Raw genomic sequence first — 72089 nt, 5'->3', positions numbered from 1 at the left:
GTACACGATGGGGTAACTTACTGTTAATGTGAGGTACAGGACGAGGTTACTTACTGTTAATGTGAGGTACACGAGGTTACTTACTGTTAATGTGAGGTACACGAGGTTACTTACTGTTAATGTGAGGTACACGAGGTTACTTACTGTTAATGTGAGGTACACGAGGTTACTTACTGTTAATGTGAGGTACACAATGGGGTTACTTACTGTTAATGTGAGGTACACGATGAGGTTACTTACTGTTAATGTGAGGTACACGATGGGGTAACTTACTGTTAATGTGAGGTACACGATGGGGTTACTTACTGTTAATGTGAGGTACACGATGGGGTTACTTACTGTTAATGTGAGGTACACGATGAGGTTACATACTGTTAATGTGAGGTACACGATGGGGTTACTTACTGTTAATGTGAGGTACACAATGGGGTTACTTACTGTTAATGTGAGGTACACGATGGGGTTACTTACTGTTAATGTGAGGTACATGATGGAGTTACCTACTGTTAATGTGAGGTACACGATGAGGTTACTTACTGTTAATGTGAGGTACACGATGAGGTTACTTACTGTTAATGTGAGGTACACGATGAGGTTACTTACTGTTAATGTGAGGTACACAAGGTTACTTACTGTTAATGTGAGGTACACGATGGGGTTACTTACTGTTAATGTGAGGTACACGATGGGGTTACTTACTGTTATTGTGAGGTACACGATGAGGTTACTTACTGTTAATGTGAGGTACACGATGGGGTTACTTACTGTTAATGTGAGGTACACGAGGTTACTTACTGTTAATGTGAGGTACACGATGAGGTTACTTACTGTTAATGTGAGGTACACGAGGTTACTTACTGTTAATGTGAGGTACACGATGAGGTTACTTACTGTTAATGTGAGGTACACGATGAGGTTACTTACTGTTAATGTGAGGTACACAATGGGGTTACTTATTGTTAATGTGAGGTACACGATGGGGTTACTTATTGTTAATGTAAGGTACACGATGGGGTTACTTACTGTTGATGTGAGGTACACGATGAGGTTACTTACTGTTATTGTGAGGTACACGATGGAGTTACTTACTGTTAATGTGAGGTACACGATGGGGTTACTTACTGTTAATGTGAGGTACACGAGGTTACTTACTGTTAATGTGAGGTACACGATGGAGTTACTTACTGTTAATGTGAGGTACATGATGGGGTTACTTACTGTTATTGTGAGGTACACGATGGAGTTACCTACTGTTAATGTGAGGTACACGATGGGGTTACTTACTGTTAATGTGAGGTACACGAGGTTACTTACTGTTAATGTGAGGTACACGATGAGGTTACTTACTGTTAATGTGAGGTACACGAGGTTACTTACTGTTAATGTGAGGTACACGATGAGGTTACTTACTGTTAATGTGAGGTACACGATGGAGTTACTTACTGTTAATGTGAGGTACATGATGGGGTTACTTACTGTTAATGTGAGGTACAGGACGAGGTTACTTACTGTTAATGTGAGGTACACGATGGAGTTACTTACTGTTAATGTGAGGTACACGATGGGGTTACTTACTGTTAATGTGAGGTACACGATGGGGTTACTTACTGTTAATGTGAGGTACAGGACGAGGTTACTTACTGTTAATGTGAGGTACACGATGGAGTTACTTACTGTTAATGTGAGGTACACGAGGTTACTTACTGTTAATGTGGGGTACACAATGAGGTTACTTACTGTTAATGTGAGGTACACGATGAGGTTACTTACTGTTAATGTGAGGTACACGATGAGGTTACTTACTGTTAATGTGAGGTACAGGACGAGGTTACTTACTGTTAATGTGAGGTACACGATGGAGTTACTTACTGTTAATGTGAGGTACACGATGGAGTTACCTACTGTTAATGTGAGGTACACGATGGGGTTACTTACTGTTAATGTGAGTGTAGCACAGACCAGGTGTGGCGAAACCAACCTCGCCACTGGGTTTTGGAGAGGACTGTTTATCAGCCTCTTGCCCCTGGATTATGGCCCATATACTAACTTTTAAACCCCTGAACCTATTCAAGTGAATTTTGGATAGGTTTGTCCCCAAGTTATACTGTTTAAATTGATGTAAGTTATATGTATGGCCAATGTAAACTCACTAAGTTGTAACAATTTATAATAAGTGTAACTTGTCAGCTTGGGAGGAATATGCTGGGTGTGTTTCTATTGTGCCATTGTCCCATTGTGTGTTTAAATAGTGATGTCTGTCCTGTTATATCCACATGTGTATTGGTGATTTCTCTTTGTCTTGAGAGATAATTGGATTACGCCTCGGGTGTCTCCAGGGCAGAGAGGAGGAAACCATGATGCATTGTGGGGATGTATTGTCTCTGTGTATCCTACAGTGCTGCATATCTGTCCTATGTCACAGTCTTCATTCTGGTCCCCTAGGGGCGTGTACACCAGATGGGCTTGGCTGTTTTATACCTCCCTGTGGGCGGACCTGTATTTGCAAACAACTGTAATAAAAACCAGGATGGGTGTGCCAGCACCTCAGACCACTGCTTGACCCTCAACACGGAGCCTTGTCTCGTTATTGGGGGGATCCGCTGTATGCTGTTAGAGACTGATTGCCAGGAGTGTAAGCTGATTCCTGTTCGTCTGCTAGCAGCTATTCGTGAGGTTCCAGTTTGGAGTGCTATTTTGTATCCAGTTCGGGAGGTTGGTGTCCTGCAGTAGCTGAGCCTGTCTCTCAGAAAGGGGCACATCGCCTAAACGGATTTTAACCCCTTGTCTGCTGAAACGGTCCGTTACATGAGGTACACAATGAGGTTACTTACTGTTAATGTGAGGTACACGATGAGGTTAATTACTGTTAATGTGAGGTACACGATGGGGTTACTTACTGTTAATGTGAGGTATACGATGAGGTTACTTACTGTTAATGTGAGGTACACGATGGGGTTACTTACTGTTAATGTGAGGTATACGATGAGGTTACTTACTGTTAATGTGAGGTACACGATGAGGTTACTTACTGTTAATGTGAGGTACACGATGGGGTTACTTACTGTTAATGTGAGGTACACGATGGAGTTACTTACTGTTAATGTGAGGTACACGATGGGGTTACTTACTGTTAATGTGAGGTACACGATGGAGTTACTTACTGTTAATGTGAGGTACACGATGGGGTTACTCACTGTTAATGTGAGGTACACAATGGGGTTACTTACTGTTAATGTGAGGTACATGATGGGGTTACTTACTGTTAATGTGAGGTACACGATGAGGTTACTTACTGTTAATGTGAGGTACACGATGGAGTTACTTACTGTTAATGTGAGGTACACGATGGGGTTACTCACTGTTAATGTGAGGTACACGATGAGGTTACTTACTGTTAATGTGAGGTACACGATGGAGTTACTTACTGTTAATGTGAGGTACACGATGAGGTTACTTACTGTTAATGTGAGGTACACGATGGGGTTACTTACTGTTAATGTGAGGTACACGATGGGGTTACTTACTGTTAATGTGAGGTACACGATGAGGTTACTTACTGTTAATGTGAGGTATACGATGAGGTTACTTACTGTTAATGTGAGGTACATGATGAGGTTACTTACTGTTAATGTTAGGTACACGATGGGGTTACTTACTGTTAATGTGAGGTATACGATAAGGTTATAAGGTTACTTACTGTTAATGTGAGGTACACGATGGGGTTGCTTACTGTTAATGTGAGGTACACGATGGGGTTACTTACTGTTAATGTGAGGTACACGATGGGGTTACTTACTGTTAATGTGAGGTACACAATGGAGTTACTTACTGTTAATGTGAGGTACACGATGGGGTTACTTACTGTTAATGTGAGGTACACAATGGGGTTACTTACTGTTAATGTGAGGTACACGATGAGGTTACTTACTGTTAATGTGAGGTACACGATGGGGTTACTTACTGTTAATGTGAGGTACACGATGAGGTTACATACTGTTAATGTGAGGTACACGATGAGGTTACTTACTGTTAATGTGAGGTACACGATGAGGTTACTTACTGTTAATGTGAAGTACACGATGGAGTTACTTACTGTTAATGTGAGGTACACGATGAGGTTACTTATTGTTAATGTGAGGTACACGATGAGGTTACTTACTGTTAATGTGAGGTACACGATGAGGTCACTTACTGTTAATGTGAGGTACACAATGGGGTTACTTACTGTTAATGTGAGGTACACGATGGGGTTACTTACTGTTAATGTGAGGTACACGATGGGGTTACTTACTGTTAATGTGAGGTACACGATGGGGTTACTTACTGTTAATGTGAGGTACACAATGGAGTTACTTACTGTTAATGTGAGGTACACGATGGGGTTACTTACTGTTAATGTGAGGTACACGATGGGGTTACTTACTGTTAATGTGAGGTACACAATGGAGTTACTTACTGTTAATGTGAGGTACACGATGGGGTTACTTACTGTTAATGTGAGGTACACGATGAGGTTACTTACTGTTAATGTGAGGTACACGATGGGGTTACTTACTGTTAATGTGAGGTACACGATGAGGTTACTTACTGTTAATGTGAGGTACACGATGAGGTTACTTACTGTTAATGTGAAGTACACGATGGAGTTACTTACTGTTAATGTGAGGTACACGATGAGGTTACTTATTGTTAATGTGAGGTACACGATGAGGTTACTTACTGTTAATGTGAGGTACACGATGAGGTCACTTACTGTTAATGTGAGGTACACAATGGGGTTACTTACTGTTAATGTGAGGTACAAGATGGAGTTACTTACTGTTAATGTGAGTGTAGCAAACTCACCTTTTTGCCAGAGTTTGCCATTAGCTTTTGGAGGGGGCTGCGTGCCCGCCTCTTGCCCTGGGATTATGGTCCCTTAAATTATTGGGTCTTAAGGCACTTGGGACTGAGCCCTCTGTCCCTGGATTGCATCATTTGCCTTACTTGCTTGGATTTTACTATTCCCATGGTGAGAACAATGGATGAAGCACATGGTGAGAACAATGGATGGCGGCCATTCTACCTCGCAGACACTGTTCTGACTTTTCTACACGGTGCCATCTTGCCTGTATTTGGTGCACAGAGACATCATTCAGTAGTTTGAAACTACCAAACAGGGGACACATTTATTAGTGACTATTTTCTGTATAACTTGTGTATTTTTGGTGTAACTGGCATAAAACTGTATCTAGAAAACTACTGGACGGATCTGGGTGAATTTTGGATATGTGGTTTACCCAGATCCCCCGGTTCCGAGGATATACTGGTTATGGGGTTATTGCATGTTTTGGAGTTCCTGTTTTAACCCTCAAGGTGAAGTGTCGTCTCATTCTTGGGGGAGGATTTATTGCATGCTGTCCCAGTTTGACTGCTAGGAGTGTAAACCTATTCGTATGGTTTCCTATTCAACTGCCTACAGCATTCATATGCATCAAGAGGATTTATCTGCTTCTTCGGTTTGGTGATTGTGGTGTCTGCCAGAGTGCTTGGAAGCCTCAGGAAACGCTAGGCGCATCCGTAAACGGAGGTACTCAGTCGGGGTGCCAGGTGATCCGTTACATTGGTGGCAAGCAGTGGGATGGCGTCCTGGTGTGAGAGGAACAACACCCTGGAGACACAGGAATTGTTATGGAGCGGCATAGAACCAGCGAGTCCCTGGACAACGCTCAAGGTAGAAAAGGAATTTAACCGGAGGTTACAGATCCTCTAGGCACCACTGGTCAAGCCAATAGGAGAGGCAACCATGTTGGACTGCAGAGAGAGCGCCCGACAAGAGATGTGGGAAGAAACCCTAGAAGGTGTCCAGTGTTGGCGAGGTGAGCGTCTTCCCAGCAAGGAGCAGCGGTTACAAGCCAGAGTGGCCCTACGGATACCTATGCTGGGAGAACAGGCCCAGGAGGAATTGGTGATGCAACTTGATTCACTGGCATGGAGGGAACTGGGTCTCGATGATTCATACCAATCGCTACGTTGGTACGCGGTTCAGCGGCTTCCCGAAATGGCCAAATTTGACAAACCCGAGGGCAAGGATTATAATGGCCCTGGCTTATTATGGGGGGCCTTTGCAGAACCGGAATTTGGGAGTGCGGCAGAGTCACGGCTTTGGGACATATTTGACTACAGAGAGGCCGTGCTGGATCTCCCTATGGCCGAAGACCTAAGGCCAGACCTGATTGAACTGGCTGTCCAGGAATGGGAACTGGAGCAGGATTAGCAGCACCTGGTCAGCTCCAGTCAGTCCCCCTATACCCTGCAAGTACCACCAGAGCAGTGGGAGATTGAACAGAATGCGGACTTATATGATCAAGTGACACCGCCTGTCTCTAACCTGATGGGGCTTATGGACTGTACACCATTGGGAGCGTGGAGTTTCATTCCCCCTCCCCAACAACTAAGCCCGTCATCAGGAGACCTGCATTCGGTACCTCCTACTCCCCAACCAGCCCCAGAAATGAGGGACCTTATCGACTGGTCCTGGGAAGACCCACAGATGGCAGGTGGAGATGGGACTGAGATCTCTCTACCGGCCCTACATGGATGCTGGGCAGCAGGCCCAGATCTCCAACTCCAGATGGGGGTAATACAGGATGAGAAGTTTGTCGTCCTTCCTTCCCAGCGGCAGAGTGCTTTACAGGGAGGGGAGACAGTCGGTCTCTCTCCCCAACAGCAGCAGTACCAGGAGGAGGAGGAGGTAAGCAACCCCTCCCCTCCACAGCCAACTCCAAACCAGGTACTGGGGTCAGTAGAGAAGTCTTTAGCCCCCTCTGGCCCCCTTCCAGCAGAAGAGCTGGCAGCTGGGCAGAGCGCCGCTGGCCTCTGCCCATTCAGCATGGATGGTGCAGATGGGACCGAGGTCTCTGTACCAACTCTACAGAGATGCTGGACAGTCATCCCAGATCCCCTACTACAGCTGGATGTACCCGGAGTAGAGACAGCCAGTACTACTTCTCAGCGGCTGAAAGTATCTAAGGGAGAGGAGCTTGTTACCCCCTCTCCCCAGTGGCAGAGACAAAAAGCTCCACAACGGTACAGATGGGACTGCAGTCTCTGCACATAGAATACGGGTAGTAGGGACAGTCGGTCCTGTTCCCCAGCAGCAGGGATGTTTATTCCAAGGGGAGACAGTCGGTCTTCCCCTCCAGCAACAGCTTTGTCCAACTGGGGGAGAGGGCGCCCTGGGTACCTTTCCACCAGACTATGGGTTTATAACGGAGCACATGTGGCAGGAGGACACTGGGACAGCTACACTGGGTGAGAAAGGCCGGCCGACTATCAGAACCCCAGACCGATTGAAGGTCTGGAGTCTGGATAGTCTTTTTGGTAAAGGGGAGAAATGTAGCAAACTCACCTTTTTGCCAGAGTTTGCCCTGAGCTTTTGGAGGGGGCTGCGTGCCCGCCTTTTGCCCTGGGATTATGGTCCCTTAAATTATTGGGTCTTAAGGCACTTGGGACTGAGCCCTCTGTCCCTGGATTGCATCATTTGCCTTACTTGCTTGGGTTTTACTATTCCCATGTTGAGAATAATGGATGAAGCACATGGTGAGAACAATGGATGGCGGCCATTTTAACTCACAGACACTGTTCTGACTTTTCTACACGGTGCTATCTTGCCTGTATTTGGTGCACAGAGACATCATTCAGTACTTTGAAACTACCAAACAGGGGACACATTTATTAGTGACTATTTTCTGTATAACTTGTGTATTTTCGGTGTAACTGGCATAAAACTGTATCTAGAAAACTACTGGACGGATCTGGGTGAATTTTGGATATGTGGTTCACCCAGATCCCCCGGTTCCGAGGATATACTGGTTATGGGGTTATTGCATGTTTTGGAGTTCTTTTTTTAACCCTCAAGGTGAAGTGTCGTCTCATTCTTGGGGGAGGAATTATTGCATGCTGTCCCAGTTTGACTGCTAGGAGTGTAAACCTATTCGTATGGTTTCCTATTCAACTGCCTACAGCATTCATATGCTTGAGAGGATTTATCTGCTTCTTCGGTTTGGTGATTGTGGTGTCTGCCAGAGTGCTTGGAAGCCTCAGGAAACGCTAGGCGCATCCGTAAACAGAGGTACTCAGTCGGGGTGCCAGGTGATCCGTTACAGTGAGGTACACAGTGAGGTTACTTACTGTTAATGTGAGGTACACAGTGAGGTTACTTACTGTTAATGTGAGGTATACGATGAGGTTACTTACTGTTAATGTGAGGTACACGATGAGGTTACTTACTGTTAATGTGAGGTACACGATGGGGTTACTTACTGTTAATGTGAGGTACACGATGAGGTTACTTCCTGTTAATGTGCGGTACACGATGGGGTTACTGTCATGCCCCACTCTGACGAGGTGCGGAGGTCGGCCAGGATAGCAGTACGAGTTTAGTGGTTGTTTTGGAGCCGTGCTGGATCCGCCTCTCATCAGGTGCACTGGGTGGGGTCATTAGTTTAAATATCACTCTAGTCCAGTGTCCTGAGCAGATTATACTAATCATTGTGGTCTTGGAAGCTAGGAAGGAAGGTTGGCTGTCTGCTCCAGCTCAGGAAGATAAGTGCTATTTCAATTTTGTGGTTACCTTTCGGCCAGGGGTAAAGAACGTCAAGGCAGATGCCTTGTCTCGCAGCTTTCCTGGGGGAGGTGATTCAGAAGATCCGGCGCCGATTTTGGCGGATGGGGTGGTGGTCTCCGCTCTGTACCCTGAATTTTAGATGGAGGTGTTGGGAGCCCAGGAGGGGGCTCCTGGTTCTTGTCCCCAGGGAGGTTGTTTGTTCCTGAGGGCCTACGATACAAGGTGTTCAAGGAACATCACGATACTGTTCTCGCTGGACATCCTGGTGGTAAGTCCACCTGTGATCTAGTATCCCGGAGGTTCTGGTGGCCAAGGTTACATAAGAGCATTGAGAATTACGTGACAGCTTGTGAAACCTGCGCTCGGTCAAAGGTTGCTCATACTCGACCGCCTGGTTCACTTCTTCCATTGTCTATTCCATCTCGTCCTTGGACGCATTTGTCTATGGACTTTATTACGGATCTGCCGAGTTCCTCCGGGAGAACAGTGATTTTGGTGGTAGTTGACCGTTTCAGTAAAATGGCTCACTTTATACCACTAACGAGTCTGCCTAACGCTAAGACTTTTGCGCAGATTTTTGTGGATAATATTGTGAAATTGCATGGTATTCTTTCAGATGTGGTCTCTGATAGGGGCACGCAGTTTGTCTCCAGGTTTTGGAGGGCGTTCTGCTCTCGGCTTGGCATTCAACTTTCATTCTCTTCGGCTTTTCAGCCGCAGTCGAATGGTCAAACGGAGCGTACTAATCAAAACCTGGAGACCTACTTGAGGTGCTTTGTGGCTGAGAATCAGGAGGACTGGTCCTCATTCTTGTCCTTAGCAGAATTTGCGTTGAATAACCGCAGGCAGGAGTCCACGGGTAAGTCGCCATTTTTTGGCGCATACGGTTTCCATCCTCAGTTTGGTACCTTTTCGGGGTCTGGTTCCTCTGGGATGCCAGAGGAGGAGAGATTCTCTTCTGCCTTATCCTCTATCTGGCGGGGGATTCAAGGGAATTTGGAGATGATGGGTGAGAGGTATAAACGAATGGCTGACAAGAGACGTATGACTGGTCCGGACCTGTGTGTGGGTGATCTGGTGTGGTTGTCCACTAAGAATATCAAATTGAGAGTTCCATCTTGGAAACTGGGTCCAAGATTTATTGGTCCGTATAAAATGTATGCGGTGATCAATCCTGTGGCGTTTCGGCTTGATCTTCCACAGACTTGGAGGATCCATGATGTGTTCCACAGGTCTTTACTAAAAAAATACGTGAGACCGGTGGAACCATCGCCATTGCCTCCTCCTCCTGTTCTGGTCGAGGGAAACTTGGAGTTTGAGATCTCCAGAATTCTCGACTCGAGAGTTCTTCGGGGTTCCCTTCAGTTCCTGGTGCACTGGAGGGGATACGGCCCTGAGGAGAGGATGTGGGTTCCGGCGGTGGATGTCAACGCCAGCCAACTGGTGAGGGCTTTTCAAAGGTCCCATCCGGATAAGGTTGGTCCGGGGTGTCCGGAGGTCACCCGTAGAAGGGGGGGGGGGGTACTGTCATGCCCCACTCTGACGAGGTGCGGAGGTCGGCCAGAATAGTAGCACGAGTTTAGTGGTTGTTTTGGAGTCGTGCTGGATCCGCCTCTCATCAGGTGCACTGGGTGGGGTCATTAGTTTAAATATCACTCTAGTCCAGTGTCCTGTGCAGATTATACTAATCATTGTGGTCTTGGAAGCTAGGAAGGAAGGTTGTCTGCTCAGCTCAGGAAGATAAGTGCTATTTCAAGTTTGGTTGTTTTGTGTCATCTATCCCATCCAGGTTCTGTGCGAGCAGGCTGCTCCTATTTCCCACTTCACCATCTCAGGGAATTCAGGGTTTTGTCAGCCCAGGCACGGGGACACCTCATACCTACCTTAAAGGTCTGTAGATGGGCTGAGCATTGCAGGGAAAGAGGTCAGGGATTAGTTAGGAGGTGACCCATCCCCTGTCTCTCGCCCAGAGCCTGGTTGATGCGTTATCTGTTAGACTGAGTGCACGTCCGCCGTGACAGTTACTTACTGTTAATGTGAGGTACACGATGGGGTTACTTACTGTTAATGTGAGGTACACGATGAGATTACTTACTGTTAATCTGAGGTACACGATGAGGTTACTTACTGTTAATGTGAGGTATACGATGGGGTTACTTACTGTTAATGTGAGGTACACGATGGGGTTACTTACTGTTAATGTGAGGTACACGATGAGATTTCTTACTGTTAATGTGAGGTACATGATAAGGTTACTTACTGTTAATGTGAGGTACACAATGGGGTTACTTACTGTTAATGTGAGGTACACGATGAGGTTACTTACTGTTAATGTAAGGTACACGATGGGGTTACTTATTGTTAATGTGAGGTACACGATGAGGTTACTTACTGTTAATGTGAGGTACACGATAAGGTTACTTACTGTTAATGTGAGGTACACGATGGGGTTACTTACTGTTAATGTGAGGTACACGATGAGGTTACTTACTGTTAATGTGAGGTACACGATGAGGTTACTTACTGTTAATGTGAGGTACACGATGGGGTTACTTACTGTTAATGTGAGGTACACGATGAGGTTACTTACTGTTAATGTGAGGTACACGATGAGGTTACTTACTGTGAATGTGAGGTGCACGATGAGGTTACTTACTGTGAATGTGAGGTACACGATGAGGTTACTTACTGTTAATGTGAGGTACACAATGAGGTTACTTATTGTTAATGTGAGGTACACGATGAGGTTACTTACTGTTAATGTGAGGTACACGATGAGATTTCTTACTGTTAATGTGAGGTACACGATAAGGTTACTTACTGTTAATGTGAGGTACACGATGAGGTTACTTACTGTTAATGTGAGGTACACGATGGGGTTACTTACTGTTAATGTGAGGTACACGATGAGATTTCTTACTGTTAATGTGAGGTACACGATGGGGTTACTTACTGTTAATGTGAGGTACACGATAAGGTTACTTACTGTTAATGTGAGGTACACGATGGGGTTACTTACTGTTAATGTGAGGTACACGATGAGGTTACTTACTGTTAATGTGAGGTACACGATGGGGTTACTTACTGTTAATGTGAGGTACACGATGGGGTTACTTACTGTTAATGTGAGGTACACGATGGGGTTACTTACTGTTAATGTGAGGTACACGATAAGATTACTTACTGTTAATGTGAGGTACACGATGGGGTTACTTACTGTTAATGTGAGGTACACGATGAGGTTACTTACTGTTAATGTGAGGTACACGATGGGGTTACTTACTGTTAATGTGAGGTATACGAAGGGGTTACTTACTGTTAATGTGAGGTACACGATGAGATTTCTTACTGTTAATGTGAGGTACACGATAAGGTTACTTACTGTTAATGTGAGGTACACGATGGAGTTACTTACTGTTAATGTGAGGTACACAATGAGGTTACTTACTGTTAATGTGAGGTACACAATGGGGTTACTTACTGTTAATGTGAGGTACATGATGGGGTTACTTACTGTTAATGTGAGGTACACGATGGGGTTACTTACTGTTAATGTGAGGTACACGATAAGGTTACTTACTGTTAATGTGAGGTACACGATGGAGTTACTTACTGTTAATGTGAGGTACACGAGGTTACTTACTGTTAATGTGAGGTACACGATGGGGTTACTTACTGTTAATGTGAGGTACACGATGAGGTTACTTACTGTTAATGTGAGGTACACGATGGGGTTACTTATTGTTAATGTGAGGTACACGATGGGGTTACTTATTGTTAATGTGAGGTACACAATGAGGTTACTTACTGTTAATGTGAGGTACACGAGGTTACTTACTGTTAATGTGAGGTACACGATGGGGTTACTTACTGTTAATGTGAGGTACACGATGGGGTTACTTACTGTTAATGTGAGGTACACGAGGTTACTTACTGTTAATGTGAGGTACACGATGGGGTTACTTACTGTTAATGTGAGGTACACGATGGGGTTACTTACTGTTAATGTGAGGTACACGATGAGGTTACTTACTGTTAATGTGATGTATACGATGAGGTTACTTATTGTTAATGTGAGGTACACGATGAGGTTACTTACTGTTAATGTGAGGTACATGATGAGGTTACTTACTGTTAATGTGAAGTACACGATGAGGTCACTTACTGTTAATGTGATGTACACGATGAGGTTACTTACTGTTAATGTGATGTATACGATGAGGTTACTTATTGTTAATGTGAGGTACATGATGAGGTTACTTACTGTTAATGTGAGGTACACGATGAGGTTACTTACTGTTAATGTGATGTATACGATGAGGTTACTTACTGTTAATGTGAGGTACACGATGAGACATCACCTGGAGGCCCTGGGTGTGAGAGGTAGGTGCTGCTGTATAGCGAGTACAGTACAATGCGGGGGAGGGGTTATTCATTGGGGCTTTGGCCCCGGGTCTTTTAGTAATGCCCCTGCTCTGAGCCTTTTCTTATTAATCCCATTCTCTTCCCGGCTAATTTCCCCACAAATAGGGAAAGACTCTCCAGGGCTACAGGCCTCACCAAGATCTACCACTTACTTCCCCCCGACATAATCACCACGTTTAAAATTAAAAGACATTATCGGACCCTTCTCAAAACACCACAGCCCCATGACATGGACCTCTTCTGAAATCTACTGTATGGTCCACAAAGATCTACAATCCCTTCTGTAAGGGATAAGGTAGCAGGAAGGCCGTCTCCTGGGGAGGACGTGTCTCTCTCTGCTACCGGCACAATAAGTCACAGTTCACATGGCAGCTTTGTGGACACTGACTGCAGCCAGTTTCATTATGGGGTTAAAATAAAGCAAAACAAACAGATAAGAAAACCTCTGCTGATCCGGCACTGACTAAACGCCCACAGCTCCTGACTGATACAGTGCCGGCCTCGTATCAGGGACCACATGGGAAAATCATCCACCACGCAATCCATGCAACCTGATCTGTTCAGGTCCCTGTTCTCACAGCTTCACAACATCTGCTCCTTTCCCAAGACTGGAGACCTTCTGAGAGGCTCAGACCTTTCTTATAGACTTGCTCCTTTCCCCAGACTGGAGATCTTCTGAGAAGCTCAGACCTTTCTTATAGACCTGCTCCTTTCCCCCAGGCTGGAGACCTTCTGAGAGTCTCAGACCTTTTTTTTATTGACCTGCTCCTTTCCCCCAGGCTGGAGACCTTCTGAAAGGCTCAGACCATTCTTATAGAACTGCTCCTTTCCCCAGACTGGAGACCTTCTGAGAGGCTCAGACCTTTCTTATAGACCTGGTCCTTTCCCCCAGGCTAGAGACCTTCTGAGAGGCTCAAACCTTTCTTGTAGACCTGCTCCTTTCCCCCAGGCTGGAGACCTTCTGAGAGGCTCAGACCTTTTTTTTATTGACCTGCTCCTTTCCCCCAGGCTGGAGACCTTTTGAGAGGCTCAGACCATTCTTATAGAACTGCTCCTTTCCCCAGACTGGAGACCTTCTGAGAGGCTCAGACTTCTCTTATAGACCTAGTCCTTTCCCCAGGCTGGAGACCTTTTGAGATGCTCAGACCTTTCTTATAGTCCTCACCTAGGTGCTCCTAATGAGCTCGTCCACAATGATGAGGGGAGTCTGAGGAAGATCTGGAGATCTGCAGAACATCACTCCATCCTCTCCACCTCTTGACATAGTGATATAACCTGCAGATTATTACCCATTGACCTCTCTAATCATCTTCAGAACATTGCTCTGTTCTCGCTACCTCCAGACATTACTTACGTTAATCTATGGCGGTAAATGAGTCGGTGACGCCATGATTATGTTCCACAACTGTAATATAGTGAACTGGACCCACTGTGACACTAACGGTGTCACCCTGTGGTCACACTTCCTCGGTTGGCGAGCCTGGGTCACTGAACCTGGCCAGGATGCTGACATGCAGCTGGAGGATTATCGTGGTTAGAACGGCAGACTCCAAGTCGCTTGGGCTCTTTGATGGCACAAATATATACAAAATCTCATGTAACACCAACTGTCATAAGGTGGAGGCGGTAATGTATAACATATACTGATTGTCGGAGCTAAGAAGGTGACACCTGAGGGCAGTTGTCGTAAACGTACCGTCACATGATTGATATATAATGAATCTATTTACAGCCATCACCTGATTGTGTCACACATCTTGGTCACAGTAATGCATTGAGCACATCACTGGACAACGCATGCGCAGATGGTCTTCCCGGCGAGCTCTAGTATGGGCATGTGGGGGTGATGTGTGTGCACCACGTCTTGTGAGTTAAACACGCAGGCGGCCCCTCTATACATGTGATCAGTGGTGGAGCGTGTGTGCAGTACGCAGCCCTGCAGGGTATTGCGATTGTGAGGTCACGGTTACTTGGGCAAATGAGGGTTGCTCTTGGTTACTCACAGTTTTTAGGATGACCCTGGGCAAGTGTACAGCAGTGATGGAGAGGCTGGCACAGTAGTCCTCAGGGGCACTCTCTGTATATAGGGACCAGGCCAGGTGGTAGGTGAGGTGCCCTGGGTGTTGCAGGTTTTAATGTGCCTGTGGCAAGATCCCTTTAAGATTTGTGACGCCAGTGCCGGTAATGGTGGCACACCGATTTAGAGTAGTAAGAATTGAGGAACACAGTTTGTAGTGAACCAAAACTTTCTTTACTGGAACAGTTAACTATATACAGTTCTTTAGGTTCAGTTCCATATGACAGTAGTAAATCACAAGCAGGCTTTTATAATGATGGCAGGCAACAATGTTCTTGCAAGATACTCAGAGGGTTAAATACACTCACAGATCAGGCTGCACCTTTTCCTCAGAAATCCTGTGCACTATTCCTCAGAACTCCTGTCTGTCTTGATCCCAAGGCCCGTATGCCCTATTGGTGGCTTTATCCTTGGTAAAGAAACTTCCTCAGGTATATATCTCCTTGCATTAGATAGATCCTTCTGCCCTTCAGCTCTCTGGTCTGGCTGGAAACACTTCTGCTCTGCTCTGTACTGTACTTTGTAGGAACTGCAGGTTTCTCAGGAGGTAACTCTTCCCCTGGTAACAAACTTCTGAGCTAACTCTGGCTCAAGAACCTCAGGCAGGCTAGACTGCACTCACTAGCCTCCTGGACTACACTACTCTTTTCCTGTCTGGGCCTAACTATATACAGTCACCTAAAGAATTATTAGGAACACCATACTAATACGGTGTTGGACCCCCTTTTGCCTTCAGAACTGCCTTAATTCTACGTGGTGCTAATAGCATTCTTTAGAAATGTTGGCCCATATTGATAGGATAGCATCTTGCAGTTGAGGGATGCACATCCAGGGAACAAAGCTCCCGTTCCACCACATCCCAAAGATGCTCTATTGGGTTGAGATTTGGTGACTGTGGGGTCATTTTAGTACAGTGAACTCATTGTCATGTTCAAGAAACCAATTTGAAATGATTGGAGCTTTGTGACATGGTGCATTATCCTGCTGGAAGTAGCCATCAGAGGATGGATACATGTTCTCATTCTGTTTACCCCAAATTCGGACTCTACCATTTGAATGTCTCAACAGAAATCGAGACTCATGAGACCAGGCAACATTTTTCCAGTCTTCAACAGTCCAATTTTGGTGAGCTCGTGCAAATTGTAGCCTCTTTTTCCTATTTGTAGTGGAGATGAGTGGTACCCGGTGGGGTCTTCTGCTGTTGTAGCCCATCCGCCTCAAGGTTGTGCGTGTTGTGGCTTCACAAATGCTTTGCTGCAGACCTCGGTTGTAACGAGTGGTTATTTCAGCCAACGTTGCTCTTCTATCAGCTTGAATCAGTCGGCCCATTCTCCTCTGACCTCTACCATCCACAAGGCATTTTCGCCCACAGGACGGCCTCATACTGGATGTTTTTCCCTTTTCACACCATTCTTTGTAAACCCTAGAAATGGTTGTGCGTGAAAATCCCAGTAACTGAGCAGATTGTGAAATACTCAGACCGGCCCGTCTGGCACCAACAACCATGCCACGTTCAAAATTGCTTAAATCCCCTTTCTTTCCCATTCTGACATTCAGTTTGGAGTTCAGGAGATTGTCTTGACCAGGAGCACCCCCCTAAATGCATTGAAGCAACTGCCATGTGATTGGTTGACTAGAGAATTGCATTAATGAGAAATAGAACAGGTGTTCCTAATAATTCTTTAGGTGAGTGTATATTAGGGGATCCCTAGCTCCCTCTACTGTCTAGGAGGAGGAACTAACCCTAACAGGCCTGATACACAGATAAACAGGAAAATGCACATAAAACATCATATACACTGCTCAAAATAATAAAGGGAACACAAAAATAACACATCCTAGATCTGAATTAATTAAATATTTTTCTGAAATACTTTGTTCTTTACATAGTTGAATGTGCTGACCACAAAATCACACAAAAATAAAAAAATGGAAATCAAATTTTTCAGCCCATGGAGGTCTGGATTTGGAGTCACACTCAAAATTAAAGTGGAAAAACACACTACAGGCTGATCCAGCTTTGATGTAATGTCCTTAAAACAAGTCAAAATGAGGCTCAGTAGTGTGTGTGGCCTCCACGTGCCTGTATGACCTCCCTACAATGCCTGTGCATGCTCCTGATGAGGTGGCGGACGGTCTCCTGAGGGATCTCCTCCCAGACCTGGACTAAAGCATCTGCCAACTCCTGGACAGTCTGTGGTGCAATGTGACGTTGGTGGATAGAGCGAGACGTGATGTCCCAGATGTGCTCAATTGGATTCAGGTCTGGGGAACGGGCGGGCCAGTCCATAGCATCAATGCCTTCGTCTTGCAGGAACTGCTGACACACTCCAGCCACATGAGGTCTAGCATTGTCTTGCATTAGGAGGAACCCAGGGCCAACCGCACCAGCATATGGTCTCACAAGGGGTCTGAGGATCTCATCTCGGTACCTAATGGCAGTCAGGCTACCTCTGGCGAGCACATGGAGGGCTGTGCGGCCCTCCAAAGAAATGCCACCCCACACCATTACTGACCCATTGCCAAACCGGTCATGCTGGAGGATGTTTCAGGCAGCAGAACATTCTCCACGGCGTCTCCAGACTCTGTCACGTCTGTCACATGTGCTCAGTGTGAACCTGCTTTCATCTGTGAAGAGCACAGGGCGCCAGTGGCGAATTTGCCAATCTTGGTGTTCTCTGGCAAATGCCAAACGTCCTGCACGGTGTTGGGCTGTAAGCACAACCCCCACCTGTGGACGTCGGGCCCTCATATCACCCTCATGGAGTCTGTTTCTGACCGTTTGAGCAGACACCTGCACATTTGTGGCCTGCTGGAGGTCATTTTGCAGGGCTCTGGCAGTGCTCCTCCTGTTCCTCCTTGCACAAAGGCGGAGGTAGCGGTCCTGCTGCTGGGTTGTTGCCCTCCTACGGCCTCCTCCACGTCTCCTGATGTACTGGCCTGTCTCCTGGTAGCGCCTCCATGCTCTGGACACTACGCTGACAGACACAGCAAACCTTCTTGCCACAGCTCGCATTGATGTGCCATCCTGGATAAGCTGCACTACCTGAGCCACTTGTGTGGGTTGTAGACTCCGTCTCATGCTACCACTAGAGTGAAAGCACCGCCAGCATTCAAAAGTGACCAAAACATCAGCCAGGAAGCATAGGAACTGAGAAGTGCTCTGTGGTCACCACCTGCAGAACCACTCCTTTATTGGGGGTGTCTTGCTAATTGCCTATAATTTCCACCTGTTGTCTATCCCATTTGCACAACAGCATGTGAAATTGATTGTCACTCAGTGTTGCTTCCTAAGTGGACAGTTTGATTTCACAGAAGTGGGATTGACTTGGAGTTACATTGTGTTGTTTAAGTGTTCCCTTTTATTTTTTTGAGCAGTGTACATTACAATGGTCTCATTAGCCCTTGTGTAGTGCCCACCTTTACCTAGTGGGACACTACATACCCCGTTGCTTTAACGTTGACCATCCTCGGCGTAACATAAGGGGCCTGCCCAGCTGGAAACTGCAACCTGAAAGACAGAAAGTGCAAAGCAGGAACACACATCTACATTTGCAGTACATATATATATCAAGCAGCTCCGCTGTCTCAAGTGCAGTGAAAAGGGGCATCGTTCTCTTCACTCAGGATAGTATAGGGAACAGGGGCGCTGACCTGGTACAGCGTATCAAGGATAACCAGGATAGTCCATAATTATTAAATACAGTAGTCCATAATAATAAAATGCAACAATAATATAAGTTCCTGGAGGCTCAGAAGAACAAAATGAGTCCGTACCCGGGTCTTGTAGACAGTTAAACAGGGGTTTCCCGGGAGGGGCTACTCGGGCCCATAAGGTAGTCTCCGAATCTCACCGGTGGGTGCCCCTTAGTAGACCGTGTGGACCTTCTTACTGGCAGGGGTTCTTCCTGCCTTGGTTCGGGAGGGTCAGAGGAGTCCACAGGCTCTGGAGCTCTTTCAGGTACACTCTGGGACAAATCCTCCTGGAGCTGGTACCACCAAGTTCAACCAGGGGGTGAGAAACCAATGAAGTGGCTCTTGGTCATGTATCAGGTTCTCAACAGCCTGCATAGGATCAGCAGGTTGGGCTGGCAACTCGGGCTCAGGAGACTCCGGCTCAATGTCCTCTGCTGCAATTTCTCCTTCTATGCAGGGTTTTAACCGCCTCCGGACCGCCTAACGCAGGATCGCGTTCCGGAGGCGGCAGCTCTGCGCAGAGTCACGCATATACGTGTCATCTCGCGAGATGCGAGATTTCACAGGCGCGCGCGTTCACAGGATCGGAAGGTAAGCGAGTGGATCTCCAGCCTGCCAGCGGCGATCGTTCGCTGGCAGGCTGGAGATGCAATTTTTTTAACCCCTAACAGGTATATTAGACGCTGTTTTGATAACAGCGTCTAATATACCTGCTACCTGGTCCTCTGGTGGTCCCTTTTGTTTGGATCGACCACCAGAGGACACAGGCAGCTCAGTAATAAGTAGCACCAAACACCACTACACTACAACCCCCCTGTCACTTATTAACCCCTTATTAACCCCTGATCACCCCATATAGACTCCCTGATCACCCCCTGTCATTGATCACCCCCCTGTAAGGCTCCATTCTGACGTCCGAATTTTTTTACGGATCCACGGATACATGGATCGGATCCGCAAAACACATACGGACATCTGAATGGAGCCTTATAGGGGGGTGATCAATGACAGGGGGGTGATCACCCCATATAGACTCCCTGATCACCCCCCTGTCATTGATCACCCCCCTGTCATTGATCACGCCCCTGTAAGGCTCGATTCAGACCTCCGTATGTTTTTTACGGATCCACAGATACATGGATCGGATCCGCAAAACACATAGACGTCTGAATGGAGCCTTACAGGGGGGTGATCAATGACAGGGGGGTGATCACCCCATATAGACTCCCTGATCACCCCCCTGTCATTGATCACCCCCCTGTAAGGCTCCATTCAAACGTCGGTATTTTTTTTACGGATCCACGGATACATGGATCGGATCCGCAAAACACATACGGACATCTGAATGGAGCCTTATAGGGTGGTGATCAATGACAGGGGGGTGATCACCCCATATACACTCCCTGATCACCCCCCCTGTCATTGATCACCCCCCTGTCATTGATCACCCCCCTGTCATTGATCACCCCCCTGTCATTGATCACCCCCCTGTCATTGATCACCCCCCTGTCATTGATCACCCCCCTGTCATTGATCACCCCCCTGTCATTGATCACCCCCCTGTAAGGCTCCATTCAGAATTTTTTTGGGCCCAAGTTAGCGAAAATTATTATTATTTTTTATTTTTTGCAAAGTCTCATATTCCACTAACTTGTGTCAAAAAATAAAATCTCACATGAACTCCCCATACCCCTCACGGAATCCAAATGCGTAAATTTTTTTTAGACATTTATATTCCAGACTTCTTCTCACGCTTTAGGGCCCCTAAAATGCCAGGGCAGTATAAATACCCCACATGTGACCCCATTTCGGAAAGAAGACACCCCAAGGTATTCCGCGAGGGGCATATTGAGTCCATGAAAGATTGAAATCTTTGTCCCAAGTTAGCGGAAAGGGAGACTTTGTGAGAAAAAACTAAAAAAAAACAATTTCCGCAAACGTGCCAAAAAAAAAAAATTCTATGAACTCGCCATGCCCCTCATTGAATACCTTGGGGTGTCTTCTTTCCAAAATGGGGTCACATGTGGGGTATTTATACTGCCCTAGCATTTTAGGGGCCCTAAAGCGTGAGAAGAAGTCTGGGATCCAAATGTCAAAAAATGCCCTCATAAAAGGAATGTGGGCCCCTTTGCGCATCTAGGCTGCAAAAAAGTGTACCACATCTGGTATCACCGTACTCAGGAGAAGTTGGGAAATGTGTTTTGGGGTGTCATTTTACATATACCCATGGTGGGTGAGATAAATATCTTGGTCAAATGCCAACTTTGTATAAAAAATGGGAAAAGTTGTCTTTTGCCGAGCTATTTCTCTCACCCAGCATGAGTATATGTAAAAAGACACCCCAAAACACATTGCCCAACTTCTCCTGAGTACGGTGATACCAGATGTGTAACACTTTTTTGCAGCCTAGGTGGGCAAAGGGGCCCACATTCCAAAGAGCACCTTTCGGATTTCACCGGCCATTTTTTACAGATTTTGATTTTAAACTACCGTATTTTTCGCCGTATAAGACGCACTTTTTCCCCCCAAAAGTGGGGGGGAAATAGCAGTGCGTCTTATACGGCGAATGCTGCTGATTTTGCCGAGTTTTCAATGATACACCCGCCGCGATGCCGTGCGGCGGGTGTATCAGCTGTGAGGGAGGAGGGGCTGGGGGCCGGCATCTGCTTTTATAATGACAGCGGGGCCCGTACAGTGACTGTATTCTACTACACGGGCCCCGCTCACTGTATATTATTGTATCTCTAATAGTAAATTGTTATGTATATAATCGCATAATGAGCGCTGTGTATTACTTACAACTACAAGCGCTCGCCGCTCGGTAGGTAGCAGAGAGGAGGGAGGAGGCAGGCCGGGAGGATGGGCGCTGGCAGCGTGAGTCATACGTCACGCGCCTGCGCTGCCTACTTTATGAATGAAGCAGGCGCGTGACGTATGACTCACGCTGCCAGCACCTGTCCTCCCGGCCTGCCTCCTCCCTCCTCTCTGCTACCTACCGAGCGGCGAGCGCTTGTAGTTGTAAGTACCGGTAATACACAGCGCTCATTATGCGATTATATGCATAACAATTTACTATTAGAGATACAATAATATACAGTGAGCGGGGCCCGTGTAGTAGAATACAGTCACTGCACGGGCCCCTCTGTCATTATAAAAGCAGATGCCGGCCCCCAGCGTGTATTGAGGGTCATTCACTACAGGGACACTTATGGAGGGGATCTGTGGATGACACATAGCATAAGATGCTATATATGTGTCATCCACAGATCCCCCCCATAACTGTGTCATCCACAGATCCCCCCCATAACTGTGTCATCCACAGATCCTCATAACAGTGTCATCCAGAGAGCCCAATAAGAGCCACCCACAGATCCCCCATAAGTGTCACCCACAGATCCCCCATAAGTGTCACCCACAGATCCCCCATAAGAGCCACCCACAGATCCCCCATAAGTGTCACCCACAGATCCCCCATAAGTGTCACCCACAGATCCCCCATAAGTGTCACTCACAGATCCCCCATAAGTGTCACCCACAGATCCCCCATAAGAGTCACCCACAGATCCCCCATAAGTGTCACCCACAGATCCCCCATAAGTGTCACCCACAGATCCCCCATAACAGTGCCATCCACAGACCACAATTAGTTCAAAACCCACCAAAAGCACACCTTTTGGTTCAAAATATTTTTTTTCTTATTTTCCTCCTCAAAAACCTAGGTGCGTCTTATAGGGCGAAAAATACGGTACTTCTCACGCATTCGGGCCCCTAAAATGCCAGGGGAGTATAACTACCCCACAAGTGACCCCATTTTAGAAAGAATACACCCCCAGGTATTTCGTGATTGGCATAGTGAGTTCATGGAAGTTTTTTTTTTTTTTCACAAGTTAGTGGAATATGAGACTTTGTAGAAAAAAATAAATAATCATCATTTTCCGCTAACTTGTGACAAAAAATAAAAAATTCTAGGAACTCGCCATGCCCCTCACGGAATACCTTGGGGTGTCTTCTTTCCAAAATGGGGTCACTTGTGGGGTAGTTATACTGCCCTGGCATTTTCCAGGGGCCCTAATGTGTGGTAAGTAGTTTGAAATCAAAATGTGTAAAAAATGACCTGTGAAATCCTAAAGGTGCTCTTTGGAATGTGGGCCCCTTTGCCCACCTAGGCTGCAAAAAAGTGTCACACATCTGGTATCTCCGTACTCAGGAGAAGTTGGGGAATGTGTTTTGGGGTGTCATTTTACATATACCCATGCTGGGTGAGAGAAATATCTTGGTCAAATGCCAACTTTGTATAAAAAAATGGGAAAAGTTGTCTTTTGCCAAGATATTTCTCTCACCCAGCATGGGTATATATAAAATGACACCCCAAAAAACATTTTACAACTTCTCCTGAGTACGGCAATACCAGATGTGTGACACTTTTTTGCAGCCTAGGTGGGCAAAGGGGCCCACATTCTAAAGAGCACCTTTAGGATTTCACCGGCAATTTTTTACAGATTTTGATTTCAAACTACTTCGCACGCATTTGGGCCCCTAAAATGCCAGGGCAGTATAACTACCCCACAAGTGACCCCATTTGGGAAAGAATACACCCCCAGGTATTTCGTGATGGGCATAGTGAGTTCATGGAAGTTTTTATTTTTTGTCACAAGTTAGTGGAATATGAGACTTTGTAAGAAAAAAAATAAAAATAAATCATCATTTTCCGCTAACTTGTGACAAAAAATAAAAAGTTCTATGAACTCACTATGCCCATCAGCGAATACCTTAGGGTGTGTACTTTCAGAAATGGGGTCATTTGTGGGGTGTCTGTACTGTCTGGGCATTGTAGAACCTCAGGAAACATGACAGGTGCTCAGAAAGTCAGAGCTGCTTCAAAATGCGGAAATTCACATTTTTGTACCATAGTTTGTAAACGCTATAACTTTTACCCAAACCATTTTTTTTTTTACCCAAACATTTTTTTTTATCAAAGACATGTAGAACAATAAATTTTGAGAAAAATTTATATATGGATGTCATTTTTTTTGCTAAAAAATCATTAAATTTCGATTAATAACAAAAAAAGTAAAAATGTCAGCAGCAATGAAATACCACCAAATGAAAGCTCTATTAGTGAGAAGAAAAGGAGGTAAAATTCATTTGGGTGGTAAGTTGCATGACCGAGCAATAAACGGTGAAAGTAGTGTAGTGCAGAATTGTAAAAAGTGGCCTGGTCATTAAAGGGGTTTAAGCTAGGGGGGCTGAAGGGGTTAAACGATTCCTGTGTACAATTTGGGAGCCTTTATCTTCTCTGGAAATTTGATAAATGTGAGCCTCAGCATTAGGGATAGCAGAAATGATGTAGGGAGTCCTTTCCCACTTACTGTCCAGTTTACTGGTTCGGTGGTTATTTTTCAACCATACCATGTCTCCTAAAGCTAGAGGTTCCGCATGAGCAGCCAGGTCATAGTCTCTCTGCTGTCGCTCTCGGGCATTCTCCATGCGCTCCTGAACAATCTCCTTAGCATTAAGGAGACGTCTTTGATGCTCCACTACCCAATCAGTCTTTGGTAGTGGATTGGTGACATCAGGCACCTGTACATCCAGGGAGTGATCAGCAGGCAACCTCCCTTGACGGCCGAACATCAGATAGAAAGGCGTGTACCCGGTGGAGCAGTGAATGGTATTATTGTAAGTATACATGAGTTGTGGCAGCAGAGTAGGCCAATTACCCCTTGTCTCTGGGGGTACTGCTCTCAGCATTTCAATGAGAGTTTGATTCATCTTTTCACAGAGTCCGTTACCTTGTGGATGATAGGCGGTGGTCCGGACTTTCTGGCAGTTATGTAGCAGGCACATCTCTTGGAACAACTGTGATTCAAATGCAGACCCCTGGTCGGTGAGGATTCTCTCTGGCTGTCAGGTCTTGGCTGTCAGGTCTTTCACAGGCACTGCTACGACAAACTTAGTGAAGTGATCAATAATGGTCATGGCATAAGTATACCCTGAGCGACTTGGCTCCAACTTCACATGATCAATGGCAACAAGTTCTAAGGGAGTTTTTCTCACGATAGGATGGAGAGGCGCCCTCTGGTCATGGCGTTCACTTCTCCCCACGGCACAGGCAGTACATTCCCGGCACTATTTCTCAATGTTTTCTCTCATCCCGATCCAATAGAACCTCCTGCGGATGGTGGCCTCAGTTTTCTGCACGCCGAAGTGTCCGGACTGGTTGTGATACATCTCTAACACCAAACTGGCGTCTCGACGTGGTATGAGGATCTGGTACACCCTATCACTGGATCCAGGCTCCTTCTAAGCAAAAGGCCTTTTTGAAGGAAGAGTTGGTGGCGATGTCTCCACAGTCTCATTAGTTCTGGGTCTGCACTCTTCCTGCGGACACTCTCAGGAGTTCTCCCACTAGTAAGGAAGTCAAGCAGTTAACCGAGGACTCTACTTTCTGACTGGAGCTGAATCCACCTTTCTTGTTCGCCCCTGGACTCAGGAATATTTGATGAAGAGGGATCAGCAGCTAGGTGATTTTCAGTGCGAACATTATCTTGCTGAGCAAATTTGTTGTAAAACGCCGGCATCTCCACTTCTTCCCAGGCATCTTTAGGTTCATCTGGTGCTTCTGTAGTGGGGAGCCGAGACAGGGCATCAGCATTATCATTGGAGCGGCCTGCCCGGTATTTCACAGTGAAGTCATAGTTGGCAAGGCGGGGGAGGCCCATCTTTGTTCCAGAGCCCCTAACTTGGCTGTATTCAGATGCGCCAGGGGGTTGTTGTCCGTGAAGGCGACAAACAGAGTGGCAGCAAGATAGTCTTTGAATTTTTCAGTCACAGCCCACACTAAGGCAAGGAACTCCAGCTTGAAGGAACTATAATTCTGATCGTTTTTCTCAGCTCCCCTCAGGGATCTGCTGGCGTAGGCAATCACCCTCTCTTTGTTGTCTTGCACCTGAGCCAACACGGCCCCCAGGCCTCTTTTACTGGCATCCGTGTAGAGGTGGAACAGCTTCTGATAATCCGGGTAACCCAGGACAGGGGGTTCAGTCAGCTTCTTCTTTAGGAGCTGGAAGGCAATCTCCCGTTCTTCATTCCATTCAACAGGGATAGGAGTCTTTGGACTCTTCTTGGGATGCCCCCTTAGGAGTTCCTGGATCGGATCCGCAATTTGTGCAAAATGCTGGATGAAGCGTCTATAATATCCTGCAAAGCTGAGGAAACTTCTCACCTCTTTCACGGTGGTGGGAGTAGGCCAATTACGGACAGCAGCAAGTGTATCAGGATCAGACTGGACTCCTTCGGCACTAACAACGTGCCCTAGGTACTTTACCGCTGGTTTCAGCAGATGGCACTTGGACGGCTTGATTTTGAGGCCATATTTAGCAAGGACTTGAAACGCTTCAGTCAGGTGTTTTAAATGGTCCTCATACGTCTTGGAGTAGATAATGACGTCATCCAGGTATAGTAGTACAGTCTCAAAGTTCTTATGGCCTAAACATCGCTCCATCAACCGCTGGAACGTTCCTGGAGCGTTACACAGTCCGAAAGGCATATAATTAAATTCAAACAGACCCATAGGTGTAGTGAAAGCGGTCTTTTCCCAGTCTTCTGGGGCCATAGGTACTTGCCAATACCCACTAGTTAAGTCCAGAGTGGAGAAGTAGGCTGATGACCCCAGGGCAGTCAAGGACTCCTCAATGCGTGGCAACGGATAAGCGTCTTTATGGGTGATTTGATTGATTTTTCTATAGTCCACGCAGAACCTTATGCTGCCATCTTTTTTTCGGACAAGAACTAGGGGCGCAGCCCAGGGACTATGACTGTCCCGGATTATATTAGAGTCCTTCATTTCCTGTATCCTCTCTTTCACAGACTGATAGGTAGTAGGTGGTATGGGTCTGTATATCTCCTTGATAAGAGGATGAGAGCCAGTGGGTATGGTGTGTTTGATTACACTGACCTCTCCGTAGTCCGTGGAGTGCTTGCTGAAAGCCTGGTGGTGCTCCTTCACCAGATTCAGAACTCCTTCTATTTTTTCCTTCGGGGTGGATTCGTTCCCCACATGAAGTTCCTCCCACCAGGATACGGAAGAGGCGCTGGCAGGGGCGCTGCTGCTCTGTGCGGTCTGGAACATCTCCGTGGCAGGCAGACGGATCACATCCTGGAAGGATACCTGGAAAAGCTGAGCAACGGGGCAGTGCTTAGAAAGAGTAACAGGGTGATCACCAAAATTAATCAAACGGACAGGCACTTTACCTTGAGATACGGTCACCAGACTCTTGGCTGTTCTCATGAAGGGATGATTCTCAATCTGGATAGGTTCCACTAGGGCTTGATAGTCCTGGCCCTGGATCCCTAGCACAGCGCGGCACCACAGGATGATCTGGGAATTCGGAGGCAGAATTACCGGCCGGTTATCCCGGAGCCGGACAGTACAGATTTCTCCTTTTCCATTTGCGAATCTTTGCTGAGCGCACAGCACACTGAAAGTCTTTTGGATAACCCTTTTAGAAGCAGGTGAAGCTGAAGGTATGGATTGGTTCAATGCCTCAAGCACCTCGGAGTAACCATTTTTAAAGACATTAGTCCCTAGGTGTAGAACACTAGTCACTACTACTATACAGGCGCAGTGTTCTACACCACTATACAGGCACAGTGTTCTACACCACTATACAGGCACAGTGTTCTACACCGCTATACAGGCACAGTGTTCTACACCACTATACCTGCACAGTGCTCTACACCGCTATACAGGCACAGTGTTCTACACCGCTATACAGGCACAGTGTTCTACACCACTATACAGGCACAGTGCTCTACACCGCTATACAGGCACCGTGTTCTACACCGCTATACAGGCACAGTGTTCTACACCGCTATACAGGCACAGTGTTCTACACCGCTATACAGGCACAGTGTTCTACACCGCTATACAGGCACAGTGCTCTACACCACTATACAGGCACAGTGTTCTACACCGCTATACAGGCACAGTGTTCTACACCACTATACAGGCACAGTGTTCTACACCGCTATACAGGCACAGTGTTCTACACCACTATACAGGCACAGTGTTCTACACCGCTATACAGGCACAGTGCTCTACACCACTATACAGGCACAGTGTTCTACACCGCTATACAGGCACAGTGTTCTACACCGCTATACAGGCACAGTGTTCTACACCACTATACAGGCACAGTGTACTACACCACTATACAGGCACAGTGTACTACACCACTATACCTGCACAGTGCTCTACACCGCTATACAGGCACAGTGTTCTACACCGCTATACAGGCACAGTGTTCTACACCGCTATACAGGCACAGTGTTCTACACCGCTATACAGGCACAGTGTTCTACACCACTATACAGGCGCAGTCTTCTACACCACTATACAGGCGCAGTGTTCTACACCGCTATACAGGCACAGTGTTCTACACCGCTATACAGGCACAGTGTTCTACACCGCTATACAGGCACAGTGCTCTACACCACTATACAGGCACAGTGTTCTACACCGCTATACAGGCACAGTGTTCTACACCACTATACAGGCACAGTGTACTACACCACTATACCTGCACAGTGCTCTACACCGCTATACAGGCACAGTGCTCTACACCACTATACAGGCACAGTGTTCTACACAGCTATACAGGCACAGTGTTCTACACCACTATACAGGCACAGTGTACTACACCACTATACCTGCACAGTGCTCTACACCTCTATACAGGCACAGTGTTCTACACCGCTATACAGGCACAGTGCTCTACACCGCTATACAGGCACAGTGTTCTACACCTCTATACAGGCACAGTGTTCTACACCGCTATACAGGCACAGTGTTCTACACCGCTATACAGGCACAGTGTTCTACACCACTATACAGGCACAGTGTACTACACCACTATACAGGCACAGTGCACTACACCACTATACCTGCACAGTGCTCTACACCGCTATACAGGCACAGTGTTCTACACCGCTATACAGGCACAGTGTTCTACACCGCTATACAGGCACAGTGTTCTACACTGCTATACAGGCACAGTGTTCTACACCGCTATACAGGCACAGTGTTCTACACCGCTATACAGGCACAGTGTTCTACACCACTATACAGGCGCAGTGTTCTACACCACTATACCTGCACAGTGTTCTACACCGCTATACAGGCACAGTGCTCTACACCACTATACAGGCACAGTGTTCTACACCGCTATACAGGCGCAGTGTTCTACACCACTATACAGGCGCAGTGTTCTACACCACTATACAGGCACAGTGTTCTACACCGCTATACAGGCACAGTGTTCTACACCGCTATACAGGCACAGTGTTCTACACCGCTATACAGGCACAGTGTTCTACACCGCTATACAGGCACAGTGCTCTACACCACTATACAGGCACAGTGTTCTACACCGCTATACAGGCACAGTGTTCTACACCACTATACAGGCACAGTGTACTACACCACTATACCTGCACAGTGCTCTACACCGCTATACAGGCACAGTGTTCTACACCACAATACAGGCACAGTGTTCTACACCGCTATACAGGCACAGTGTTCTACACTGCTATACAGGCACAGTGTTCTACACCACTATACAGGCACAGTGCACTACACCACTATACAGGCACAGTGCACTACACCACTATACCTGCACAGTGCTCTACACCGCTATACAGGCACAGTGTTCTACACCGCTATACAGGCACAGTGTTCTACACCACTATACAGGCACAGTGTTCTACACCACTATACAGGCACAGTGTTCTACACCACTATACAGGCACAGTGTACTACACCACTATACCTGCACAGTGCTCTACACCGCTATACAGGCACAGTGTTCTACACCTCTATACAGGCACAGTGTTCTACACCGCTATACAGGCACAGTGTTCTACACCGCTATACAGGCACAGTGTTCTACACCACTATACAGGCACAGTGTACTACACCACTATACAGGCACAGTGCACTACACCACTATACCTGCACAGTGCTCTACACCGCTATACAGGCACAGTGTTCTACACCGCTCTACAGGCACAGTGTTCTACACCGCTATATAGGCACAGTGCACTACACCACTATACCTGCACAGTGCTCTACACCGCTATACAGGCACAGTGTTCTACACCGCTATACAGGCACAGTGTTCTACACCACTATACAGACACAGTGTTCTACACCGCTATACAGGCACAGTGTTCTACACCGCTATACAGGCACAGTGTTCTACACCACTATACAGGCACAGTGTACTACACCGCTATACAGGCACAGTGTTCTACACCACTATACAGGCGCAGTGTTCTACACCACTATACCTGCACAGTGCTCTACACCGCTATACAGGCACAGTGCTCTACACCACTATACAGGCACAGTGTTCTACACCACTATACAGGCACAGTGTACTACACCGCTATACAGGCACAGTGTTCTACACCACTATACAGGCGCAGTGTTCTACACCACTATACCTGCACAGTGCTCTACACCGCTATACAGGCACAGTGCTCTACACCACTATACAGGCACAGTGTTCTACACCACTATACAGGCACAGTGTTCTACACCGCTATACAGGCACAGTGTTCTACACCGCTATACAGGCACAGTGTTCTACACCGCTATACAGGCACAGTGTTCTACACCGCTATACAGGCACAGTGCTCTACACCACTATACAGGCACAGTGTTCTACACCGCTATACAGGCACAGTGTTCTACACCACTATACAGGCACAGTGTACTACACCACTATACCTGCACAGTGCTCTACACCGCTATACAGGCACAGTGTTCTACACCACTATACAGGCACAGTGTTCTACACCGCTATACAGGCACAGTGTTCTACACTGCTATACAGGCACAGTGTTCTACACCACTATACAGGCACAGTGTACTACACCACTATACAGGCACAGTGCACTACACCACTATACCTGCACAGTGCTCTACACCGCTATACAGGCACAGTGTTCTACACCGCTATACAGGCACAGTGTTCTACACCACTATACAGGCACAGTGTTCTACACCACTATACAGGCACAGTGTTCTACACCACTATACAGGCACAGTGTACTACACCACTATACCTGCACAGTGCTCTACACCGCTATACAGGCACAGTGTTCTACACCTCTATACAGGCACAGTGTTCTACACCGCTATACAGGCACAGTGTTCTACACCGCTATACAGGCACAGTGTTCTACACCACTATACAGGCACAGTGTACTACACCACTATACAGGCACAGTGCACTACACCACTATACCTGCACAGTGCTCTACACCGCTATACAGGCACAGTGTTCTACACCGCTCTACAGGCACAGTGTTCTACACCGCTATACAGGCACAGTGCACTACACCACTATACCTGCACAGTGCTCTACACCGCTATACAGGCACAGTGTTCTACACCGCTATACAGGCACAGTGTTCTACACCACTATACAGACACAGTGTTCTACACCGCTATACAGGCACAGTGTTCTACACCGCTATACAGGCACAGTGTTCTACACCACTATACAGGCACAGTGTACTACACCGCTATACAGGCACAGTGTTCTACACCACTATACAGGCGCAGTGTTCTACACCACTATACAGGCACAGTGTTCTACACCACAATACAGGCACAGTGCTCTACACCACTATACAGGCACAGTGTTCTACACCGCTATACAGGCACAGTGCTCTACACCACTATACAGGCACAGTGTTCTACACCGCTATACAGGCACAGTGCTCTACACCGCTATACAGGCACAGTGCTCTACACCACTATACAGGCACAGTGTTCTACACCGCTATACAGGCACAGTGTTCTACACCACTATACAGGCACAGTGTACTACACCACTATACCTGCACAGTGCTCTACACCGCTATACAGGCACAGTGTTCTACACCGCTATACAGGCACAGTGTTCTACACCGCTATACAGGCACAGTGTTCTACACCGATATACAGGCACAGTGTTCTACACCGCTATACAGGCACAGTGTTCTACACCGATATACAGGCACAGTGTTCTACACCGCTATACAGGCACAGTGTTCTACACCGATATACAGGCACAGTGTTCTACACCGCTATACAGGCACAGTGTTCTACACCGCTATACAGGCACAGTGCTCTACACCGCTATACAGGCACAGTGCTCTACACCGCTATACAGGCACAGTGTTCTACACCGCTATACAGGCACAGTGTTCTACACTGCTATACAGGCACAGTGTTCTACACCGCTATACAGGCACAGTGTTCTACACCTCTATACAGGCACAGTGTTCTACACCGCTATACAGGCACAGTGTTCTACACCGATATACAGGCACAGTGCTCTACACCGATATACAGGTACAGTGCTCTACACCGATATACAGGCACAGTGTTCTACACTGCTATACAGGCACAGTGTTCTACACCGATATACAGGCACAGTGTTCTACACCGCTATACCCTGAATAGCTGCTAGCAGACGAATAGGAAACGCACCCAAGCGGCTTACACTCCTAGCAATCAGTCTCTAACAGCATACAGTGAATCCCCCAAAGAACGAGACGAGGCTCCGTGTTGAGGGTCAAGCAGTGGTCAGCCAGAGCTGTGTGTTTATTGTTCTTATATAACATTGTTACACACTAGTACCACCCATAGGGTTTTGTACAATACAGTAAAACACTCCCACACAAAATCCTCCCCTCTGCCTGTGATACAATTACCTTACACAATGGGTTGATGTAATTATCACAGGCAGGAGAATACACAATGTCTTCTGTCCTGGAGACAACCGAGGAGTAATTCAATTATCTCTCAGGACAAAGGGAAATCGCCAATACACACATGGAGACAATAGGACAGACATCACTACTCAAATATACAATGTCCCAACCATTACAGTAAACACAGACATTTAACATATCGCAAAATGGCACGAATTGGACCAGGGGTTCAAAAGTTAGTAAAAGTCCTTTGTGAACAAAGGAAGCATGGCTGATGAGAGGGCCCATAATCCTGGGGCAAGAGGCTGGCAACCAGGCTTCTCCAGCACCCAGTGGTGAGGTTGGTTTCGCCACAGTTTGTAACGTAATTTGCCACAAATAAATTCAGATCAAACCAAATTTTAAAAAGAATTTGGTGAACTGGCGAATTGAATTTTTGAAAAATTGGCTCATCTCTAGTCACCAGGATGCACCGTTCACAAGGCTTGTACAGTATTTGTCGTTTGTTGAGGTGTTTGCTGCATTACTGACTATGTCCCCCCCCCCCCCCACCTCTCTATTTACACATTGTCACAAGGCTGGAGAAAGGCCTCATTGTGTGGGGCTGAAACGTTACCAGATGGTGAATACGATTCTCCAGCGTCTTTGTAATGCCCCGCTAGGGGGCATTACAAATATTTTTACGCCCCCACTATCCCTTATGGTTGGTCCTGTGTCATCATATGCATTTTCTACCATGTCATGCACTGTGTGTATCTCTATTTCTATGCAAAGGTAATGTGTAATGTGCCCGCTTTACCAGCAGATGGCGGCACCTATGGCAGAGCTAGTCTACCTAGAGTGGAACTTGTCTTTCCATTCTAGTGAAGGTCAGTCTCCCCTCCTTGGGGAAGGAGCAGGCCCTCGTCCCTGTTGGACAGGCCTTGCCAGAGAACCTTCAACTCTGCTGGGACAAGAGAGAAAAGAAGTAAAAGACCTTCAGAAGCCATGAAGAAAGGTTCCCTGAATTAAGAGAGAAACAAAGATCCAGATAAGGACAGAGCCAGACTACAATAAGTTAAGTTGCAGCCTACAGCAGAAAGGAAAAAGTTCCTATCTAATCAGCCAGCATAGCAGAGCTGAAAGAGTACAGATGTAGCAGAGCCGAATGTGATGTGCCTGCCAGAGACTAATGCCAAAAGCTGCTGATAACCGAGATAAAGTTGGAAGATTGTTTCCTGATGAACGTTTATGCCAAGTAAAGCTGTTTCAACATTGATAAAAGTCTGGACTACAATCCTTTCTACCAATCCCTCCACCGTTAACCCTTTTATCACTGCTTCGGGCGACCACGCTTGAGGTTCCCGGTTATCCAGGCAGGAGCATCGTGACAAGTGCAAAGCGGCTCCTAAAGGGACACTATAAGCAGCCCTGACACCACCCTGGCATTACACCTGGGTCCCACCATCACCTTCTACATAGGAGGACCCTGGCGTCACAACCAAAGCTCTGAAAACTCTGATTGCACCCGTAGAAGAGACTCCTAGCGCGGAGCGGCCGCAGCATCTCCTCCACATCGCAGTCCTGCCTCCTCCGATGGTCAGTATGTGGGCTCAATAACCTACAGCCGGGAGCGACTGCACCGACTGCAGATTATCACACCTCTCTGGAGATCTGCAGAACATCGCTCTGTCCTCTCTACCTCCCGACACACTGATAGATCCTGCAGATTATTACACCACTGACCTCTAGAGATCTGCAGAACATCGCTCTGTCCTCTCTTCCTCCTGACAGATCCACAGTGATATATCCTGCAGATTATTACACCTGTGAGCTCTAGACATCTGCAGAATATCGCTCTGCCCTCTCTACCTCCTGACAGATACATAGTGATATATCCTGCAGATTATTACACCACTGACCTCTAGAGATCTGCAGAATATCGCTCTGTCCTCTCTACCTCCTGATAGATACATAGTGATATATCCTGCAGATTATTACACCTCTGACCTCTCTAGAGATCTGCAGATCATCACTCTGTTCTTTCTACCTCCTGACAGATACATAGTGATATATCCTGCAGATTATTACACCACTGACCTCTAGAGATCTGCAGAATATCGCTCTGTCCTCTCTACCTCCTGATAGATACATAGTGATATATCCTGCAGATTATTACACCTCTGACCTCTAGACATCTGCAGAATATCGCTCTGTCTTCTCTATCTCCTGACAGATACACAGTGATATATCCTGCAGATTATTACACCACTGACCTCTCTAGAGATCTGCAGAACATCGCTCTGTCCTCTCTACCTCCTGACAGATACACAGTGATATATCCTGCAGATTATTACACCACTGACCTCTAGAGATCTGCAGAACATCGCTCTGTCCTCTCTACCTCCTGACAGATACATAGTGATATATCCTGCAGATTATTACACCACTGACCTCTAGAGATCTGCAGAATATCGCTCTGTCCTCTCTACCTCCTGACAGATACACAGAGATATATCCTGCAGATTATTACACCACTGACCTCTAGAGAACTGCAGAACATCGCTCTGTTCTCTATACCTCCTGACAGATACATAGTGATATATCCTGCAGATTATTACACCACTGACCTCTAGAGATCTGCAGAACATCACTCTGTCTTCTCTTCCTCCTGACAGATACACAGTGATATATCCTGCAGATTATTACACCCCTGACCTCTCTGGAGATCTGCAGCACATCGCTCTGTCCTCTCTACCTCCTGACAGATACACAGTAATATATCCTGCAGATTATTACACCTCTATGGAGATCTGCAGAACATTGCTCTGTCTTCTCTACCTCCTGACAGATACATAGTGATATATCCTGCAGATTATTACACCACTGACCTCTCTAGAGATCTGCAGCACATCGCTCTGTCCTCTCTACCTCCTGACAGATACACAGTGATATATCCTGCAGATTATTACACCCCTGACCTCTCTGGAGATCTGCAGCACATCGCGCTGTCCTCTCTACCGCCTGACAGATACACAGTGATATATCCTGCAGATTATTACACCTCTGACCTCTCTAGAGATCTGCAGCACATCGCTCTGTCCTCTCTACCTCCTGACAGATACATAGTGATATGTCCTGCAGATTATTACACCCCTGACCTCTCTGGAGATCTGCAGACCTTCGCTCTGTCCTCTCTACCTCCTGACAGATACATAGTGATAGATCCTGCAGATTATTACACCCCTGACCTCTCTGGAGATCTGCAGCACATCGCTCTGTCCTCTCTACCTTCTGACAGATACATAGTGATAGATCCTGCAGATTATTACACCTCCGACCCCTCTAGAGATCTGCAGAACATTGCTCTGTCTTCTCTACCTCCTGACAGATACATAGTGATATATCCTGCAGATTATTACACCCCTGACCTCTCTAGAGATCTGCAGCACATCGCTCTGTCCTCTCTACCTCCTGACAGATACATAGTGATAGATCCTGCAGATTATTACACCCCTGACCTCTCTGGAGATCTGCAGCACATCGCTCTGTCCTCTCTACCTTCTGACAGATACATAGTGATAGATCCTGCAGATTATTACACCTCCGACCCCTCTAGAGATCTGCAGAACATTGCTCTGTCTTCTCTACCTCCTGACAGATACATAGTGATATATCCTGCAGATTATTACACCCCTGACCTCTCTAGAGATCTGCAGCACATCGCTCTGTCCTCTCTACCTCCTGACAGATACATAGTGATATATCCTGCAGATTATTACACCCCTGACCTCTCTAGAGATCTGCAGCACATCGCTCTGTCCTCTCTACCTCCTGACAGATACATAGTGATAGATCCTGCAGATTATCACACCTCTGACCTCTCTGGAGATCTGCAGCACATCGCTCTGTCCTCTCTACCTCCTGACAGATACATAGTGATATATCCTGCAGATTATTACACCCCTGACCTCTCTGGAGATCTGCAGCACATCGCTCTGTCCTCTCTACCTCCTGACAGATACACAGTGATATATCCTGCAGATTATTACACCCCTGACCTCTCTAGAGATCTGCAGCACATCGCTCTGTCCTCTCTACCTCCTGACAGATACATAGTGATATATCCTGCAGATTATTACACCACTGACCTCTAGAGATCTGCAGCACATCGCTCTGTCCTCTCTACCTCCTGACAGATACATAGTGATAGATCCTGCAGATTATTACACCCCTGACCTCTCTGGAGATCTGCAGCACATCGCTCTGTCCTCTCTACCTCCTGACAGATACATAGTGATAGATCCTGCAGATTATTACACCCCTGACCTCTCTGGAGATCTGCAGAACATTGTCCTGTCCTCTCTTCCTCCTGACAGATACATAGTGATATGTCCTGCAGATTATTACACCTCTGACCTCTCTAGAGATCTGCAGCACATCGCTCTGTCCTCTCTACCTCCTGACAGATACATAGTGATATATCCTGCAGATTATTACACATCTGACCTGTCTAGAGATCTGCAGAACATTGCTCTGTCTTCTCTACCTCCTGACAGATACATAGTGATAGATCCTGCAGATTATTACACCCCTGACCTCTCTGGAGATCTGCAGCACATCGCTCTGTCTTCTCTATCTCCTGACAGATACATAGTGATAGATCCTGCAGATTATTACACCACTGACCTCTCTAGAGATCTGCAGACCTTCGCTCTGTCCTCTCTACCTCCTGACAGATACATAGTGATATATCCTGCAGATTATTACACCCCTGACCTCTCTGGAGATCTGCAGCACATCGCTCTGTCCTCTATACCTCCTGATAGATACATAGTGATAGATCCTGCAGATTATTACACCCCTGACCACTCTGGAGATCTGCAGAACATCGCTCTGTCTTCTCTACCTCCTGACAGATACACAGTGATATATCTGCAGATTATTACACCACTGACCTCTCTAGAGATCTGCAGAACATCACTCTGTCCTCTCTACCTCCTGACAGATACATAGTGATATATCCTGCAGATTATTACACCCCTGACCTCTCTGGAGATCTGCAGCACATCGCTCTGTCCTCTATACCTCCTGATAGATACATAGTGATAGATCCTGCAGATTATCACACCCCTGACCTCTCTGGAGATCTGCAGCACATCGCTCTGTCCTCTCTACCTCCTGACAGATACATAGTGATAGATCCTGCAGATTATTACACCCCTGACCTCTCTGGAGATCTGCAGCACATCGCTCTGTCCTCTCTACCTCCTGACAGATACATAGTGATAGATCCTGCAGATTATCACACCCCTGACCTCTCTGGAGATCTGCAGCACATCGCTCTGTCCTCTCTACCTCCTGACAGATACATAGTGATAGATCCTGCAGATTATTACACCCCTGACCTCTCTGGAGATCTGCAGCACATCGCTCTGTCCTCTCTACCTCCTGACAGATACATAGTGATAGATCCTGCAGATTATTACACCCCTGACCTCTCTGGAGATCTGCAGCACATCGCTCTGTCCTCTCTACCTCCTGACAGATACATAGGGATAGATCCTGCAGATTATCACACCCCTGACCTCTCTGGAGATCTGCAGCACATCGCTCTGTCCTCTCTACCTCCTGACAGATACATAGTGATAGATCCTGCAGATTATCACACCTCTGACCTCTCTGGAGATCTGCAGCACATCGCTCTGTCCTCTCTACCTCCTGACAGATACATAGTGATATATCCTGCAGATTATTACACCACTGACCTCTCTAGAGATCTGCAGACCTTCGCTCTGTCCTCTCTACCTCCTGACAGATACATAGTGATAGATCCTGCAGATTATTACACCTCTGACCTATAGAGATCTGCAGCACATCGCTCTGTCTTCTCTTCCTCCTGACAGATACACAGTGATATATCCTGCAGATTATTACACCCCTGACCTCTCTGGAGATCTGCAGCACATCGCTCTGTCCTCTCTACCTCCTGACAGATACACAGTGATATATCCTGCAGATTATTACACCTCTATGGAGATCTGCAGAACATTGCTCTGTCTTCTCTACCTCCTGACAGATACATAGTGATATATCCTGCAGATTATTACACCACTGACCTCTCTAGAGATCTGCAGCACATCGCTCTGTCCTCTCTACCTCCTGACAGATACACAGTGATATATCCTGCAGATTATTACACCTCTGACCTCTCTAGAGATCTGCAGCACATCGCTCTATCCTCTATACCTCCTGACAGATACACAGTGATATATCCTGCAGATTATTACACCCCTGACCTCTCTGGAGATCTGCAGCACATCGCGCTGTCCTCTCTACCTCCTGACAGATACACAGTGATATATCCTGCAGATTATTACACCTCTGACCCCTCTAGAGATCTGCAGCACATCGCTCTGTCCTCTCTACCTCCTGACAGATACATAGTGATATATCCTGCAGATTATCACACCCCTGACCTCTCTGGAGATCTGCAGACCTTCGCTCTGTCCTCTCTACCTCCTGACAGATACATAGTGATAGATCCTGCAGATTATTACACCCCTGACCTTTCTGGAGATCTGCAGCACATCGCTCTGTCCTCTCTACCTCCTGACAGATACATAGTGATAGATCCTGCAGATTATTACACCTCCGACCCCTCTAGAGATCTGCAGCACATCGCTCTGTCTTCTCTACCTCCTGACAGATACATAGTGATATATCCTGCAGATTATTACACCCCTGACCTCTCTAGAGATCTGCAGCACATCGTTCTGTCCTCTCTACCTCCTGACAGATACATAGTGATATATCCTGCAGATTATTACGCCCCTGACCTCTCTAGAGATCTGCAGCACATCGCTCTGTCCTCTCTACCTCCTGACAGATACATAGTGATAGATCCTGCAGATTATCACACCTCTGACCTCTCTGGAGATCTGCAGCACATCGCTCTGTCCTCTCTACCTCCTGACAGATACATAGTGATATATCCTGCAGATTATTACACCACTGACCTCTAGAGACCTGCAGCACATCGCTCTGTCCTCTCTACCTCCTGACAGATACATAGTGATAGATCCTGCAGATTATTACACCACTGACCTCTCTGGAGATCTGCAGCACATCGCTCTGTCCTCTCTACCTCCTGACAGATACATAGTGATAGATCCTGCAGATTATTACACCCCTGACCACTCTGGAGATCTGCAGAACATTGCTCTGTCTTCTCTACCTCCTGACAGATACATAGTGATAGATCCTGCAGATTATTACACCCCTGACCTCTCTGGAGATCTGCAGCACATCGCTCTGTCTTCTCTATCTCCTGACAGATACACAGTGATAGATCCTGCAGATTATTACACCACTGACCTCTCTAGAGATCTGCAGACCTTCGCTCTGTCCTCTCTACCTCCTGACAGATACATAGTGATAGATCCTGCAGATTATTACACCCCTGACCTCTCTGGAGATCTGCAGCACATCGCTCTGTCCTCTATACCTCCTGATAGATACATAGTGATAGATCCTGCAGATTATTACACCCCTGACCACTCTGGAGATCTGCAGAACATCGCTCTGTCCTCTCTACCTCCTGACAGATACATAGTGATATATCCTGCAGATTATTACACCACTGACCTCTAGAGACCTGCAGCACATCGCTCTGTCCTCTCTACCTCCTGACAGATACATAGTGATAGAACCTGCAGATTATTACACCCCTGACCTCTCTGGAGATCTGCAGCACATCGCTCTGTCCTCTCTACCTCCTGACAGATACATAGTGATATATCCTGCAGATTATTACACCACTGACCTCTCTAGAGATCTGCAGACCTTCGCTCTGTCCTCTCTACCTCCTGACAGATACATAGTGATAGATCCTGCAGATTATTACACCCCTGACCTCTCTGGAGATCTGCAGCACATCACTGTGTCCTCTCTACCTCCTGACAGATACATAGTGATATATCCTGCAGATTATTACACCCCTGACCACTCTGGAGATCTGCAGAACATCGCTCTGTCCTCTCTACCTCCTGACAGATACACAGTGATATATCCTGCAGTATATTACACCCCTGACCTCTCTGGAGATCTGCAGCACATCGCTCTGTCCTCTCTACCTCCTGACAGATACACAGTGATATATCCTGCAGATTATTACACCTCTATGGAGATCTGCAGAACATTGCTCTGTCTTCTCTACCTCCTGACAGATACATAGTGATATATCCTGCAGATTATTACACCACTGACCTCTCTAGAGATCTGCAGCACATCGCTCTGTCCTCTCTACCTCCTGACAGATACACAGTGATATATCCTGCAGATTATTACACCTCTGACCTCTCTAGAGATCTGCAGCACATCGCTCTATCCTCTATACCTCCTGACAGATACACAGTGATATATCCTGCAGATTATTACACCCCTGACCTCTCTGGAGATCTGCAGCACATCGCGCTGTCCTCTCTACCTCCTGACAGATACACAGTGATATATCCTGCAGATTATTACACCTCTGACCCCTCTAGAGATCTGCAGCACATCGCTCTGTCCTCTCTACCTCCTGACAGATACATAGTGATATATCCTGCAGATTATCACACCCCTGACCTCTCTGGAGATCTGCAGACCTTCGCTCTGTCCTCTCTACCTCCTGACAGATACATAGTGATAGATCCTGCAGATTATTACACCCCTGACCTCTCTGGAGATCTGCAGCACATCGCTCTGTCCTCTCTACCTCCTGACAGATACATAGTGATAGATCCTGCAGATTATTACACCTCCGACCCCTCTAGAGATCTGCAGCACATCGCTCTGTCTTCTCTACCTCCTGACAGATACATAGTGATATATCCTGCAGATTATTACACCCCTGACCTCTCTAGAGATCTGCAGCACATCGTTCTGTCCTCTCTACCTCCTGACAGATACATAGTGATATATCCTGCAGATTATTACACCCCTGACCTCTCTAGAGATCTGCAGCACATCGCTCTGTCCTCTCTACCTCCTGACAGATACATAGTGATAGATCCTGCAGATTATCACACCTCTGACCTCTCTGGAGATCTGCAGCACATCGCTCTGTCCTCTCTACCTCCTGACAGATACATAGTGATATATCCTGCAGATTATTACACCACTGACCTCTAGAGACCTGCAGCACATCGCTCTGTCCTCTCTACCTCCTGACAGATACATAGTGATAGATCCTGCAAATTATTACACCCCTGACCACTCTGGAGATCTGCAGAACATTGCTCTGTCTTCTCTACCTCCTGACAGATACATAGTGATAGATCCTGCAGATTATTACACCCCTGACCTCTCTGGAGATCTGCAGCACATCGCTCTGTCTTCTCTACCTCCTGACAGATACACAGTGATAGATCCTGCAGATTATTACACCACTGACCTCTCTAGAGATCTGCAGAACATTGCTCTGTCCTCTCTACCTCCTGACAGATACATAGTGATATATCCTGCAGATTATTACACCACTGACCTCTCTAGAGATCTGCAGACCTTCGCTCTGTCCTCTCTACCTCCTGACAGATACATAGTGATAGATCCTGCAGATTATTACACCCCTGACCTCTCTGGAGATCTGCAGAACATTGCTCTGTCTTCTCTACCTCCTGACAGATACACAGTGATAGATCCTGCAGATTATTACACCACTGACCTCTCTAGAGATCTGCAGACCTTCGCTCTGTCCTCTCTACCTCCTGACAGATACATAGTGATAGATCCTGCAGATTATTACACCCCTGACCACTCTGGAGATCTGCAGAACATCGCTCTGTCCTCTCTACCTCCTGACAGATACATAGTGATATATCCTGCAGATTATTACACCACTGACCTCTAGAGACCTGCAGCACATCGCTCTGTCCTCTCTACCTCCTGACAGATACATAGTGATAGAACCTGCAGATTATTACACCCCTGACCTCTCTGGAGATCTGCAGCACATCGCTCTGTCCTCTCTACCTCCTGACAGATACATAGTGATATATCCTGCAGATTATTACACCACTGACCTCTCTAGAGATCTGCAGACCTTCGCTCTGTCCTCTCTACCTCCTGACAGATACATAGTGATAGATCCTGCAGATTATTACACCCCTGACCTCTCTGGAGATCTGCAGCACATCGCTCTGTCCTCTCTACCTCCTGACACACACATAGTGATATATCCTGCAGATTATTACACCCCTGACCACTCTGGAGATCTGCAGAACATCGCTCTGTCCTCTCTACCTCCTGACAGATACACAGTGATATATCCTGCAGATTATTACACCCCTGACCTCTCTGGAGATCTGCAGCACATCGCTCTGTCCTCTCTACCTCCTGACAGATACATAGTGATAGATCCTGCAGATTATTACACCCCTGACCTCTCTGGAGATCTGCAGCACATCGCTCTGTCCTCTCTACCTCCTGACAGATACACAGTGATATATCCTGCAGATTATTACACCTCTATGGAGATCTGCAGAACATTGCTCTGTCTTCTCTACCTCCTGACAGATACACAGTGATATATCCTGCAGATTATTACACCTCTGACCTCTCTAGAGATCTGCAGCACATCGCTCTGTCCTCTCTACCTCCTGACAGATACATAGTGATAGATCCTGCAGATTATTACACCCCTGACCTCTCTGGAGATCTGCAGCACATCGCTCTGTCCTCTCTACCTCCTGACAGATACATAGTGATAGATCCTGCAGATTATTACACCCCTGACCTCTCTGGAGATCTGCAGCACATCGCTCTGTCCTCTCTACCTCCTGACAGATACATAGTGATAGATCCTGCAGATTATTACACCCCTGACCTCTCTGGAGATCTGCAGCACATCGCTCTGTCCTCTCTACCTCCTGACAGATACATAGTGATATATCCTGCAGATTATTACACCCCTGACCTCTCTGGAGATCTGCAGCACATCGCTCTGTCCTCTCTACCTCCTGACAGATACATAGTGATAGATCCTGCAGATTATCACACCCCTGACCTCTCTGGAGATCTGCAGCACATCGCTCTGTCCTCTCTACCTCCTGACAGATACATAGTGATAGATCCTGCAGATTATTACACCCCTGACCTCTCTGGAGATCTGCAGCACATCGCTCTGTCCTCTCTACCTCCTGACAGATACATAGTGATAGATCCTGCAGATTATTACACCCCTGACCTCTCTGGAGATCTGCAGCACATCGCTCTGTCCTCTCTACCTCCTGACAGATACATAGTGATAGATCCTGCAGATTATTACACCCCTGACCACTCTGGAGATCTGCAGCACATCGCTCTGTCCTCTCTACCTCCTGACAGATACACAGTGATATATCCTGCAGTATATTACACCCCTGACCTCTCTGGAGATCTGCAGCACATCGCTCTGTCCTCTCTACCTCCTGACAGATACACAGTGATATATCCTGCAGATTATTACACCTCTGACCTCTCTAGAGATCTGCAGCACATCGCTCTGTCCTCTCTACCTCCTGACAGATACATAGTGATAGATCCTGCAGATTATTACACCCCTGACCTCTCTGGAGATCTGCAGCACATCGCTCTGTCCTCTCTACCTCCTGACAGATACATAGTGATAGATCCTGCAGATTATTACACCCCTGACCTCTCTGGAGATCTGCAGCACATCGCTCTGTCCTCTCTACCTCCTGACAGATACATAGTGATAGATCCTGCAGATTATTACACCCCTGACCACTCTGGAGATCTGCAGAACATCGCTCTGTCCTCTCTACCTCCTGACAGATACACAGTGATATATCCTGCAGTATATTACACCCCTGACCTCTCTGGAGATCTGCAGCACATCGCTCTGTCCTCTCTACCTCCTGACAGATACACAGTGATATATCCTGCAGATTATTACACCTCTGACCTCTCTAGAGATCTGCAGCACATCGCTCTGTCCTCTCTACCTCCTGACAGATACATAGTGATAGATCCTGCAGATTATTACACCCCTGACCTCTCTGGAGATCTGCAGACCTTCGCTCTGTCCTCTCTACCTCCTGACAGATACATAGTGATAGATCCTGCAGATTATTACACCCCTGACCTCTCTGGAGATCTGCAGCACATCGCTCTGTCCTCTCTACCTCCTGACAGATACATAGTGATAGATCCTGCAGATTATTACACCCCTGACCTCTCTGGAGATATGCAGCACATCGCTCTGTCCTCTCTACCTCCTGACAGATACATAGTGATAGATCCTGCAGATTATTACACCCCTGACCTCTCTGGAGATCTGCAGCACATCGCTCTGTCCTCTCTACCTCCTGACAGATACATAGTGATAGATCCTGCAGATTATCACACCCCTGACCTCTCTGGAGATCTGCAGCACATCGCTCTGTCCTCTCTACCTCCTGACAGATACATAGTGATAGATCCTGCAGATTATTACACCCCTGACCTCTCTGGAGATCTGCAGCACATCGCTCTGTCCTCTCTACCTCCTGACAGATACATAGTGATAGATCCTGCAGATTATTACACCCCTGACCTCTCTGGAGATCTGCAGCACATCGCTCTGTCCTCTCTACCTCCTGACAGATACATAGTGATAGATCCTGCAGATTATCACACCCCTGACCTCTCTGGAGATCTGCAGCACATCGCTCTGTCCTCTCTACCTCCTGACAGATACATAGTGATAGATCCTGCAGATTATCACACCCCTGACCTCTCTGGAGATCTGCAGCACATCGCTCTGTCCTCTCTACCTCCTGACAGATACATAGTGATAGATCCTGCAGATTATCACACCTCTGACCTCTCTGGAGATCTGCAGCACATCGCTCTGTCCTCTCTACCTCCTGACAGATACATAGTGATAGATCCTGCAGATTATCACACCCCTGACCTCTCTGGAGATCTGCAGCACATCGCTCTGTCCTCTCTACCTCCTGACAGATACATAGTGATAGATCCTGCAGATTATCACACCCCTGACCTCTCTGGTCACCATCATTCCATCGCCCGGTTTCTACAGTCCCTACTTTTATCCCATCTCGTGGTTTTCCTCTTTGGAGACGTCTTGTTGTCTCATCTGCTCTCTCTCGTTGGGTCTCGCCCCCTCCCTCAGGACTGATGGTATTCGGTTTCGATCCATTATTTTCTGTGGTCCTCTCTCTCTAATAGCTTCTCCCCTCCTCCTCAGAAAGCCACAGACTCTAAAGTTCCCGAGCATCCCGTCAGACACCTGGCCTCCGCCTCCCGACTCTACAACTGCCGGGCAGCTCCCAACTTCTCCACATCCTTCTAGCAGATCCTCTGTCATGGACATTCTGAAGCCTCCGGTAGATGAGGGTGAGGAGAACAACGAGAAGGCTTCGGATCTCACTGTCTTTGCCAGTAACTCTACCCTTCATGGGATCAGCCACGTCTTCCTACCAGGTGGGGTCACCCCAAGACGGGTGTTTTGGGCAGTCGCCTTTCTGTCATCTCTCAGCTGCTTCCTCTTTCAAGTGGCTGATCGGATCATCTATTACTCAAAGTACCACCACGTTACCACGCTAGATGAGATGGAGAGCAGCTTGATGACCTTCCCCGCCATCACCATCTGCAATTACAACAAGTTCCGCCTGTCGCAGCTGACGACCAGGGACCTGGAAAACATGGGGGACGTGCTGGGTCTCCAGAATCACATAGATGAGCTGAAGGACATGATCCAGAATACAAGCGACCCCGACATACCCTTCTCATTAAGTGAATTCTACGAGCGGACTGGTCACAGCATGAAGGACATGATCTTAGAGTGCCGCTATCGAAACCGAGATTGTGGAGCCAAGAACTTCTCAGTGGTAAGTGCGGCGGTCACTCAGGGTTGTGGTGTCCATCTCCTCCATCTCAGAACGCTCTGGGGTAATAGGATCAGATGTCTCTAGAAGTAGAATGAGATGATATTTCCTCCCATATTGTGTCGAACCTGATATTAGTCGGGGCTTCCTCGTGACTCTAGAAGAGGTTGCTGAGGTCAGTGGTTCTGTAGAGAGTGAAATCTGCACCTCAGCACTTGTATGATAGAGAGGCACTGAGTTGTCCGACCTGTAGTAATGGGCGTCCTCCAGGGTCCGGCCTCCTCCCTTATGGCAATTCTCCATCCTCTAGGTGACAGGAGGGATAGGATACACCTAAGGATACACACAGTAGACTTGTCCCAGAGATTTCTGCAGAAAGCACATGATCTCAAAGGAATGGAACCAATCTGCTGTGTGTGAGCGCACATTAAAGTCCAGAGAGAGAGAGCAGATCTCAGCACAAGGACCCCCCCAATAACAGACCAGATCACAGTTCAAGCCGGCCACAGACGGAACGATTCCTGAGAGCTGGGCTCTAATGATTGTGACGCTCTCCTCGTTGGTGGTGGATGATACACGTGGCGTAAGGTAAAGATCTAACCTTCCCCTCATCCACCATCCTCTAAAGATCTGCTCACGTTTCACCCCTTTCCAATGAGCATTTAGATTAGGAGGAGAATCAATGGCCCTCAAGAGGACCTGATCATCGTTGTAAACTGCCCGAAAAATTTCTAATATTAGAGAAATCATCTTGCTGAGGGGGTGTGGCTTAACAGGAATGGGTTGTGTTTTAGCTGGAAAGGGGGGTGGTCTAAGATGTGCTTCTCCCCCCCCCAAATTGTGCCACAGTTATGATGTGAAATTCTGATGAGAGCTAAGCAAACCAAGGGGTGGTATAACGTCAGACAAGACATCTGCCCGTGTGATGAATGTGGTGGAGTGTGGGGGCCCGGATGGGTTCGGACACTCCCTGAGCCGGCAAGCAGTGTTGGGAAGGGTGCACTTTTCTGTGCACCGGGGCATGCTCCAGTTCCGGGGTCCTCTTGTCTGGTGGTGGCTCAGGTGCCTTCGGTGTTGATAGTTTTTAGGTGCAGGGTGCCGGTTGTCGTGATGCCAGCACTTTTCACTGTAGCAGTAGTGCAGGAAGCAAAGAGGAGGCAGTAGTGCAGCAATCCAGTTCTCGACTGAAGAATTCAAATGCAAACAGATCAGGATGGTTCTTCTCATTCAACGGATGGGCAGATGTTCACAGATGTTAGTGGGTTCACGGCGGCACAGGTAGATAATTGGCCAAGCGTGCATTCACACGACTGTGTCTGTTCTGCGGACCATAAACTGTGGATCTGCTAAACACAGACACTGGCCGTGTGCGCCCTGCATCGCAGTGCCGATCCATTGACTTCAATAGGTCCGTGATCCGCGTGTTGTGGCCAAGATGGGACGCTGTTGTTCATGTTTTGTGGGTCTGTGGTTTGTGCAAAACATACGTGGTAGGTTATTGCACCCTAAAGTAGTCTTCCTTACTCTGCTCTTCACTAGCTGACTTGTACACATAAGCATCTATTCACTTCTTATAAAGCAATACAATGCAACCACAGGGCGGTTCCCCCTAATGGCAGGCAAACTCTCTGCTCATATGTCCGTGGGATGTGGAGATTCTCACAGTGGACCCAACCGTTATTCGTACGGTCCTGAATACAGAGGCCGTGGAGTCAATAAGTGCTTTTAGACAGGTTATCTCTACTGGGCTCTCTACACCTCTCTGTTACATCTGGCCTTGTCCTGGTTGGTACCGGCTCCAGGACAGGCGGCTCTGTCAGCACTAGATCTTTGCTTCCATTCTGTTTGCTAGTTACACTTAGACTCACTGGAATATGCTAAGTCCACCTCTGCATATAAAGAGGGTGACACCATCCCCATCTAGTGGTGGCTGTGGATATGGCCCATTAGTACACTATGCAAATACAAGCAATGTACATATTAAAGCAAACACATTTTTAACCCTTTCCTTTGCACTTTGCCACTACTACTACTGCTACTACTACTATAAGTAATACTACCACTACTATTACTATTACTACTTCTACTAGAACAACTACCACTACTATTGCCACTACTACTACAACTACCACTACTACTACCACCACTATTTCTACCACTACTACCTCTGCTATTACTACCACTACTATTTTTACTACTACTACCATTACTGCTACTTTAACAACTACCACTACTATTACTACTAATACCATTACCACTACCACCACTACTTCTATTACTACTATTACTGCTACCACTACTACCACCACTACTACTATTATGGCTACTACTACCCATAAACTTTTTTCATGCTATACTGTTTCTACTGCCACTACTATTGTGGCCACTATATCCGTAGCCTTTCCACATTCACACTGCACTGCTGCTGCTACTACTATCCCTAATTCTACCACTACTACTATAACTACCAATACTATTACTACCTCTACTACTACTACTTCAACTGCCACTACTACTACTATTACTACCACTACTACTACCACCACTACTATTACTATTATTACTACCACTACTATTACTACTACTACACAAACTACCACTAATACTATTAATACCACAAATTCAACTATTACTACCACTACTACTATGACTACTATGACAACTACTATTACTACCACTACTACTACTACCACTAGTACTACTATTACTACCTCTAATATTACAACAACCACTATTATTAATACTACTACCACTACTACTGCTATGTCTACCGCTGCTACTACTACCACCACAACTACTACAACTACCACTACTATTGCTATGTCTACTACTATTAATACTACTACTACCACCACTATTAGTACCTCTACATCAAAACTACCACTACTATTACTACTACTGCTGCTACTACAACTACCACTACTATTATTACTACTACCACTGCTACTATTAATACCACTACTAATAATACCACTACTAACATTACTGCCACAACTACTACTACCACTACTTCTATTATCACTGCCTCTACTACTACTACCACTACCAGCACTACTACTACTACTACCACTACTATTGCTAACTCTACTACTATTAATAATACTACTACCACCACCACTATAACTACCTCTACTACAACAACTACCACTACTATTACTACTGCTGCTACTACAACTACCACTACTATTTCTACCACTACTTCCTCTGCTATTACTAACACTACTATTTTTCTACTACTACTACTACTACCACCACTACTACTAATCTAACTACCACTACTATTACTACCAATGCCATTACTAATACTATCACCACGACTTCTATTACTACTGCTGCTACTACTTTTACCACCACCACCACTACTACTACTATTACTACCAGTACTACTACCAGTACAATACTATTACAACAAACTACCACTCCTATTACTACTACCACTTCTACTGCTATGACTTCCGCTACTACAACTACCACTACTACTATTGCTACCACTACTACTACTTTTACTACTACCACCACTACTATTACTACCTCTACTAAAACTATTACTACTACTACTGTCATTACTATTAGTATCGCTACTTCTACTACTACTACTATTACTACTACTGCAACAACTACCACTACTGTTTCTACTATAACCACTACTATTAATACTACCACTACTACAACTACTAATATAATTACCACTACTACTATAACTACTAGCACTATTACTACTACAACAATTAACACTAGTACTATTATTACTACTAATACTACCACTACTACTACAACTACCACTTACTTTGTTTACTACTACCACCACTATTTCTTCCACTACTACTTTTACTACTACTACTACTTTTATGATTAATACTTTTTCCATTACTGCTACTAGTACTACTACTGCTGATATTACTACTACTTCCACCATTTCTACTATTACTACTACTACCAATACTACTATACCCACAGCTACTACTACTGCCACCACTATGACTACTATTACTACCACTACTATTATTTATTCTACCACTACTACTATTACTGCTACTACTACTACTACCACCACTACTATTACTACTACCACTACTACAACAACCAATATTACTTTCGCTACCACCACCACTACTACTATTTTAACTACTGATACTGCTACCACTATTATTTTTTCTACCACTTCTAGTAATAGTAATACCACTACTACTACTCCCATTACTACTATTACTACTACTACTAAGACAACTACTACTCTTTCTACCATTACTTCCACTGCTACTGCCATTACTACTATCACTACTTTTACTACTACTATAACAACCATCAATATTCTATTCACAGGTCAGTATTTTTATTTTACAGATTTTTGTTCCTTTTTTTGTGGATCTGCGTTTCCGCAAAAAAAACTTCAGTTTTTGCCAATTGTACATCTGCATTCAGTCTGTTTTTCCGCAAAAGAACGGAAGGAGGAATATATGTTGCTAGGGTACTAAAAAAAATGTTTTTTTTCTATTTCCTGGAACCAGATCCACAATTGCGGATGACATATTGATGCATTCCACATGTCATCCGCATTTTGCGGACCCATTGACTACAATGGGACCACGGGAAGCATTTTGCGGACAATAGTAGGACATGCTCTATTTTTTTTGCAGATCCGCATGACGGAACAAAACAATGGATGTGGACAGCACACTGAGTGCTGTCCGCATTTTTTGCGGGGCCATTGAAATGAATGGGTCCACATGGTGCCTGTATGTGAAGCCCCCACTGGGGCGATGCTCTGTTGGATCTGCTAATCTCTAATGATGCAGAGCTTGTTGGTAATGTTACTGTTCGAGAAATACTAGGTAATAGTGACCACAATATTATTATATTCCCCCTACACTATAAGAAGCAAACTCAGGCCGAGCAAAGACACTGAACTTCAAAAAGGCTAATTTCCCCGGGTTGAGGGCAGCATTTCAGGGCATTGACTGGGAGCAGCTACTGTCACATAATAATACTGAGGATACATGGGAGAGCTTCAAATCCACATTGGGGAATTGTACTAAAAAATTATTCCTTTAGGTAACAAGTATAAACGGCTAAAATTAAACCCCCCAAGGCTTACAGCTACTGTAAACAGGGCAATAAATGATAAAAAAGGGCATTTAAATAATACAATCTGAGGGGTCAGCTGTAGCGTTTGAAGATTACAAAGGGCTTAATAAAATCTGTAAAAAGGAGATAAAATTAGCAAAAATATAAAACAAACAGAAGGTGACAAAAGAGAGCAAAACAAATCCCCAAAATTCTTTAAATATATAAATGCTAAAAAACCAAGGTCTGAGCAGGTAGGTCCCCTAAATAATGGTAGAGGGGGGGGGGGGGGGAGACACTGAAGATAAGGAAAAGGCAGAGTTACTAAATGTTTTTTTTAGCTCTGTATATACATAAGAAGAGAAAGGTGCCAATATCGGTGGTGCTGGGGCTGTTAGTGCATCCAGTAATATACTCAACTGGCTGACTGTAGATATAGTCCAAGAGAAGTTAAATAGAGTAAATGTGAACAAGGCTCCGGGTCCAGATGGATTACACCCAAGAGTGCTTAAAGAGCTCAGTTCAGTCATTGCTCTGCCCCTGTTTATCATTTTTAAAGATTCTCTAGGTACTGGTACAGTGCCAAGTGATTGGCGCAAGGCAAACGTGGTGCCCATATTCAAAAAGGGATCAAGGTCCTCCGCAGGTCTCGGGTTATAAGTGGTGACCCCAAGGTTCAGTGCTGGGTCCTCTATTTTTTTATTTTTTCATTAATGATATCGAGGATGGGGTTAATAGCACCATCTCTATTTCTGCAGATGACACTGAGCTGTGTAGTAGTGTACGGTCTATGGAAGATGTCCATATACTACAAGCTGTCTGGGACATTCTGGGTGATTGGGCATCAACTTGGCAAATGAGGTTCAATGTGGACAAATGTAAAGTTCTGCATCTTGGTAGTAATAGTCTCCGTGCATCATATGTCCTAGGAGGGTTAAGCCTGTCCTTGTAGATAGTAGATTAAATAACAGCACACAATGTCAATCAGCTGCTTCTAAGGCCACCAGGATATTGTCATGCATTATACGAGACATTGACTCGCGGGGCAGGGATGTAATATTACAACTTTATAAAGCGTTGCTGCAGATTCACCTGGAATATGCAGTTCAGTCCATAGATTGGATGCCCTGGAGCTGGAGAGAGTACAGAGGAGAGCGACTAAACTGATGAGGGGTCTGGAGGGTCTTAGTAATGAAGAAAGATTAAAAGAATTACATTTATATAGTCTTCAGAAGGGACATCTAAGAGGGGACATGATTAACCTATAGAAATATATAAATGGGCCGTACAAAAAATACGGAGAAAAACTGTTCCATGTAAAATGCCCTCAAAAGACAAGGGGGCACTGCCTCCGACTGAAGAAGAAGCAGCTCAGTCTCCAGAAGCGTGAAAGCTCCTTTACTGTAAGAGCTGTGAATCTGTGGAATAGACACCTCCGGACGTGGTCACAGCAGGAACAGGGGGGGGTTATACAAGGATTCTTTACTGTAAGAGCTGTGAATCTGTGGAATAGACACCTCCAGACGTGGTCACAGCAGGAACAGGGGACGGGTTTATACAAAGCTTCTTTACTGTAAGAGCTGTGAATCTGTGGAATAGTCACCTCCGTACGTGGTCACAGCAGGAACAGGGGATGGTTCATACAAGGATTCTTTACTGTAAGAGCTGTGAATCTGTGGAATAGACACCTCCGGACGTGGTCACAGCAGGAACAGGGGACGGGTTTAAACAAAGCTTCTTTACTGTAAGAGCTGTGAATCTGTGGAATAGACACCTCCGGACGTGGTCACAGCAGGAACAGGGGACGGGTTTATACAAAGCTTCTTTACTGTAAGAGCTGTGAATCTGTGGAATAGTCACCTCCGTACGTAGGAACAGGGGGCAGCAGGACAGCAGGAACAGGGGACGGGTTTAAACAAAGCTTCTTTACTGTAAGAGCTGTGAATCTGTGGAATAGACACCTCAGGACGTGGTCACAGCAGGAACAGGGGGGGGTTATACAAGGATTCTTTACTGTAAGAGCTGTGAATCTGTGGAATAGACACCTCCAGACGTGGTCACAGCAGGAACAGGGGACGGGTTTATACAAAGCTTCTTTACTGTAAGAGCTGTGAATCTGTGGAATAGTCACCTCCGTACGTGGTCACAGCAGGAACAGGGGATGGTTCATACAAGGCTTCTTTACTGTAAGAGCTGTGAGTCTGTGGAATAGACACCTCAGGACGTGGTCACAGCAGGAACAGGGGGGGGTTATACAAGGATTCTTTACTGTAAGATCTGTGAATCTGTGGAATAGACACCTCCAGACGTGGTCACAGCAGGAACAGGGGACGGGTTTATACAAGGCTTCTTTACTGTAAGAGCTGTGAATCTGTGGAATAGAGACCTCAGGACGTGGTCACCGCAGGAACAGGAGACGGGTTTATACAAGGATTCTTTACTGTAAGAGCTGTGAATCTGTGGAATAGACACCTCCAGACGTGGTCACAGCAGGAACAGGGGGCAGGTTTATACAAGGATTCTTTACTGTAAGAGCTGTGAATCTGTGGAATAGACACCTCCGGACGTGGTCACAGCAGGAACAGGGGACAGGTTTATACAAGGCTTCTTTACTGTAAGAGCTGTGAATCTGTGGAATAGACACCTCCGGACGTGGTCACAGCAGGAACAGGGGGCAGGTTTATACAAGGATTCTTTACTGTAAGAGCTGTGAATCTGTGGAATAGACACCTCCGGACGTGGTCACAGCAGGAACAGGGGGCAGGTTTATACAAGGCTTCTTTACTGTAAGAGCTGTGAATCTGTGGAATAGACACCTCCGGACGTGGTCACAGCAGTAACGGGGGGGGGGGGGGGTATACAAGGATTCTTTACTGTAAGAGCTGTGAATCTGTGGAATAGTCACCTCCGGACGTGGTCACAGCAGTAACAGGGGGGGGTTATACAAGGATTCTTTACTGTAAGAGCTGTGAATCTGTGGAATAGACACCTCAGGACGTGGTCACAGCAGGAACAGGAGACAGGTTTATACAAGGATTCTTTACTGTAAGAGCTGTGAATCTGTGGAATAGACACCTCCGGACGTGGTCACAGCAGGAACAGGGGACAGGTGTCATGGTCTTACCTGCTTGCTGCTCTCCTTCGTTTGACATGTGCTGGCGGCCATCTTGGGTCCTGGGTTTCTTGTAGCCTTCCACCCTGCGGCTCCTCCTTCCCCTGGGAGGAGCTGGATGCCTAGCTCATATATATAGGAGGTCTGTGGCTTCAGTTCCTTGCTTGGTCCTCTTGTGTTCACATGCTTCTAAGACTGCTGCTGCTTCTGGTTCCTGATCCTGGCTTCGTCTGACTACCCTGCTGGTTCCTGATCCTGGCTTCGTCTGACTACCCTGCTGGTTCCTGATCCTGGCTTCGTCTGACTACCCTGCTGGTTCCTGATCCTGGCTTCGTCTGACTACCCTTCTGGTTCCTGACCTCTGGCTTCGCAAAGACTCTGCTCGGTTTCACCATCCGTTTGGACTTTTGCTTTACAGCTTTATTTTCAATAAAGCCTTCTATTTTCACTTATCTCTTGTTGTACGTCTGGTTCATGGTTCCGTGACATTAGGACCAAGCCATGAATTCTGACGGTACAGGGCCATCCTCGCTACCCACGCTGGTTGCCAGACTTGATCAGCAGGATCACCTGTTGGGTCGGTTCGCTGTGGCGTTGCAAACCCTGCTTGAACGCACGGCTCATTTCGCTCCCGTTGCCGATGGGTCGGTTGTCGCTCCTGGGCTCGCTCCTACTGCCGCTCCGGTTGTTGCGCCAGAGTCTACCCCGACACCTGTTGTTGCGCCTGCGGTGTTTCGGGGTATGACCGGTTCTGCCCCTCTTCCACAGCGCTTTGGGGGAGAGCCAACTCAGTGCCGAGGTTTCCTTAACCAGGTGGGCATTTATTTCGAGTTGCTGCCACATGCCTTTCCTACTGAGAGATCAAAGGTGGGCTTCTTGATCTCGCTGCTCTCGGACAAGGCCTTGGCCTGGGCCAGTCCTTTATGGGAGAACAACAATCCGGTGGTTGCCGAGTTTTCCGGTTTTGTTGCTTCTCTTCGGAAGGTATTCGATGTGCCGGCTCGTGCTGCCTCTGCTGCGAAGCTCCTTATGTCCATCAGACAGGGTTCACGATCCGTAGCTGAATACGCCATTGAGTTTCGTACCCTGGCAGCAGAGGTGGGCTGGAATAATGAGGCTCTGGTCGCTGCTTTCTCTCATGGTCTCTCGGATGCCTTGAAGGATGAGGTTGCAGCTAAGGACCTACCAGTTGAGCTCGAGTCTCTTATTTCTTTCCTGATTTTGATTGACACCAGACTCAGGGAGAGACCTTCCTTTAAGGAGAACCTGCGGAGGTCTTCTAACAGATTGGTGCCTACGTTTGCTGTCCCACCCGTGCCTCCCTCTCCTCCCACGCCTCCTGGGGATGACTTGTCTGGGGGTGAACCCATGCAGCTGGGGTTTGCTCGCCTGTCCGAGGGGGAGAGGGCACTCCGGAGACGCGAGGGCCGATGCATGTACTGTGGTCTCGGTGGGCATTTTCGGTTGGCATGTCCGAACCGTCTGGGAAACGCTCGTACCCTGAGATCCTGTCGGGGGCAGATCTTGGGTGGAGTCTCCTCGTCCCCGGTTTCCCGTGTTGACAAACCACTGATCACTGTTGTCCTCTCCTGGGTCGGGGGCTCGGTGACGACCCAGGCGTTGGTGGACTCTGGTGCTGGTGGTTTGTTCATTGATAGTGTGTTCGCTGCCGCCAATTCCATTCCTCTGCAGGCTCGAGGTTCCCCACTGGCTCTTGAGGCGATAGACGGCAGACCCCTTCTGCCGCCACACGTGACTCATGAGACCCTTCCAGTGGGGATAGCCATTGGTGCCGTTCACAGAGAGTCGGTCTGCCTCCAGGTTATTTCGTCTCCACACTACTCGGTGGTCTTGGGGTACCCCTGGCTCCAGAAGCATAATCCGACTTTCGATTGGAGATCGGTCGAGATCCTCTCGTGGTCACCGCAGTGTGGGGCTAGTTGCATCCATGGGTCTGTCAAGTTGCTGTGTACTTCCTCGGACTCTCTGTTGCCTCCTGAATACGAGGAGTACCGGGATGTATTCGATAAGGTGCGCGCGGTTGCCCTACCTCCGCACCGCCCATACGATTGTGCCATAGAGTTACAATCTGGTGCCGTTCCTCCTCGTGGCAAAGTCTATCCACTGTCGGTAGCGGAGAATGAGGCCATGGAGGAGTACGTGAGGGAGGCGCTTTCACGCGAACACATTCGCAAATCTTCGTCCCCGGCAGGGGCTGGATTTTTCTTTGTGAAAAAGAAGGGCGGTGAGTTGAGGCCTTGCATCGATTACAGGGGTCTCAATCGCATCACGATCAAGAACGCTTACCCGATACCCTTGATTTCCGAGCTGTTCGATCGCCTTAAAGGGGCCACGGTCTTTACCAAACTCGACCTGAGGGCGGCATATAACCTGGTAAGGATCAAGGCGGGCGATGAGTGGAAGACCGCGTTTAACACCAGGACCGGTCATTACGAATCCTTGGTTATGCCCTTTGGGTTGTGCAATGCGCCCGCAGTCTTTCAGGAATTCATCAACGATGTTTTCCGTGACCTGTTGCAGCAGTGTGTGGTAGTCTATTTGGATGACATCTTGGTATATTCTGAATCCATGGAGGCCCACATTCTGGATGTCAGACGAGTGTTGCAACGGTTACGAGAGAACAAGCTGTTCGGTAAGCTTGAGAAATGCGAATTTCACCGATCCCAGGTAACCTTCTTAGGTTACATCATTTCCGCTGAGGGGTTCTCCATGGATCCTGAGAAGGTTTCGGCTGTCTTACAGTGGCCCCAGCCCAGTGGTCTTCGTTCCCTGCAGCGCTTTTTGGGCTTCGCCAATTATTATCGGAAGTTCATCAGGGACTTTTCCATGCTGGCCAAGCCTCTCACGGATCTGACCAGGAAGGGCAGTAATTCCCAGGTCTGGCCGCTCGAGGCCATCCGAGCTTTTGAGGCCCTAAAGTCCGCCTTTGTGTCGGCTCCGATTCTGTCGCATCCCAACCCTGGGTTGCCCTTTGTCCTCGAGGTGGACGCGTCTGAGACGGGAGTAGGCGCCCTTCTGTCTCAGCGTAGAACACCAGAGGGTCCTCTGCTTCCTTGTGGGTTTTACTCCCGGAAACTGTCTTCCGCGGAGTGCAACTATCAGATTGGTGACAGGGAGTTATTGGCCATCGTGCAGGCCCTTAAAGAATGGAGGCACTTGCTCGAGGGTTCGGTGGTTCCGGTTCTCATCCTGACGGACCACAAGAATCTGACCTACCTTTCTGAGGCCAAGAGATTGACACCACGTCAGGCCAGATGGGCTCTGTTCTTGTCACGTTTTAATTACGTGGTCTCCTACCTACCCGGTTCCAAGAACATCAGGGCGGATGCCTTATCACGGCAGTACTCCGAGCTGTCCAGGGAGGAGTCGATTCCAACTTCGGTCATACCTCCGAATCAGATCCTGGCCGCCATTCGCACCAGCCTGACCTCTCCCCTGGGTGAGCAGATTTTGGCGGCTCAATCTGGTGCTCCCTCTGGGAGACCCAACGGCAGATGTTTTGTGCCTGAGGAGTTGCGCACTCGGTTGTTGCGAACCTACCATAACTCCAAGACCGCGGGGCATCCTGGAAAGAATCAGCTGTCCTGGGCTGTTTCACGTCTGTTCTGGTGGCCTTCCCTACGTTCCGACATCGCCGCATATGTAGCGGCATGCTCCGTTTGTGCCCAGAGTAAGTCCCCTCGGCACCTTCCGTTGGGCCTTCTGCAACCCATAGCCACCGGGGAGCGCCCATGGTCACACCTGGGGATGGATTTCATTGTGGACCTCCCTGCATCCCGAGGCCATACGGTCATTCTCATGATTGTGGATCGGTTTTCCAAAATGTGCCACTGTGTTCCTCTCAAGAAGTTACCCTCTGCACAAGAGTTGGCCACGATTTTTGCCAGGGAGGTCTTCCGGTTGCACGGTTTGCCTAAGGAGATTGTGTCGGATCGGGGGAGTCAGTTTGTGTCCAGGTTCTGGCGCGCCTTTTGCTCCCAGTTGGGGATTCATCTCTCCTTCTCCTCGGCCTACCACCCTCAGTCCAATGGGGCCGCAGAACGATCCAATCAGGCCTTGGAGCAATTCCTTCGTTGCTATGTCTCCGATCACCAAGACAATTGGGTTGACCTCCTGCCTTGGGCTGAGTTTGCCAGGAACACGGCGGTGAACTCTTCCTCTGGGACGTCTCCCTTCATGGCCAATTATGGGTTCCAACCTGCCGTGTTACCGGAGGTATTCTCTCCCCAGGATATTCCGGCTGTGGAAGATCACCTTTCCGTCCTACGTGCTTCTTGGGTACAGATCCAGAAGTCCCTTGAGGTCTCTGCGCAGCGCCAGAGATTCCAGGCTGATCGCAGACGAGCGCCTGCTCCTTCCTACCAGGTCGGAGACCGTGTATGGTTGTCCACCCGCAACCTCAACCTTCGAGTGCCCACTCCCAAGCTGGCGCCTCGCTTTGTTGGTCCCTTCCGAGTGCTTCGCAGGGTAAACCCGGTAGCCTATGCCCTTGCGCTTCCTCCTGGCATGCGGATCTCCAACGTGTTTCATGTCTCCCTGTTGAAGCCACTGGTGTGTAATCGTTTCACTTCCTCGGTTCCTCGGCCTCGTCCGGTCCAAGTGGGCAATCGTGAGGAATATGAGGTGAGCAATATCCTGGACTCACGCCTGGTCCGCGGTCGGTTGCAGTTTTTGGTCCATTGGCGTGGTTATGGTCCAGAGGAGCGTTCCTGGGTTCCCTCCGCAGATGTCCATGCTCCTGCCTTGCTCCGAGCCTTCCACGCACGCTTCCCTCAGAAACCGTTTTGTGCTCCGCGGAGGAGGGGCCCTTGAGGGGGAGGTACTGTCATGGTCTTACCTGCTTGCTGCTCTCCTTCGTTTGACATGTGCTGGCGGCCATCTTGGGTCCTGGGTTTCTTGTAGCCTTCCACCCTGCGGCTCCTCCTTCCCCTGGGAGGAGCTGGATGCCTAGCTCATATATATAGGAGGTCTGTGGCTTCAGTTCCTTGCTTGGTCCTCTTGTGTTCACATGCTTCTAAGACTGCTGCTGCTTCTGGTTCCTGATCCTGGCTTCGTCTGACTACCCTGCTGGTTCCTGATCCTGGCTTCGTCTGACTACCCTGCTGGTTCCTGATCCTGGCTTCGTCTGACTACCCTGCTGGTTCCTGATCCTGGCTTCGTCTGACTACCCTTCTGGTTCCTGACCTCTGGCTTCGCAAAGACTCTGCTCGGTTTCACCATCCGTTTGGACTTTTGCTTTACAGCTTTATTTTCAATAAAGCCTTCTATTTTCACTTATCTCTTGTTGTACGTCTGGTTCATGGTTCCGTGACAACAGGTTTATACAAGGCTTCTTTACTGTAAGAGCTGTGAATCTGTGGAATAGACACCTCAGGATGTGGTCACAGCAGGAACAGGGGGCAGGTTTATACAAGGCTTCTTTACTGTAAGAGCTGTGAATCTGTGGAATACACACCTCCGGACGTGGTCACAGCAGTAACAGGGGGGGGGGGGGTATACAAGGATTCTTTACTGTAAGAGCTGTGAATCTGTGGAATAGTCACCTCCGGACGTGGTCACAGCAGTAACAGGGGGGGGTTATACAAGGATTCTTTACTGTAAGAGCTGTGAATCTGTGGAATAGACACCTCCAGACGTGGTCACAGCAGGAACAGGGGACGGTTTATACAAGGCTTCTTTACTGTAAGAGCTGTGAATGTCTGGAATAGACACCTCCGGACATGGTCACAGCAGGGACAGGGGACGGGTTTATACAAGGCTTCTTTACTGTAAGAGCTGTGAATCTGTGGAATAGACACCTCAGGACGTGGTCACAGCAGAGACAGGGGACTGGTTTATACAAGGCTTCTTTACTGTAAGAGCTGTGAATCTGTGGAATAGACACCTCCGGACGTGGTCACAGCAGTAACAGGGGAAGGGGGGGGTTATACAAGGCTTCTTTACTGTAAGAGCTGTGAATCTGTGGAATAGACACCTCCGGACGTGGTCACAGCAGTAACAGTGGATGGTTTATACAAGGATTCTTTACTGTAAGAGCTGTGAATCTGTGGAATAGACACCTCAGGACGTGGTCACAGCAGGAACAGGGGACTGGTTTATACAAGGCTTCTTTACTGTAAGAGCTGTGAATCTGTGGAATAGACACCTCCGGACGTGGTCACAGCAGTAACAGGGGAAGGGGGGGTTATACAAGGCTTCTTTACTGTAAGAGCTGTGAATCTGTGGAATAGACACCTCAGGATGTGGTCACAGCAGGAACAGGGGGCAGGTTTATACAAGGCTTCTTTACTGTAAGAGCTGTGAATCTGTGGAATAGACACCTCCGGACGTGGTCACAGCAGTAACAGGGGGGGGGGTTATACAAGGATTCTTTACTGTAAGAGCTGTGAATCTGTGGAATAGTCACCTCCGGACGTGGTCACAGCAGTAACAGGGGGGGGGGGGGGGGTTATACAAGGATTCTTTACTGTAAGAGCTGTGAATCTGTGGAATAGACACCTCCGGACGTGGTCACAGCAGTAACAGGGGGGGGGGTTATACAAGGCTTCTTTACTGTAAGAGCTGTGAATCTGTGGAATAGACACCTCTGGACGTGGTCACAGCAGGAACAGGGGACAGGTTTATACAAGGCTTCTTTACTGTAAGAGCTGTGAATCTGTGGAATAGACTCCTCCGGACGTGGTCACAGCAGGAACAGGGGGGGGGGGGTTATACAAGGCTTCTTTACTGTAAGAGCTGTGAATCTGTGGAATAGTCACCTCCGGACGTGGTCACAGCAGGAACAGTGGACGGTTTATACAAGGCTTCTTTACTGTAAGAGCTGTGAATCTGTGGAATAGACACCTCAGGACGTGGTCACAGCAGGAACAAGGGACTGGTTTATACAAGGCTTCTTTACTGTAAGAGCTGTGAATCTGTGGAATACACACCTCAGGACGTGGTCACAGCAGGAACAGGGGACGGGTTTATACAAAGCTTCTTTACTGTAAGAGCTGTGAATCTGTGGAATAGTCACCTCCGTACGTGGTCACAGCAGGGACAGGGGACGGGTTTATACAAGGCTTCTTTACTGTAAGAGCTGTGAATCTGTGGAATAGAGACCTCAGGACGTGGTCACAGCAGGAACAGGGGGCAGGTTTATACAAGGCTTCTTTACTGTAAGAGCTGTGAATCTGTGGAATAGACTCCTCCGGACGTGGTCACAGCAGGGACAGGGGGCGGTTTATACAAGGCTTCTTTACTGTAAGAGCTGTGAATCTGTGGAATAGACACCTCCGGACGTGGTCACAGCAGGAACAGTGGACGGTTTATACAAGGCTTCTTTACTGTAAGAGCTGTGAATCTGTGGAATAGACACCTCCGGACGTGGTCACAGCAGGAACAGGGGGCAGGTTTATACAAGGCTTCTTTACTGTAAGAGCTGTGAATCTGTGGAGCAGTCACCTCCGGACGTGGTCACAGCAGGGACAGGGGACTGGTTTATACAAGGCTTCTTTACTGTAAGAGCTGTGAATCTGTGGAATAGACACCTCCGGACGTGGTCACAGCAGGAACAGGGGACTGGTTTATACAAGGATTCTTTACTGTAAGAGCTGTGAATCTGTGGAATAGAGACCTCAGGACGTGGTCACAGCAGGAACAGGGGGCAGGTTTATACAAGGCTTCTTTACTGTAAGAGCTGTGAATCTGTGGAATAGACTCCTCCGGACGTGGTCACAGCAGGGACAGGGGGCGGTTTATACAAGGCTTCTTCACTGTAAGAGCTGTGAATCTGTGGAATAGACACCTCCGGACGTGGTCACAGCAGGAACAGTGGACGGTTTATACAAGGCTTCTTTACTGTAAGAGCTGTAAATCTGTGGAATAGACACCTCCGGACGTGGTCACAGCAGGAACAGGGGGCAGGTTTATACAAGGCTTCTTTACTGTAAGAGCTGTGAATCTGTGGAGCAGTCACCTCCGGACGTGGTCACAGCAGGGACAGGGGACTGGTTTATACAAGGCTTCTTTACTGTAAGAGCTGTGAATCTGTGGAATAGACACCTCCGGACGTGGTCACAGCAGGAACAGGGGACTGGTTTATACAAGGATTCTTTACTGTAAGAGCTGTGAATCTGTGCAATAGTCACCTCCGGACGTGGTCACAGCAGGAACAGGGGGCAGGTTAATACAAGGCTTCTTTACTGTAAGAACTGTGAATCTGTGGAATAGAGTCCTCCGGACGTGGTCACAGCAGGGACAGGGGGGGTTATACAAGGCTTCTTTACTGTAAGAGCTGTGAATCTGTGGAATAGACTCCTCCGGACGTGGTCACAGCAGGAACAGGGGACAGGTTTATACAAGGCTTCTTTACTGTAAGAGCTGTGAATCTGTGGAATAGAGACCTCAGGACGTGGTCACAGCAGGAACAGGGGACTGGTTAATACAAGGCTTCTTTACTGTAAGAGCTGTGAATCTGTGGAATAGACACCTCTGGACGTGGTCACAGCAGGAACAGGGGACTGGTTTATACAAGGCTTCTTTACTGTAAGAGCTGTGAATCTGTGGAATAGACACCTCCGTACGTGGTCACAGCAGGAACAGGGGACTGGTTAATACAAGGCTTCTTTACTGTAAGAGCTGTGAATCTGTGGAATAGACACCTCCGGACGTGGTCACAGCAGGAACAGTGGATGGTTTATACAAGGATTCTTTACTGTAAGAGCTGTGAATCTGTGGAATAGACACCTCAGGACGTGGTCACAGCAGGGACAGGGGACAGGTTAATACAAGGCTTCTTTACTGTAAGAGCTGTGAATCTGTGGAATAGACACCTCCGGACGTGGTCACAGCAGGGACAGGGGGCAGGTTTATACAAGGATTCTTTACTGTAAGAGCTGTGAATCCGTGGAATAGACACCTCAGGACGTGGTCACAGCAGTAACAGGGGACTGGTTTATACAAGGCTTCTTTACTGTAAGAGCTGTGAATCTGTGGAATAGACACCTCCGGACGTGGTCACAGCAGGGACAGGGGGCAGGTTTATACAAGGATTCTTTACTGTAAGAGCTGTGAATCTGTGGAATAGACACCTCAGGACGTGGTCACAGCAGTAACAGGGGACTGGTTTCTACAAGGATTCTTTACTGTAAGAGCTGTGAATCTGTGGAATAGACACCTCAGGATGTGGTCACAGCAGTAACAGGGGACTGGTTTATACAAGGCTTCTTTACTGTAAGAGCTGTGAATCTGTGGAATAGACACCTCCGGACGTGGTCACAGCAGGGACAGGGGACAGGTTTATACAAGGCTTCTTTACTGTAAGAGCTGTGAATCTGTGGAATAGACTCCTCCGGACGTGGTCACAGCAAGGACAGGGGGCAGGTTTATACAAGGATTCTTTACTGTAAGAGCTGTGAATCTGTGGAATAGTCACCTCCGGACGTGGTCACAGCAGGGACAGGGGGGGTTATACAAGGCTTCTTTACTGTAAGAGCTGTGAATCTGTGGAATAGACTCCTCCGGACGTGATCACAGCAGGGACAGGGGGCAGGTTTATACAAGGCTTCTTTACTGTAAGAGCTGTGAATCTGTGGAATAGTCACCTCAGGACGTGGTCACAGCAGGAACAGGGGGCAGGTTTATACAAGGCTTCTTTACTGTAAGAGCTGTGAATCTGTGGAATAGACACCTCCGGACGTGGTCACAGCAGGGACAGGGGACAGGTTTATACAAGGCTTCTTTACTGTAAGAGCTGTGAGTCTGTGGAATAGTCACCTCCGGACGTGGTCACAGCAGGGACAGGGGGCAGGTTTATACAAGGCTTCTTTACTGTAAGAGCTGTGAATCTGTGGAATAGTCACCTCCGGACGTGGTCACAGCAGGGACAGGGGGCAGGTTTATACAAGGCTTCTTCACTGTAAGAGCTGTGAATCTGTGGAATAGACACCTCCGGACGTGGTCACAGCAGGGACAGGGGGCAGGTTTATACAAGGCTTCTTCACTGTAAGAGCTGTGAATGTGTGGAATAGACACCTCCGGACGTGGTCACAGCAAGGACAGGGGACTGGTTTATACAAGGCTTCTTTACTGTAAGAGCTGTGAATCTGTGGAATAGTCACCTCCGGACGTGGTCACAGCAGGGACAGGGGACAGGTTTATACAAGGCTTCTTTACTGTAAGAGCTGTGAATCTGTGGAATAGTCACCTCCGGACGTGGTCACAGCAGGGACAGGGGGCAGGTTTATACAAGGCTTTTTCACTGTAAGAGCTGTGAATCTCTGGAATAGACACCTCAGGACGTGGTCACAGCAGGAACAGGGGGCAGGTTTATACAAGGCTTCTTTACTGTAAGAGCTGTGAATCTGTGGAATAGACACCTCCGGACGTGGTCACAGCAGGGATAGGGGACAGGTTTATACAAGGCTTCTTTACTGTAAGAGCTGTGAATCTGTGGAATAGTCACCTCCGGACGTGGTCACAGCAGGGACAGGGGGCAGGTTTATACAAGGCTTCTTTACTGTAAGAGCTGTGAGTCTGTGGAATAGACACCTCCGGACGTGGTCACAGCAGGGACAGGGGGCAGGTTTATACAAGGCTTCTTTACTGTAAGAGCTGTGAATCTGTGGAATAGACACCTCCGGACGTGGTCACAGCAAGGACAGGGCAAATGATGGCCACGGGGAGAAAAAGGCGCTCATAGGGTGAGAATGTCAAATAAACAGTGTCCTCCAAACACAGGCGGGTTAATTTTGCTCACCTGTTTAGGTTGTACCAATCTTGGGCGCAACCACAATGAAGGCCCACTGGAGAAGTTATGCGTGACTGGTTGGTGCTGCCGGTTCTGTCCGAAATCTCTTTAGGCGGGGGCCAGACCGCCAACCAGGTGAACAATTGTACTGGAGCTCCACTGGACCATAAGAGTCAAGTGAGCGTGTGAACACAAGGCGCAAGATCACAACCAGATGTAGACTATAGTAAGGTTTATTATGAGACAACGCATTTTGGGGCTCTTCGGACCCCTTTATCAAATAAAAAAAGTATAAAATAAAGTAGTGTGCAAATAAAAAATGGTAATAAAACCAAAATAAAAGTTGCAATAATCTAATCATTAGAAAAGGTATTAACATATAATTAAGATGAGAGAAAAGGGCTGCATAATAAATATGAGGAAAGTTAGGGAGTAAAAAATGAAATCTATGTATATAAAGGAGGTAAAATTACTTGCGGTCCGAATATAGGAAAACAGTACATGAATAAATAAATGAATAAATAAATAAATTGATGCATAATTAAAAAAATAGAAGATCAGAATATAAATAAATAATGAAATAAATAAATTGATGCTTAATTCAAAAAAGCTTAAGGATGAAGATATAAATAAATAGTTACAAGCAATGGATGTGCACTTCATGCTTATTATTTTTATTTTATTTTATAATTCATATAATATAGTATTTGCATTATATCTCATCTCCATCGATTGTGAACCACATTATTTTAGTTGTTTTTTGTTTTCTTCCCTCCACCTAAAAGATTTCAGTTTGTTTTTCAGTTGAGTTGTACAGTTTATAGGTCACATTAAAGGTGGAAAAAGTTCTGAAATGATTTCTCTTTGTCTCATTTTTTTTTACATCACAGAAACCTGACATTTATACAGGGGCGTGTAGACTTTTTATATCCACTGTATCTGCCCCCTGACAGTAGTTAGGACCAGATATGTTCCCCTCACAGAAGTGATGCCCAGATATGTGCCTCCTGTCAGTAGTTATGACCAGTTATGTGCCCCCTCACAGTAGTTATACCAGATATGTGCCCCCTAACAGTAGTTATGCCCAGATATCTGCCCCCTCACAGTAGTTATGCCCAGATAAGTGCCCCCCTCACAGTAGTTATGCCCAGATATCTGCCCCTCACAGTAGTTATACCAGACATGTGCCCCCCTCACAGTAGTTATGGCCAGATATGTGCCCCCCTCACAGTAGTTATGGCCAGATATGTTCCCCTCACAGAAGCTATGCCCATATATGTGCCCCCTCACAGTAGTTATGCCCAGATATGTGCCCCCCTCACAGTAGTTATGGCCAGATATGTTCCCCTCACAGAAGCTATGCCCATATATGTGTCCCTTACAGTAATTATACCAGATATGTGCCCCCTCACAGTAGTTATGTCTAGATATGTGCCCCTCACAGTAGTTATGTCCAGATATGTGCCCCCTCACAGCAGTTATGCTCACATATATTCCCCTCACAGTAGCGATGCCCAGATATGTGCTCCCTGACAGTAATATGGCCAGTAAAGTGCCCCCTGACAGTAATATGGCCAGTAAAGTGCCCCTGAGAGAATTATGGCCAGTAAAGAGTCCCCTGACAGTAATATTGCCAGTAAAGTGTCCCCTGACAGTAATATGGCCAGTAAAGTGCCACCTGACAGTAATATGCCCAGTAAAGTGCCACCTTATAGTAATATGGCCAGTAAAGTGTCCCCTGACAGTAATATGCCCAGTAAAGTGCCACCTGATAGTAATATGGCCAGTAAAGTGCCCTTGACAGTAATATGGCCAGTAAAGTGTCCCCTGACAGTAATATGCCCAGTAAAGTGCCCCCTGATAGTAATATGGCTAGTAAAGTGCCCCCTGACAGTAATATGCCCAGTAAAGTGCCCCCTGACAGTAATATGCCCAGTAAAGTGCCCCCTAACAGTAATATGGCCAGTAAAGTGCCCGCTGACAGTAATATGGCCAGTAAAGTGCCCCCTGACAGTAATATGGCCAGTAAAGTGCCCCCTGACAGTAATATTCCCAGTAAATTGCCCCCTGACAGTAAAGTGCCCCCTGACAGTAATATGCCCAGTAAAGTGCCCCCTGACAGTAATACGGCCAGTAAAGTGTCCCCTGACAGTAATATGCCCAGTAAAGTGCCCCCTGACAGTAATATGCCCAGTAAAGTGCCCCCTGACAGTAATATGGCCAGCAAAGTGCCCTCTGACAGTAATATGCCCAGTAAAGTGCCCCCTGACAATAATATGCCCAGTAAAGTGCCCTCTGACAGTAATATGCCCAGTAAAGTGCCCTCTGACAGTAATATGCCCAGTAAAGTGCCCTCTGACAGTAATATGCCCAGTAAAGTGCCCCCTGACAGTAATATGCCCAGTAAAGTGCCCCCTGACAGTAATATGCCCAGTAAAGTGCCCCCTGACAGTAATATGGCCAGTAAAGTGCCCCTGACAGTAATATGCCCAGTAAAGTGCCCCCTGACAGTAATATGGCCAGTAAAGTGCCCCCTGACAGTAACATGGCCAATAAAGTGCCCCCTGACAGTAATATGCCCAGTAAAGTGCCCTCTGACAGTAATATGCCCAGTAAAGTGCCCTCTGACAGTAATATGCTCAGTAAAGTGCCCTCTGACAGTAATATGCCCAGTAAAGTGCCCCCTGACAGTAATATGCCCAGTAAAGTGCCCCCTGACAGTAATATGTCCAGTAAAGTGCCCCCTGACAGTAATATGCCCAGTAAAGTGCCCCCTGACAGTAATATGCCCAGTAAAGTGCCCTCTGACAGTAATATGGCCAGTAAAGTGCCCCCTGACAGTAATATGGCCAGTAAAGTGCCCCCTGACAGTAATATACCCAGTAAAGTGCCCCCTGACAGTAATATGCCCAGTAAAGTGCCCCCTGACAGTAATATGCCCAGTAAAGTGCCCCCTGACAGTAATATGCCCAGTAAAGTGCCCCCTGACAGTAATATGCCCAGTAAAGTGCCCCCTGACAGTAATATGCCCAGTAAAGTGCCCTCTGACAGTAATATGCCCAGTAAAGTGCCCCCTGACAGTAATATGCCCAGTAAAGTGCCCCCTGACAGTAATATGCCCAGTAAAGTGCCCTCTGACAGTAATATGGCCAGTAAAGTGCCCCCTGACAGTAATATGCCCAGTAAAGTGCCCCCTGACAGTAATACGCCCAGTAAAGTGCCCTCTGACAGTAATATGGCCAGTAAAGTGCCCCCTGACAGTAATATGCCCAGTAAAGTGCCCCCTGACAGTAATATGCCCAGTAAAGTGCCCTCTGACAGTAATATGCCCAGTAAAGTGCCCTCTGACAGTAATATGCCCAGTAAAGTGCCCTCTGACAGTAATATGCCCAGTAAAGTGCCCCCTGACAGTAATATGCCCAGTAAAGTGCCCCCTGACAGTAATATGCCCAGTAAAGTGCCCTCTGACAGTAATATGGCCAGTAAAGTGCCCCCTGACAGTAATATGGCCAGTAAAGTGCCCCTGACAGTAATATGCCCAGTAAAGTGCCCCCTGACAGTAATATGGCCAGTAAAGTGCCCCCTGACAGTAACATGGCCAATAAAGTGCCCCCTGACAGTAATATGCCCAGTAAAGTGCCCTCTGACAGTAATATGCCCAGTAAAGTGCCCTCTGACAGTAATATGCTCAGTAAAGTGCCCTCTGACAGTAATATGCCCAGTAAAGTGCCCCCTGACAGTAATATGCCCAGTAAAGTGCCCCCTGACAGTAATATGTCCAGTAAAGTGCCCCCTGACAGTAATATGCCCAGTAAAGTGCCCCCTGACAGTAATATGCCCAGTAAAGTGCCCTCTGACAGTAATATGGCCAGTAAAGTGCCCCCTGACAGTAATATGGCCAGTAAAGTGCCCCCTGACAGTAATATGCCCAGTAAAGTGCCCCCTGACAGTAATATGCCCAGTAAAGTGCCCCCTGACAGTAATATGCCCAGTAAAGTGCCCCCTGACAGTAATATGCCCAGTAAAGTGCCCCCTGACAGTAATATGCCCAGTAAAGTGCCCTCTGACAGTAATATGCCCAGTAAAGTGCCCCCTGACAGTAATATGCCCAGTAAAGTGCCCCCTGACAGTAATATGCCCAGTAAAGTGCCCTCTGACAGTAATACGGCCAGTAAAGTGCCCCCTGACAGTAATATGCCCAGTAAAGTGCCCCCTGACAGTAATACGCCCAGTAAAGTGCCCTCTGACAGTAATATGGCCAGTAAAGTGCCCCCTGACAGTAATATGCCCAGTAAAGTGCCCCCTGACAGTAATATGCCCAGTAAAGTGCCCTCTGACAGTAATATGCCCAGTAAAGTGCCCCCTGACAGTAATATGCCCAGCAAAGTGCCCTCTGACAGTAATATGCCCAGTAAAGTGCCCTCTGACAGTAATATGGCCAGTAAAGTGCCCTCTGACAGTAATATGGCCAGTAAAGTGCCCCCTGACAGTAATATGCCCAGTAAAGTGCCCCCCTGACAGTAATATGCCCAGTAAAGTGCCCCCAGACAGTAATATGGCCAGCAAAGTGCCCTCTGACAGTAATATGCCCAGTAAAGTGCCCCCTGACAGTAATATGGCCAGTAAAGTGCCCCCTGACAGTAATATGCCCAGTAAAGTGCCCCCCTGACAGTAATATGCCCAGTAAAGTGCCCTCTGACAGTAATATGGCCAGTAAAGTGCCCCCTGACAGTAATATGCCCAGTAAAGTGCCCCCTGACAGTAATACGCCCAGTAAAGTGCCCTCTGACAGTAATATGCCCAGTAAAGTGCCCCCTGACAGTAATACGCCCAGTAAAGTGCCCTCTGACAGTAATATGGCCAGTAAAGTGCCCCCTGACAGTAATATGCCCAGTAAAGTGCCCCCTGACAGTAATATGCCCAGTAAAGTGCCCCCTGACAGTAATATGGCCAGTAAAGTGCCCCCTGACAGTAATATGCCCAGCAAAGTGCCCCCTGACAGTAATATGGCCAGTAAAGTGCCCCCTGACAGTAATATGCCCAGTAAAGTGCCCCCTGACAGTAATATGCCCAGTAAAGTGCCCTCTGACAGTAATATGGCCAGTAGAGTGCCCCCTGTCAGTGATATGCCCAGTAAAGTGCCCCCTGACAGTAATATGCCCAGTAAAGTGCCCTCTGACAGTAATATGGCCAGTAAAGTGCCCCCTGACAGTAATATGCCCAGTAAAGTGCCCCCTGACAGTAATATGCCCAATAAAGTGCCCCCTGACAGTAATATGGCCAGTAAAGTGCCCCCTGACAGTAATATGCCCAGTAAAGTGCCCCCTGACAGTAATATGCCCAGTAAAGTGCCCTCTGACAGTAATATGGCCAGTAAAGTGCCCCCTGACAGTAATATGCCCAGTAAAGTGCCCCCTGACAGTAATATGCCCAATAAAGTGCCCCCTGACAGTAATATGGCCAGTAAAGTACCCCCTGACAGTAATATGGCCAGTAAAGTGCCCCCTGACAGTAATATGGCCAGTAAAGTGCCCCCTGACAGTAATATGCCCAGTAAAGTGCCCCCTGACAGTAATATGCCCAGTAAAGTGCCCCCTGACAGTAATATGCCCAGTAAAGTGCCCCCTGACAGTAATATGGCCAGCAAAGTGCCCTCTGACAGTAATATGCCCAGTAAAGTGCCCCCTGACAGTAATATGGCCAGTAAAGTGCCCCCTGACAGTAATATGCCCAGTAAAGTGCCCCCTGACAGTAATATGCCCAGTAAAGTGCCCCTGACAGTAATATGCCCAGTAAAGTGCCCTCTGACAGTAATATGGCCAGTAAAGTGCCCCCTAACAGTAATATGCCCAGTAAAGTGCCCCCTGACAGTAATATGCCCAGCAAAGAGCCCTCTGACAGTAATACGCCCAGTAAAGTACCCCCTGACAGTAATAGGGCCAGTAAAGTGCCCTCTGACAGTAATATGCCCAGTAAAGTGCCCCCTGACAGTAATATGCCCAGCAAAGTGCCCTCTGACAGTAATACGCCCATTAAAGTACCCAATTCACAGGCTGTAAAAATAATAAACTCCACATACTCACCTCGTTCCCCAGCAGCAGCAAGATGATACATGGAGCTCCCGACCAGCCACGCCCCCTGCCTAGACCTGCAGTGTGGAGCGCAGAGAGGGGGGAGGAATGATGAATGAAGCAGGGAGCGCACGGACGACTCTTGCTTCATCATTACAGGCATTCGCCTGCCGGAGAACAGGACATATCTCCCCCGTATCGGCGACCATGGGACAGCCACTGAAATCTGGGACTGTCCCACCCGATCCGGGACGGTTGGGAGATGTGACTACTACTATTGCTACTACTACTGCTACTACTACTACTACTACTACTACTACTACTGCTATTTCTACCACTACTACTACTACCACTACTACTACTGCCAGGCTCGGACTGGCCCACAGGGGTACAGGGGAATCCCCTGGTGGGCCCCTGAGCAAGGTGGGCCCCTAGTCTCCCACCCCCTGCACAAGTAGCACATAACACTTAAGGCTACTTTCACACTTGCGGCAGGACGGATCCGACAGGCTGTTCACCATGTCGGATCCGTCCTGCGGCTATTTAGCCGTGCCTCCGGACCGCCGCTCCGTCCCCATTGACGAAAGCCGCCGGACTAAAAAACCTGACATGCAGTAATTTTAGTCCGGCGGCCTTTCGCCGTGCACCGCCGTGCTGCGCCGGAGCTCC

Source organism: Bufo bufo, chromosome 5 (assembly GCF_905171765.1).
Source record: "Bufo bufo chromosome 5, aBufBuf1.1, whole genome shotgun sequence".
In the NCBI taxonomy this organism is placed as follows: domain Eukaryota; kingdom Metazoa; phylum Chordata; class Amphibia; order Anura; family Bufonidae; genus Bufo; species Bufo bufo.
Note: the sequence above shows the minus strand (reverse complement) of the source record.